We start from the raw sequence: 71780 nt of genomic DNA, 5'->3' as shown, positions 1-71780 counted from the left end.
GGGAGGAGAATTTCCAAAAGGGATAGTGGGGTTGGAAGGTTCTTCCTCTTTCTTTTGGTTTTGGTTCTACGCGTAGTATATAACTAATTAGTGACTCCTAGGTGCGTATATTGTGATTTCCATATGTAGGTGTGACAAATTACTAATGGTTCAAAGAACCTATAAGATGTACATCGGGTTTGGATATTCAACATATATGATGTATCAGAGAGGCTAAGAGTATATATATATATATATATATATATATATATATATATATATATATATATATATATATATATATATATATATATATATAAGATTGTCTCAATCTAAAAATATTAACTGATGTGGATTGCGAGTGGTGTGTGTTCGTTACTACACACATTACTTATGAGAGATCAAGACAAAGTCAACATTACATGTGTTTGCGTATTGTGCACGCACATGTTGAAGTTGAAGAAAACAATTATCTCAGCCACTTCTAGTACGCATGAGCTAGTAAAAAAAACCTAGATTTAGAAGTGGTAGGTTCCAAATTATATCTTCTTACAAAATTTTGATCTAACACGTAATTTAATTAAGAATTAAGAATCCTTTTAATTGCTTAAGTTTCTCAATAGTTTTTTTCATCTAATTGTAGTTTTTCATTAGTTTTTTTACATATGAAAATATTTTTAAAATTTTGATATGAATAATTGATAAAACATGCATAATAACACAATCATACAATGGCATGTAGTCATGCAACGTTGAGCCGTTGACCACAAAGATGATTTTAATCTCTTAATTGAAAATTCTAAAAGAGAAATAAATGTGGAGATAATCGATCATATAGGAAAGCCATGTGAAGTGATTCCTTCCTATGAGTGAACCCGCGCGCATTATTCTTGACTTCCCTACAAGTTTCACAAGTGTATATATATGGTCGGCGATAATATAATAATGTTAATTACACTTCATGATTAATAGGAGATTATTGAATAAATAAATACGGCCATTATGTTAATTGTACGTACTATTTTTTTAGTCAAAATAATGCAATTGTTATAAGACGAAATATGTATTTTATTTTTCCTTTGAAAATGCAAATGAATCCTCAAGGAGCTAGTTATTATACGTATAAGAAGTTAAAAGTGGAAATCTTAACTATTAATACCACAGAAGTACTCCTTAGTGAAACATATACTTCCTCTGTTTTTTTAGTTGACACCTTTTTATTATCACGCTCAGTGACGGATCCAGGATTCTAAGTCAGGGGTAGCACACTAAACACTAGAGAGAGAAAAAAACCCAGTATAGTACCGAATAACTTGAAACTCAAATTAAATTTACGATAATTTTAACATATTTAGTTAAATGATAAATGAGGTTCATTTTTTAAATTATTCCTTGTGTTATTGTAAAAAAGTAACCATTTAATTTATGTATCTACTTTGCCTAAATTTTGCAATGAATTTATTTCATGGATAAATTATATACTGAATAGTGCATATTAGATATCCCTCCGTTTTTAAATACTTGTTTCGTTTCTTCATGGGCGGAGTTTTAAGAGAAATTGAAAAAAAATAATAAATCAAGGAGGTAATGGGGTAAGAGGAAGAATAAAAAATTGTAAAAAAAAAAAGTAGTCAAGAGAATTGAAGAAGAGAGAATATAAAATTAGTAAAATATGATTTAGGTTGGGTCCACTAGGTCAGATAAATAAATAAAATATTGTATAAGCTTTCCAAATAAGAAAATTGAGCAAGTATTTAAAAACGGCCGAAAAAGAAAAGTGAAGCAAGTATTTAAAAATGGATAAAGTATCAAAATACTCTGTACTACAATCAAATAAAAATTAGTTCAAAGTGAGCTAGTACTAATTTTCTCCACGAATTTTGTATTATTATTGTTAATCAATTTTTAATGGAACTTATGTTTATCTAATTTACAGAAGTGGAATCTTTGAAAGATAAAACCATTACAATACTTAGGAATAAAAGCAAAAAAAAAAAGAAAAATGCAGTACTGAGTGGCGAGTACTTACTACTTAGGAATGAAAGGAATAAAAAATTAAAAAAAAAATAAAAAAAATAAAAAAGAAGAAGATGGGAGGGGATTCGAACCACTAACCCCCCGCTAGAATAAGGAACATCTATTTTAGACCTTTGTTACCACTGAAGCAAGGTAACACTATCTTATATAAAAGGTAATGTTTAAGAAATATACAAAATACCAAACTGGAGGCTTTTTACACAACAGAATAATTTTTTTTTTAAAAAAATCTGGGAGTAGCACGTGTCCCCCCAGGTTCCAACGTAGGTCCGCCAGTGATCACGCTTGTCAACGCATGTTTTTAACGCTTAATAACTTCAATTATCAACATAGTAATATTTTAAAAAATGAATATTAATAAAATATACATATAGATGATTCAAACAAGATCCCACATGATTATATTTTATCATATCTATAAATCATAAAAGCGAGTCAAAGTGTAGTGTGTGAATAGTATAAAAGTCAAACGGTGTCAACTAAAAAAAAAGAGGAAGTATCAGTTTTAACGCCATTTGGACAATAAAATAGGACATGTATTTATATTTGGCTCAGGACGGTGATTGGTCAGCATTGTTTAATAAGGAACCATGATCATCACTCATCAGCCATATGTTCTAAAATGATAATAGAGTATTAAGAATTGATTTTTCATGTTAATGATTGAGATAGTAGTTAATACATTAAGGAATTTGTCAAAAAAAAAAAAAAGTTAATACATTAAGGAAACATCAAACATGACATGATAGACTTTGGCTTATTTAGGAGGCAAGAACAATTATATATACGGGTGGACTTTAATATTATTTGTGCAAATTGACTGATGATATCACAGAAAGTTTGAGGCTGGCATTATTCTTCTTAAAACTTAAATACACTTCAATATATTTAGAACATGCCCTTGTCTTAATTAATTGTTGGCCAGATAATCAACTAGGTTCATATATATGTCGATATCATTCTATGACAAAAATATTTACTATGACTCTACAAGTGATTTTATTTTTTTTTCCGTGTAAAAGTTATTGTCGTGTATATTACTACTGTATATCAACTAGTATCAAATTACACTAACAACGTGATAATGTATGTAACTTCAATTCAACACGAGTCATGAATCAGTTATAAACTTGCATAAATGTACTTTGTTGAGATATCTAGCTGAAGTAAGAAGCCTTTGGTGACACAAAAGGTTTTTTGCACTGAAAACAGAATCGAATGCTTCTTTATAGTTGAAAGAACATATAAAAGGGAATTTCAATTCTTAGCCATTACTTATTTCCTTTTGTCACATAATTTAAGAACTTTCTGAGTTACTGCCAGCTTAAGCATATATTCCTACTCGATCTTTTTTCTATCCTCTTCTCTCATCCATACTTTCTATCTTCTTTATTTTCATTTATCTTGTAGTTAGTAATTTTGATTATTTTATAGTTATAAGACTTAATTGCAATTCCTAATATTTTATTATAAATAAGTTTTAAGGTTAAATAAGTTACTACCCATAATGAGCTAATCATCAATCAATAATTATATAAAGCTAAATAATAAATTAAGATTCTTCCTCTTATAATTGATAAAATGTTAATTGGAGCATATATGTCATCACTTTAAAAGATTTTCACTTTATGTTATTACATGCGAACTTAAGGGCATAAAATACTTCTTGGCATATACACAGTATCATGTATGGATTTAGTGTAACAGTACGAAATACAACCAACAAATGTTTGGCTTATTTAGTAGCCAGGTTTCTACCTGCTTGTATCTTAGAGATTTAAGGTTTGAATCCTACCAAATGAGGGTGTCTGAAGGTAAGGATTCTATTACCCTCTTCTTTACTTTCAAGTGCTTGGCCCATAAAATATGGACAAAAAAAGCCACGAGTGTTTAAATCTAACTAGTCAGGGTCCTCCTTATCTTATGAAAAAAGTCTAGTATATAAGAAATATATGATATAATACATCGCGTCATGTATAAAGCTATTAATCATGCATGCTAGCCAGTTAGGTTTGTTGTAGTGAAATGACTTATTGTCAATCAAAAACTTATGCTATTCGTTTTAATTCGTGCTTACAAGAATAAATCTCAAATCCATTGAATTGACCACAAAGTTTACTAGGCTAGCTTGTCCAATAAGAAACGAATTGAACAAAGTGTCAAAGGAAGCTAAGCTTGCTCGTTAGTGATCCAAAATATTATTGCATTGTTTTAGTCTGAATCAATTCATAAAACAAAATATTTCTAATATGATGATAGCTGAAGAAACAACTTCATTTGAGTCATCCCATATCTCTACTTGCTCATGCCTCATGGTAGGCCACTTAATACATAGCACATCAATATTCAAATAGGGTTTTGGTGGTTAAAAACCGCTATATTTAAGCATTACATATTTACATCTATTGAAAGATCAAGTAGACTTATTAAATTACAACATATAAAATTATTAAATCCCAAAAATGATATATGTACGGGATAGTACCGGTAGTAATAGCTAATTAGCCGGTAATATGCAATAATAACACAGAAACAACTGATTAGTAAGAAAGCTCAAATGTCCATAACGGCCTTTCTAAACGGCCACGTGGAGAGCTGCTTCAGACCACGTAGGCACCTGCTGCCTATGGGGTCGGTTTGCCACCTATCGTTATAGGTGGCACCAGCTTGGTTATTTCTCTATATATACCCAAGCAAATGTTCATCCAAAGGTACAATCTTTTTCTCACTCTCTCTCTACACATCAAAAACACTTTCTCTCTCTTCATTCTTTCTTCTTATCGGATTGCTGACTTTAGCATCGGAGAGGTTATTCCCGGATAACCCTCGGGTTAGCTTATCTGTGTTGACTGTGCAGGTGCGTAATTGGACGATAAACCTTTACCAACCCACGAAGATTATCTGTGCCGGAATTACCCGGAACAGTTGGCGCTAGAAGGAGGGGATAGTAATAACTTCTATCGTCCAAATAACCTTCGCCAGTCATGGAAGAAAACCAGGAACGCATAACACCGACAGCAGAAACCGAAAACCGTCAGTATGATAGCAGCACTTTGAATGTCAATGCAAACAAGACCGTCAATGCAATACCCGAGATTGAAGTGGAGGATGAAACTCATCTTCTCCACAGGAATACTGTGAACACACCGGTAACACCAGAACGAAGCCCCGCACGAATGTCGGACCCCATGGAGGAATTTACCCCAGAGGAGTTAGAGGTAACGGCAAGGGTAATGAAGGCGATGTCCCGAAAAAGGAAGGAGGCTGAAGCTGCAGCCAACAGGGGGCGAATTAATACACCGGCCATTCCTGTGATTGTGAATCTGGCAAGCCAGTTCAACCAGGCGGACGAGCAACCGCCGCCACAGCCCCAAAATCGAGGAATAATTATTCCAAGTGAAAGCCAACCAACTCATGGGACGCCGATAGGGGATTCAGGGTCCCGACAGCAAGAGGTCAATAGCGGGCCGCTAAGGCGTGGAACCAAGACTATAGTCAGGCCGAGAGTATCACCCTTCACCCAGGAGGTACTGGATCAACAAATGGAAAGGAGAAAAATGTCGGCATGTACCTTTGATGGGAAAGGAGATCCCAGGCGATATGTAGCGGCGTTTGAAAGCCATATGTTACTTTATACCGACACCGATGCGGTGTGGTGCAAGGTGTTTCCGACAACGCTCACGGGCCCAGCCTCGGATTGGTTTTCCAATTTGGAGAATGGATCTATCGATTGCTTCGATACTTTGGTTGAATTGTTTACCGGTCAATATATTAGCAATAGCGCAAGGCAAAGAACTTTTGGGGAGCTTATGTCGGTCAGGCAAAGAAGGGACGAGTCCCTTAGGGATTTCATAAGGATATTCAACAGTGAGGCTAATACGATACCGAAATTACAGCAAGAAATAGTTGTAATGGCCTTAATGAATGGTCTAGGGGATAGTGATTTCAAAAAATATATGGCGAGAAAGTCGTTTTCAAATTTAGGCGTGGCCTTTGGCAAGGCCTATGAATACATAAAAAGCGAGGAGTTGTTGAAAACCAGTAGCCAGATAGCGGCATCAGAACCCTCTCGAAGGCAGAACGACGGCGTTGCGCCTCACGCTTACATTGGCGGAACGAACAGATTACAGCAGCAATCAGGCCCACCAAGAGCCGCCAGGCCACCCAGAGGTCTTGGCCGGTACAACAGTTACACGCAATTGAACACACCCAGGGCCGCAATATATTCAATAAATCAACACCGAGAAGAATGGACGCGACCGGCACCAATGATAACCAAAGGTCGGGACACAAAAAAGTATTGCATGTTCCATAGGGATATCGGCCATTATACGGAGGAATGCACTCAGTTGAAGGAGAATATAGAAGACCTTATTCGAAAGGGCCACCTGTCTCAGTACCGGGCACAAGCAGGGTCAAGCCGGCAGCCAGCCCCGTAACCCAGACAAAATGAGTATCGAAGACAGGGTGACTCGTCCATGCAAGATGACACCTACCGACGAAACCACAACGGGGAATACCGTCAGGGGAATGGCGTGCCCAATCACAAAATCACCATAGAGGTTATTACCGGTGGTCCGGTACATGGGGGATCAGTTAGCGGGGCGAAAAAGAGTTTGTCTGAGCACCGACACACAGTAAATGCACTAGGTATAGACGAACGCCCAAGGCCCGCGTCCATGCCGTCAGTGTCCTTTTCAGAGGCAGACGCCAAGGGCTTGGTTTTTCCTCACGATGATCCATTGGTTCTAATTCTGACGGTCAATGGAGCCAACATCAAACGCGTGCTGGTCGATGGAGGGAGCTCCGCTAACATCCTGTTCGCAGAAGCATTTGATGCAATGAGAATAGGCCGGAAGTACCTAACCCCGGTACCGTATCCGGTTATTGGTTTTAACGGTTCTACAGTTAGGCCAGAAGGAAGTATAGCATTGCAAGTTAGAATTGGCGAGGGCATGGCGGCCAGGGATGTTATGACGGAGTTTTTAGTAGTTGATGTGCCATCGGCGTACAACGCCATTGTCGGTAGACCCCTGATCCATGATGTGCAAGGGGTAGTTTCGACATATCATTTGACAATGGTATACGTTTCAAATTTGGGGAAGACAGAGCGCGTTAGGGGAGGTCAGACAATGGCCAGAGAGTGCTATGTAACAGCTCTAAAGCAGCCCAACCGACAGCCCCAAGTTAATCAGGAAACGCAGAAAAGGGGGCGAGCTGTATCTACACACGACTTAGCAATGGAGAATTTCGATACGCGCCCGGCAGCAGTTCCCCGCCCTTCGCCGGGAGGGGAGACAGTAGAAATTGAATTGCAACCTGGGGTATCGGGAAGGATTGTGCGAGTAGGGTCAGACATGGATGTTGATACCCGTTGTCACCTGGTAGAACTTTTACGGGAGAATGCCGACGTATTTGCTTTCTCGGCAGATGAAATGCCAGGGATTCACCCAGACGTCATAGTGCACAAGCTGAATGTGGATAGAAAGGCCAGACCGGTTAGGCAGAAAAAACGAAACTTCTCGACAGAAAAGATAGAAGCAATACAAGCAGAGGTAAACAAGTTGCTAGCGGCAGGGTTTATTGAGCCTTGTACATACCCCGAATGGTTAGCGAATGTGGTCATGGTGAGGAAGCCGTCAGGAAAATGGAGGATGTGCGTGGACTTTACTGACCTGAATAAAGCCTGCCCAAAGGATTGCTATCCACTGCCCCGAATAGATAGGCTGGTAGATTCCACTTCCGGCCATGCTCTGCTCAGTTTCATGGATGCTTTCTCGGGATACCATCAGGTCAGCCTGTATGCACCAGACAGAACAAAAGCGGCATTTATCACTGATGCCGGAGTATTTTGTTACAAGGCAATGCCGTTTGGGTTACGAAACGCCGGGGCAACATATCAGAAATTGGTAGACAAAGTCTTCGCAAATCAGAAAGGAAGAAATGTGGAAGTATACGTTGATGACTCCATCGTAAAAAGTCGGTTAGCCACTGATCACGTTGCAGATTTAAGGGAGACATTTGAAACTTTGCGTCAGTACCGAATGAAGCTCAATCCGGAAAAGTGCGTCTTTGGGGTTCGTTCAGGGAAGTTCTTGGGGTTTATGGTTAGTGAGAGGGGGATAGATGCAAATCCCGACAAAATAGACGCTATACTTAGCCTACCACAACCCAAGTCGATAAAAGATATACAAAAGCTTACTGGCCGCATGGCGGCGCTGACGAGGTTTATTAGCAAATCAGCTGATAAGGCCTTACCGTTCTTTGTAGTCCTCCGGCAAAACAAAACATTCATCTGGGGAGAGGAGCAAGCAAAGGCATTAGAGGTGGTCAAAAGCCATCTAAGGTCTCTCCCGACCATAGCACGGCCGGAACAGGGAGAGAGCCTGCAGTTGTACATCTCGGCATCTCCGAAGACGGTTGCAGCGGTGCTGATAGTGGAACGAAAGAAGGCTCAACTGCCAATTTATTTTGTGAGCCACGTTTTGAACGCGGCTGAGAGAAGATACCCTCTGATAGAGAAGATTGCATATGCAGTGGTAATAGCAGCAAGAAAACTTAGGCCATATTTTGATGCGCATACCATTGAAGTATTAACAAACCAGCCGTTAGAGAAGTCCCTACAGAAGATGGAGACGTCAGGAAGATTGCTCAAATGGGCGGTAGAGTTGTCGGAATATGCTATAATTTACAAGCCACGAGTGTCGATAAAGGCTCAGGCTCTGTCTGACTTCATTGTGGAAGCATCTTACACAGAACAAGAAGAAATCAACAGAGTGTGGAAAGTTTCCGTTGACGGCTCCTCAGCATCAACAGGCTCCGGAGCCGGTATTGTCATGACATCACCGCAAGGTGACATATTCGAATACGCCATCAAATTCAAGTTTAAAGCCTCTAATAATGAAGCCGAATACGAGGCAGCACTTGCGGGGGTGCAATTATGTGTTGCGGCTGAGGCAAGGCGGATAGAGCTCACGACAGACTCACAATTGGTGGCAAGTCAATTTGACGGCACTTATGAGGCCAAGGAACAAACAATGATGGCTTACTTGGCAAAGTTGAAAGCGATAACGGCTAACTTGGAATCATTCGAAATACAATTGGTGCCGAGAGCGCAAAACACACAGGCAGACGCCTTGGCAAAATTGGCAAGTTCAAGCTTCAATGATCTAGAACGTACTGTGATGGTGGAGCTTCTGGAACGTAAAAGCATTGACCCCGACGACACTCCAAAACAAGTGAATTGCGTGGTTAACGGCAAAGAGTGGTATGATGGCATACTGGCCTACAAGGTGCATAACGTCTTACCGGCGAACAAAATAGAAGCCCAGAAAGTAAGGAAGGACAGTGTCTGGTTTGTCATGTTCAAAGGAATGTTGTATAAAAGGGGGTTCTCGTTACCGTTGCGAAGATGTATATCGGCCTATGAGTCAGCTAGGCTGGTAGAAGAGATCCATGAAGGAGATTGCGGAAATCATGCTGGAGGCCGGTCAATGTCCTTGGAAGCAATGAAAAGAGGATACTATTGGCCAACAATGAATGCCGATACCTTAGCATACGCGAAAAGGTGCGACAAATGTCAAAAATTTGGGCCGGCAATAAATCAGCCGCCAAACGACCTGACACCAATTCTAAATCCAATACCGTTTGCACAATGGGGAATGGACATTATCGGACCTTTCACGTCAGCAACAGGGAACAGAAAATTCCTAATAGTAGGGATTGACTACTTCACTAAGTGGATAGAAGCAGAACCGGTAGCAAAGATAACAGCCAGTGAAGTTAAGAAGTTCATATGGAAGGGTATATTCACCCGATTTGGCCTACCGGTCGCCATGGTATTTGATCACGGCTCCCAATTTGATTGCAATCCGGTTAAGAACTTCCTTAGCATATACAAGGTGAAATTTGCATATGCGGCTGTCTGCCATCCTCAGTCAAATGGGCAAGCGGAAGCCGCAAACAAGCAGATATTAACGGCACTAAAAAAGAAAGTAGAAGATGCAAAGGGCTTGTGGGCCGATCTGATCCCGGAAATATTATGGGCGAATAGAACGACAACAAGGGAAACCACCGAAGAATCGCCATTCAACCTTGCTTTCGGCTCTGAAGCTGTCGTTCCGGCTGAAGTAGGACTCCCTACGTTTCGTGTTCAGCATTTTTGTGAGGATCAAAACGACTTGCTCCTACGACAACAGTTAGACTTCTTACCTGAAACTCGGCTTACGGCTGCCATCAAGTCAGCGGCATATAAGAATCGTATGAGTCAAGCGTATAACAAGAGAGTTAATTATCGGCCTCTGGAAGATGGGGATTTGGTCCTTCGTCGAACGGCAGCGACGGGTAGAGGGAATGCAAAAGGCAAACTCACAGCAAATTGGGAAGGCCCCTACCAGGTGTATGAAACGATTCGGCAAGGATCATATCGGCTAATGACTCTAGAGGGAGTACCGTTAAAGAATGTTTGGAATACAAATGTCCTTAAAAAATATTACGTTTAGATTGTGCATTTGCTTCTTATGTTAGGTACCGGCATGGCATGTAGTCATGATTTAATATTTTTGTAACCAACCTCCAGGCTTGTAATTTGTTTTGATGATTTATGGCCACGGCCGTTAATTAATAAAAGAAAGTGCTATAACATATGGAGTCATCCCCTACTTTCGATATGATCTGATAAACAGCCTAACTAGCTGTCTCTTTCATTCAAGTAAGGAGGAAGGTTGGATAACTATTGCGCCTCAAGGCAAGTTGAAATTGATGGTCTGATCTACTGTCAAATACTTGGCCTGATAAAGGCTGCAGATACTGGAAAATACCGACAATAAACATTGATAAGGAATTCCGAAATCAATTTCTAAGGAAATTAATTGCGGAATTCGAGGGCATATGCCTAAGCCTAAGAGTCGAAAAGACGGCAGGGCAAGTTATAAAATTTTTTCGTACAAATAAAAGAACGAATATGCAATTATAATACAAATTACAATCTACTTGTAAATAGCAGTTGTAGAAATCGCAGACAAGCATAGTGTTATTGACGGCATTAGAATGAAGACAGTAAAGGAACATGCAGACAGTAAAATAAAATCAACGGTAAAATTATTCAGAAAATAGGCTCAATAAAGAAGCCGTCGAACGGCAGCACAGTCAAAGCATGCAGGACGCTAAGTTCAAACATTGCAGATACGTGTTTAAAACATTACAGATACGTGTTTTAACTCAAACAGGAAATAAAAATTGTTAGAACATACATATGAAATCGACAGCCATCACCCAAAAAAGACAAGGGTCAGATCGGCCAAAATACAAGTTTTAAAAACAGAATAAATTATTGTTGTCTTCAAGCAGAAACAAACATAAGCTGCTCAACAGTGAGCCTTGGAAATTACAGATAAGGAGGACCCGCAAGATTCCGGTGATGACTGCCCGCCCCATTAATCTTTCTTTGGCCCAGGCTCCTTCTCGGGGGCAGGTTCAGAGGTGCCGACAGCAATGTCCTCTTTGACAGGACTAGCAATAAGAGCATCAGCAAACTCTTCTTCCGGCAAATCTCGCGGATCCAGGTTCTTCAGCACTTCGATTGGAGGGGGGTTGTCAAAATAATCCCCTTCGTAGCTGGTAGGAGAGAGATGCATGTCTTCACCATAAGCAGCCTCAGCTGCCTGCCATTTCTCCGCATCCCAGTTCTCGGCTTTGCAGACGCAACGGTGAGCGGCTACCCACCCACCAGTATACCGGTCCACCAGCAAATTCCGATAGTTGTCGGACTGTAGGAACCGGTTGACTGCCCGGCGCCTGATACCGGGCTTCTCCTCTTCAGCTTTTTTCAAGGATCCCTCCAACCTTGCCTTAGCCTCTTTTTCTGCTTTCAGCTCCTGCTCGAGGCTGGTAATCCTCCTCTGCATAGACTCCTGATTGGTCAGCTTTGTGTTTAGGGCAACCAGTTGGTTCTCCATAGTTTTGACGGTGCCTTTGAGTTTCTCCTTCTCGTTAACAGCAGCTTGTCGGGCGTCGTCGCACTTCTTGAATTTCGCTTCAGCTTGATCATGACAGCGCTGGTAATAACGGTACATGTGTACCACCTCGACAGCCGAATTAACCGTCTAAAGCAAAAAAAAAAAAAAAAAAAACAACATAAATATATAATAATAATAATATATGAATCAAAACATAAGTAATAAAAGTAGCAAGGGTCATGACGGCAATTTTGTCTTACCCGGAGCATGTCATTCATCATCTGACCGCAAGGAGCTATCAGCTTGTCAACAGGCCTGTCTGCCGGCGTGGCCAAATCTTTCAGCATTCTCCACCCCATGCTGCCTCCGGTATTGGGATCGTCGCAGATAACAGACTCTCCCCTATTCACGTTAATGCGCGGAAGCCACGGCTCGCCAGCACTGCCGCTAGGAACCAAGAACTCTTCAGCCACCTCGGTAGGAAGCTTTACATGGGGGACCTCGATATAATCCCCTGTCAGCACAGGTATAAAGGCGTTCTTGCTGCTGGCGGACTTGCCCGACAATCGAGTTTGTCGGACCCTGAGAGAAGACTCTTCCGCCGGTACCGTCTTCTCAGTTGTAACAACTTTCTCCGCTGCTATCACACTTGTCTCAGCAGGTCGGCGCAAAGTGATATTTAACTTCTTGACACCGGTAGGAGCGTCGTCCTCCAAATTCACGACGTTCAGATCCTTGAAGGCATCTGACGGCTTCTGCTGATCCTTAGCGGCCTCCTCCTGTTTTTGTTTTTTATTCTGGTCACGGCCGGAGAGGTCGCTGGACCTTTTCTGAGCATTTGCTCCACCTCTTTTGACCGGAAGAGCACGGGGAACTCTGGTCCTGCGTTGCTCGTTGGAAGTCATGTCTTGCCGTCTTCTTTTCTTCCCTTTATGAGCACGTGTGCAGTAAACAGGTAAGGTATCGTAACTGTGCTTTGGATTTGGAGGGCACTGATACTTCACCCTGCCGTCAGGATGTAAGCCCAAGTTGGCGAAGTCTAACTTATCAATACCTGCACCACAGCAAGCACGCAAGAAATGAATACGAGTAACAGGATTGTGAAGCTTAGATACACTAAAAATCGAGATACCGACAGGGCAGTCAGTTATTTCCAATAAAAGTACATAAATAAAATATGACAGTGAAAAGAGAAGAAGACAGTAACGATGTACATAAAAAATAGTAATAATCACGATGAAAATGAAAAAAATAAAGCAAAGCTGTTAATATGAGAAGAGCCGTACCAAATGTGTCAGTCCAGCAGAGACCGACATGAGACAAAGGGGCGTTACCCAAGATATAATTACAGTTGGGTAGCCACACCCCCGGTACAGCTTTATTCTTACTACCGGCCCTCACATATGTACAGTCAAAAAACTTACAAGCGTACTTCTCTATCTCACCTAATCTTCTACGCCTAATAGTATCAAACATGCTATGAGCAGGATAGAAACGCCTGCGAACTTTGTATTCTTCAGGAACACTTAAAAAATAGAAATTCTCCATCCAGCCTTTACAACTGGTCAGTTTCGGCCAGACCATGCATTTACCCCGGGCCGTGAACAATGACCAAAACCCTGGTGACTGACTATCTCTCTTTAGCCAGTTAAGAGTGCGAAATAAGTTCAAAGTAAGAGGGAAGTCCATGAATATCATTACCCACACCAGTGAAATAAGATTACGAATAGCAATGGGCGTTAGCTGCGCCACGCACACATTCCAAGCCCTAAAAATTTTCTCGACAAAAGGATGTAGTGGGAACCGTAAGCCATACTCGAGATGTTTTGCATATACAACTATATGACCGTCAGGACAGTCAAGAGCAGTTTGACCCTCTTCGGGTAATTTCAAATCATAGCCGTCAGGGAGGTTGAAGAAATGAGCACCGATACGGCAATATTCTTTCTCGGTAGCCTTCGCAAGCCATTCTGGGTCAACTTTCGTTGACACAACCTTATACTCGGCCTTTAGTTCAAGGGGTTCTCGGTATTTTGGATCGTCGTTTTCAGAGTCATACCCCTCATCTAAATTCTCTTCTTTCATGACGGCATCGCTTCTTTCAGCGGCCTCACCCTCCCTCACTCTCACCCTTTGCTCACTTACCTCGGTATCCTGGCTGCCATCCCCACTACCGGGTTCACCGGATCCCTCATCTCCACTCTCACCTACACCTTCATTTTCACTGTTACCTACACTCTCCTCACCCATATCCTCCAGAGATCTCTCTACAGACTGTATGTGCTCCTCACCGACATCAGAATTTCCCTCAACCACAGGTTCTTTGCCTTCACGGTGTTCAGAGGTTTCACATTCCTCAGGTTGATAACTAGTTCTTTTGGTTCTCGGCATTGCTGTTGTTTTACGACCTATCTTGCCTAAGTTTGACCCGTATTGAATAATCTCGAAAGTAGAATGCAATTGAGGGCAAATGCTTATCGGGGAGATTGAGATGATCTCAACGTCTTCCAAAATATTAGACCAGGTAGGCTGACAAGAATATTCAACTTCGTTCACCGGAGCTGGGGACAAGGGTGCAAACGGGTCAGCCTCGCCGGCCTTACCCGAAGTCGAGTTTTGAACAAATTTAGGCATAAACTTAACAAATACAACCACAGAAACAACACTAAGGCGAAACAGGCAACTGACGCTCTAAATTACCAAAATAAACAAGAGTTAGGGCTTTTTACCTCGTAGAATCAAATGAACTTCGTATGAAAGAACGGACAGAAACACTGAAGTGAGAAACTTGAGAGACTTGGATCTTCAAGCAAGCAATTGAAATTGTTCTCCTCTTGATGATGCAAATCGATCGACGAAACCCTAAGTGTGTTCGCAGAAAATGCGTTAGAGAAAATTTTTGAAACAAAGAGCAAATGAGGAAAATTGCTGATTTTCGACGCTTAAATACCCCCATGAACAGTGGCAGTTGAAGTGACAGTTTGTGCATGCAATCCAACGGCTGGGGAAAAACGCCTTTTCGCAACCTAAAACGCAGGATGAATGACACGTGCCCCACTCATTTTAAACTCTTCCCGCCCACGAAATTTTGCAGTTTTTAAATTTTTCATCAAAGTGATAACACCAAAGCGTACTATCGGTACTTAGCTCACTTAAGGGGCAAATTAGAGATTTTTTGTAAAATCTCAATCAGTTTTAAAGTGACCAAAGTACTATCGGTACTTAGCTCACTTAAGGGGCAAATTAGAGATTTTTGGTAAAATCTCAATCAGTTTTAAAGTGACCAAAGTACTATCGGTACTTAGCTCACTTAAGGGGTGAATCTTACATTTCTAATTTCAAAATACTATCGGTACCACATTTTTTTCTGATTCTTCTTACACTTACAAGTGAGCACGCCGGTTTCACCGACGACCTCACTTGGGGGGCTAGTTGTACGGGATAGTACCGGTAGTAATAGCTAATTAGCCGGTAATATGCAATAATAACACAGAAACAACTGATTAGTAAGAAAGCTCAAATGTCCATAACGGCCTTTCTAAACGGCCACGTGGAGAGCTGCTTCAGACCACGTAGGCACCTGCTGCCTATGGGGTCGGTTTGCCACCTATCGTTATAGGTGGCACCAGCTTGGTTATTTCTCTATATATACCCAAGCAAATGTTCATCCAAAGGTACAATCTTTTTCTCACTCTCTCTCTACACATCAAAAACACTTTCTCTCTCTTCATTCTTTCTTCTTATCGGATTGCTGACTTTAGCATCGGAGAGGTTATTCCCGGATAACCCCCGGGTTAGCTTATCTGTGTTGACTGTGCAGGTGCGTAATTGGACGATAAACCTTTACCAACCCACGAAGATTATCTGTGCCGGAATTACCCGGAACAATTTACAAAAAATATATTAATTGATTGCAATAGCAATACTATGTAATACTGTCATGTACTACTTTTTCCATTTAATTTAAGTTGCAACAATTTGATTAAAGATATTTCACACTTTTAGTCATACTAATCAATGAAACTAAACTTGAACGGAGAAAATATATTACGCAAATGTTTTTATATATATGTATTTCACATGAAAATTTCCACAAAATATTTAGATTTTCAACGTAGAAACTAAGAGAAGACAGTTGTTCAGAATGTGGTGGTTCACCAAATACTAAATTATGCTGTTGAAGTATGACCACTTAACAGCTAGATATAAGTCATCTTGCATGCATAAATAGCATGGGCCACTAGCTTTAAAATGCCGAATCCGAAGATTCTATAAAATCATAAGCCCTTAAACTAAGCAATTCCCTACGTATTGCACCTTCATTGTAGCGTAATCTACTTGCAAATTGCAACTAGTAGTATTATCTGTGTAGCTACCTTTACTTGATGATATATGCATCAATGCAAGCATACTTTGAATAGATTCCTCTATATTTAGTATGCATGTTTATTTTTGTTTTGTTTCTAATCTATACTGTAGTTTAATTATGGCCTTACTTGCAAGGTTACAAGCTTATTTGTGCTCAAATACAAAATGATTTTTATAAGTGTGTGACTTACATTTATATACCCATCATGATTTCGTATTGTGTTATATTTAGTCGTCTATCTAATTTATTGCTGGCAAAGATAATCCCGAGAATTTAAAATCATTATGTTATTAGCATTATGATTTGACTCAATGAATCTAACAGCTTATTTGAGATAAATCTAACAATTTATTAATATTTAATTTTATATTATTATTTTTTTTGAAAAAAAGGTAGCGATTTCGTATTATTAAGTAATATCAAGTTCCGTCAAAGTTATAAGGCTTTGAGGAAACGAGTCCAAACGTACAAGTTCAGTACTATCACCAGTTTCCCACCTAGCAATCAAGTGGACAACCGTATTACACGAACGCTTAATGTGCTTAAAATTACAGACATCAAATAACATGCTACCAATCCTAATATCATTGTAAACAATATAAATGGGTGATAAGTGTTGCGACACATTCTTCACATTGTTGATGACATTGAGTGAGTCACTCTCCACTATTTTACATGATATCAAAAAAATAATTAAACTTGAGAAAAAAGAAGAAAAAAAAAAAGTCAAATGTTTCAATTATTCAAAGACCAAAAGAGTAAATTTTATGATTATCGATCATGTTCCTGTTCAGATCCGACAATCCGTATCCGAGATCCGTGAAGACCTTATCGTCCAGCTAAGCACCTATACATGAAATGAGGATTAGCTAACCCCGGATGAATCCGGGGAGAACCAATCCGAAGACAAAGTCAAAAAGTGTTTAAGAGAAAGAAGAGATGATATGAAGAGAGAGAAAGAGAGAGAGAGTGTGTAATAAATGCTACCTTTTTATTGGGATAAACTCACCTATTTATAATGACCACAACTTCCATCTGACAAGTTGTATAAAATTTTCAACATGTGTTCGATGTTTTTCATGATGATCAATTTGGTCACTTTTCACTAGGAGCAATATGGTTAACAATTGACCTTAAATATTTAGAGCTTCAAGTGAACTATGTTGTCTAATGTTGACCTTCAAGGCCTTCAACACAATAATTTCAATCACGCTTATAATCTAGGCCCAACCCACTAAAATTTGGGCCTAACGATAACATCAGCAAAATCTCCACCTGTTCATAATTATCCATTTATTTAAATTATTATTAAACAGAAAAAAAACACAGATCAAGGAGCAAGTGCCACGTTGATAAGATAAAGCACTCATCATCAGACACGTGTAACCGCCTCCCCAAAACCCCCCAAAATATCAAAACCCAAAAAAAAAAAAAATCGAAAAATTCAAAACCTCCATTAAAATAAACTGTATAATCATCATATTTCCCAAAATCTGAAAAAGTATATAAAATCATGTTCCGATTAGCATACCATCTCACAATCTTCAGAAAAATCTCTCTCATAATCTACCTCTTTTACGAAACCCTAGTTCCTTCTCTTTCAAGATACTTTTAAGTTTTTATCAATCAATCAATCAACCCTTTTCTTTTTTAAATTTAACACGCACACCAAGTGTTCGATCATTTGCTTGAAAGAAAAAAAGAGTTAGAAGAATGCCGATGTTGGGGGTGCCAATATGTGTGGAGTGTGGGACCCGAAGTAACCCGTGTAGGTGTAAGATAGTGGGACCCACAGTTGGGTTCCTAGCGTTTGTGGTGGCGGCGGTGGTGGAGTGGCCGTTGGGTGCGTTGGTTTACCCGTTTAAGCATCGGAAAGGTCGGAAGATTATGGGTCATCCTGTTTCTGTGGTTTATCCTTCTGTTACTAATGCTATTCCCATTTGATGGGATTACTATTAATCTTATGATAAGATTATAGTTTTATTAAGTGTATTAAAACTATTAATTGTAGTTTTAGTTGCGATGTTATACGAAGTAGCAAGTGTATGTTTATCTAATTATAGTTTCCTCCTTTTCTTAATTAGATTCCTATTTCTCTTTATCATGTGAGGAATAAATGTTAGAAGTAGGAATCTAATAAATGGATGGAGGGAGAATTGTACGAAGTATGCATTTTTGTAATTGAAAATAGATGGTAGATGATATCTTGTTGTTTTATAGTAGCATATATGGATGCTTTGTTTTGGTTTTACTACTTTGCTAGTTGCTTTTGAAGTAGAAGTAATGTTAGCTTTTTAGCGTATATCCTTAAAATTCTTAAATTATTTTTAAAAAAACAGTAAGGTATACGGAATACTCTGTATCGGATTAGAATAATGTCTAGTATTGATATAACGAACAAGAAATTTGACGGGTAACCTGTATTGGCTATGCAAGTATGCAGTGACAATTATTTGAGAAAATACTTTTAACAAAGTGACATTTCTGATTTCTGTAACAAATATGTTTAATTTTGCTGAAAAGGACTAGTCCAACACATTTCAGCCATATTAAAAATTGTGGGCTTAACTTTTCAATTAATGTTGGGCCGTGCTACAACGTCGACATCACCCGAATATGTCGACCAATCTTTCTAGATTTTTATATTTTTGGAAAGTATGTCGACCTCTGTAAAGAAACTTTATTTAAAGGGCCAATTAATAATTTATTCCTACATTATTTGTTCTCTCAAACAATAAGTATCAATATCAGTATTAATTAATTAATACAATTAATTAATCAACCTTTCATTTTTCAAATAAAATTTCCACAGAGTGGAAAGTAGAATCAACGAGCAACTAACACGTTACAAGATAAGCTCCAGTCATCTAACACCTGGCACAGCTTCCATGTAACCCAAAAAAAAAAAAAAAAAAAAAAAAAAATAGTATATAATCATGTTTCAGTTATCTAAGAATCTTACCATTTCAGAATAATCATCTTCATATTTTATCATAAATTATACAGTCTTCTCTTATAAGATACTTTCAATTTCTGGTTTTATTTTAGCGTGCATACCAAGTGTTTGATAATTTGCTTGAGAGAAAGAAAAGGAAAAAAACAGAGATGACAGGGGCGCCGGTATGTATAGAATGTGGGACGAGGGATAATCCATGTAGGTGCAAATTTGTGGGTCCAACACTTGGCTTCTTGGCGTTTGTTGTGACGGCGATTATTGAGTGGCCGGTGGGAGCGGTGGTTTACATTTTTAATCACTCCAAAGGTCGTAGAATTATGGGTCATCCTGTTTCTGTTGTTTATCCTAAAGTTTCTAATGCTATTCCTATTTGATCACAACTAAGCTACCTGTAACTGTATTCATGTTTCGATGGAGAGGGAGTCGTGTCGGTTATGTGATGTAAACGGGATTTGATCTCGGGATTTGTGAAGTACTCTACTCTTCTTCTACTTTGTTGTAACTTCTCGTCGGTTAAAAAATATGTGTACTTGTGTAGTGCTTAATTGCTTATCCTTTGTTGGGATTTTTTAATAATTTTTTGGATTACTTCTAAATTCTAATCGTGTTACATCTATGAATGTTTGACTATTGATTAAGCGTGTAAATGTGGTGACAAATGACAATGAAATGTAATTTAATGAGTGGATGCTTTGTTTGTCCTTATCTCTATGAATTAGTGATGCATCCCCCTTTGTTTTCCCTTTTTAACTTATTGTAATTGTAATATACTTCGTAACACTTTAATTTTTGCATTATTTACTTAATTACATGCTTTGTGTAATCGCTTTTCTCGAGTAATCTAAATTTTGACACATGAACAAGTTGTATTTTGATACATGAACAAGTTGTAGCCTTGGAAGCAAATAAGAAATGCTCAATGAATTTGTATTTGACCACTTCTGCCTAATTGTACTGTATTGGTGTGTATACAAATTGAATCATAGGTCGTTTTACAAAATAGATTATCAAGTCCAATTATACAACAGGTTCTGAAACCAGTATTAATTACACTAGTTCACCTCTTATTTAGAAACTTTCATACCAACTTCAATTCATATCATATTGAATTATGACTCAACCAAGTTAGATAATTTACATTCAGTTCAGGTTTATTTCGAATCTATTGTAAATTAGCTTATAACAAAATTTAAGTAAATGTTCGGAGCCTCAACTATTCAACTTCCTTCCAACCTTAATGTAATTGTGATTTTTTTTGGTTATGTTTGGTTACAAGTTACCAAAAGTGGGGTTGATGTAGCACAAACGATACTATAAATAAGTTGTATGTAACGTACTACGGAATAGTAGGTTACAAAAGAATGAATTGGGGGCCTTGGGCAGTTGAGGGGCACATAGAAAGTTGGTTGTGTTAATGCTTATGGATGTAAACAGCACCTCTGTAGTTGGTAGAGATAACTGAACTTTGCTTAAAAGTGTGTATAATCTCTTCTAAGCTATCATTATTCTACATTATCAACGGTTTCAATTGATCACAAAGTCTTCATTTTTAGTGGTCGAAACTCAAAAGTATACACTGATACGAGTGATACTCAAGGCCAACGCAATCTTGACTATCAATTATCTACTTTGTATATCACTGCTTTATTCCCTAGGTTTGTGTTCGGTAAGTCACATGTTTGTAATACTTACTCACAACAATCTATGGATTATATCAAAGACGTTTGTGATGATAATATTTTGTGTATAATTTCTATCAATATAGAACAAGTCCTGCAAACACCAACTCCGTATTATTTTTGAGTTAGCATAAAGAGTGAAAGATCTAGTTTCATAGTACTTTCCTTTACTATCTAATGCTAAGCATATTTTCAGAACTAATTAATTTTACACTTTTGTATAAATTTTTATTTTTCTTAATGATGATTGGACTTAAACATACACTACTCCGTAATCGTTACGGAGCAAGATATTACAAATTTCTAATTTCTAGTTTCTAATTTCTAATGAATTGCAGCAACCTTTCTTTTCAAGTGTACCTCCGTCCAAAGGCATCCACCAGTATAACTACATTCCATCATTTTCCCCAAAAAAAATATACAAATACTGAAATACATAGCCAATTAAAGAATTATAGGTAACAAGATAAGGTCCACCCTTAAGTCAACTGGGGTCGTGTATAACGAGTAAACCACGCTAATATCGAAAGTGACTTCAGCTACTTGTAAACTAATTTTCATGGCCATTAATCTATCAGAATAAATGTTTAAAATATAACGGCTAATTAAGGATAATATATATCATAACTCATTTTAACCCTTTTTTCTCTTATTATTCAATGGCTCAATGCTACCTATAGTTAGAAATTTTGAATCCGTTATTGTAACGAGTATCAACAACGAGTTTGGTTAATTACTCTAATACATACGGAGTAATAATATAGCAGATTTAATTACCGTTAATTTAAAAAATGTATCCTAATTAGTTACTCTATACATTCCATTTCAAACTATTATTCATTATAAAGTACCTGTACTACTTTTATTTACAATGGAGGTGACAATTACGAAATTTAGAATGACAATTCAATTACTCTTTATCCTACATATTCAACTACACCTCCAATCCCCCATAATCTAAGAAACAATTACATTAAAATTTAAATATTTCCTCTTATAGAATGGACAATACATGTGACATAATTGTGGTAAATAGAGAAAAATCATAGAAACATATGAAGTAATTTATGTCTATGATCTTGATTTTTTTTTTTTTTTTTTTTTTTTAAATACAAAGAATTCAAAAACAAAAAATCAAAATTTAAAATAAGTAAGAAGCGAGTTTCTAGACTAGACTTTAGTCAGTCAAACAACAACCAATAATATAAAGCTTCCCTAATCTCACGCCACTGTTAGTCCATCACTCCACTTTTTGAAAATAAAACCTTTGATTTTATATCGTTCTCCCTTATATAAACCTACATAACACTAACACCTAACAAACATTCTACTACGTAATTTTTCTTCAAAAAACCTCAATTAAATCATTTTCATCAAAAAAAAAAAAAAAAAAAAAAAAAAAAACATTTCTTCTTAATCATGGCAAGGCCTCTTTCAATAGTATCATCAACCCTTCCAATTCATATATTTTCTACTTATTACATAGCTTTCACGGTATTACTAACTTTGTCTATATTTTCTCTTGTAACATTTTTATGTGCATCACACAAGAGGCAAAAAGAGGAGGCATTCACTAGGAAAAAACTTTCAATTAGCAAGAAAAACTTGCTTGAAAGCTTTTCAAAAGCTAATAGTATTAGTAGTAAGGCTCTTTTGAAGATTGTTTCATGGCGAAAACAAGTTCAACATGGAGATGAAGAAAATGAGTATCATGATATAAATAGTATACATAATAATAGTCATCATGATTATATTATTGTTGATGATGATGCTGTTTGGAAGAAGACTATCATTAAAGGCGAAAAATGTAAATCACTTGATTTTTCAGGGAAGATTGAGTATGATTCTGAGGGTAATCTTTTGCCTGATAATACTGTCATGGATGATAATAATACGAAGATTATTAGCTCAGATAAAGAGTTGATTAATACAGAGTAATAATTATAATTATTAATTAGTGGTGATGATTTTGGCTGTGTTAGATTTTTTTTTTTTTTTTTTTTTTTGGTGTGATACATGTTTGCCACCTACCTAAGGTACATAGGTGATAAACTAGCTCGGTTCGAACCCCTCCTTAGCATGGGACCTGATCTTAGGGTACGATGTTATTCGTCTTGTATGTAGCTAGCTAACCATTGAGTTACCTCTGCTCGCCTTGTTCTGTTTACTTTAGTAACTTGTTCACTGAGTCAAGTTGTGATGAACAAGTACTTGTATATCTTAAGAGACTAAGAATGGGTTTTCTGATATTAGGGATGGTTTTTTTTTAAAAAAAATTTATGTGTGAATATTTTTGTACATGGAATTCTCTGGAAATAGAATAAACCAAAATGAGAGTCTTGTTAGCTGCACCATTATGTAAGTTAGAATTATCAACTGTTTTAATGTTCTGTACAATTCAAGATTACTTTTTGCATCATAATATTTGACAATTCAAGCCTTCTTTAATTTTTCTTGAGGAAAAATAAAATCTAAAACATGTTCATAGACTCATAGTCATTGGTGGTCAATCTAAGTCAATAGAATTGTTCCTAAATTCAAATGAGTGAATGACCAACACCGCAACACATTATGTGAATATTGTTGATAGCTATAATTTTCAAAGTTTGTGTAAGTTTTAGGAAAAATTGATTTTAATAATCACACCTTTGACCGGTTCACTATTAATAATCCCAGCTTTGGATTATTATCTAATAATCCCACCTTTATACGGCATCTTCTTTTATTAGTCTCTAACCTGTTGATAACTTGTTTTAATAGATTAAGATGCTATGTATTACTTTGTGATTGGTTGAATTTCTTAAAAAAATAAAAATAAAATTAAAAAAACTACAAAAATAAAAATAAAAAACCAGTCCACAAACATACACCACGCCACCACCCCCAATCATCCCGGCAGCCCCTCATCCCCCCCCCCCCCCCCCCCCACACCGCCGGAACCCCATCCCATCACCACTCAGCGAAAATCGGCCGTCCTTTCCTTTAATAAAAATTCGATTCATACTAAAATTTTGAATCAAAAAACTGTAAAGTTCCATTTTAGTTGTTATATATATATATATATATATATATATATATATATATATATATATATATATATATATATATTTGTTGTTCTTCATTTGTTTTCACCCATATTCAAACTCTTAAATCTACCCAATTTCAATTATTTCATTGTACTACTATATATATTTCATTGCTTCAAAAAAAAAAAAAAAAAGTATTATATTTCAAAGGCATATAGCCCGAAAATCTGAAAAATAGTAGAAGAATCTTTAATTTCAACTCAAATTATGATTTCAATTAAGTTTTTTTAGCTCCATTAATGGTTGTTTCAACGATTGTTTTAACCGAATCCATGTTCAATCTACTCTCATTCATCTGAAGCTGTTCGACGTTGGGGAAGGGAAGTTGGATGGTTTTCGAGATGGAAAAAAGGATAGAGGGTGGTTTTCGGGGGTGGGGGTGGAAACCGGGTGGTTTTTAAGGGAAAGGGGGCTGCCGGAGGAGTGGGTGTTGCGGTGGTTGGGGGCTGTAGGGATGAACTGTTTTTTTTTTTTTTTCCCAATTTTATTTAGGTTTTCTTTTTCAAATTTTTTTTTTTTGACTAATTACTTAGTGACATGTGTTAGTTAAATAAAAAGAAAAAAGAGTTTACCTAATGTACAAGTTACAGGTCATAAGGGACCAATAGAAGAAGATGCACTATAAAGGTGGGATTATTAAATAATAATCAAAAGGTGGGATTATTAATAGCAAATCGGGCAAAGGTGGGATTATTAAAATTAATTTTTTCCTAAGTTTTATGAGCAAGCTACATTTTAAAGTGATTTTTTAGAAAAAAAAAAAAAAAAAAAAAAAAAAAAAAGATCAAGCCAAATATGGCTTTCAATCTTGCAACATATTGGTAAGAAAAATAAATTCAATTAAAACTTGATATCAAAGTGGTAATTTGACAATAATAAACCCAAGGGCTACTAAGCTAGATGGCCCAAATAAGAAGCCCATACATTACAGTTTGTTCAGTTATTAAAGCCCAAAAAGGAAATGAGAAAATATGGGCCGGCCAGTAACCCATACTCTTTTTAATTTACTACTTCCTCCATCCTTTTATTTTTACTTTATTTGACTTTACGCGATCTACAAGACACGTGTTAAAACGTTTATATCTCCATTTTCATAAGCGTAAAAATTATAAAATGTTGATATTAAGGAAATTTAAGATGAGACAAATTGAACAAGAACTTACATGACTGTATTTTCTTTTGTTGAACCACGAGAATTTATAGTCAAAGTTTTCAAAATTTGACCACATTTTGGCAATAGGGCAAAAAAATAGGGACGGAGGGAGCACCTTTGATAAATATTAGTTGTAAATTTAGATTATTTTATATCTCATAAATAATACCCAAGTTACAACTAATATTTAATGAATGTAGTACTTTATTGCTAGTAGCAATTAATCAAATTGACAAAAATACTCTCTTCAACATAAGAAAGTAGTAATAAAATAAAGTCAATCGTAAACCAAAAATTATATAAGTTAGCCCTAAGACTTTAAGAAGTTTCCTTCAATTAATAAATCGACATTACTCCATTTGGCTAGCTAATTACTCCATACTAAGTTATTATATTTTGATCTCTTACAAAAGAATACTTCTTCATGTGATGACTTTGAATAACTTATGCACAAAACTACAAATTATTCTTTATTTTAAATTAGCTTGGTTTCCTCATGATTAATACTTGTACTTGATGATAATTGTCATTACTCATCAAGTCGTCAGGTTATAGAAACAATTCAATCAAGATTAAAGCCCTATCAAGATGAGCTCTACTTCATCAAACAAATTCTATGTAAAACGTGTGTCTAATTAAACAAAAAGGATCCGTCACTCCAACTACTCTATACACCAAGTATTACATTACATGGTGTAGTGGGTATGAGCTTCACCAGTTCACCTTATGGGTTCGATTCTTACCGGTTGTGGTTCTTGAGGCTGGGAATTGGGATTCCTTTATCTTCCGCCTCATTGCCTAATAGCCTAACCTGCATAACTAGACTGGTCTACTTGTGATAGGTACCAGTTTAGTAAGATCGTTCTCCTTATACTAAAAGAAAATAACCAACTTCAACTTCTCTGTACAAACTGTGTAAAAGTCAACTTCACTTGTTACACTCTTTATAAGTTTCGTTGGTGAGTCAAATGTATTGTATCCAATATGTTACTATGTTACTTGTATAGTGTATACTCCATAACAGATATACAGAGAATAAGTAAGACATAAACCATAATTTTGATCATAAATGTCGATATCACATGAAGTCTCATTAGTAATATGATCAAAGTTCCTTTTCCTTGAAAACATTCTTTCAATATAAGACTGGCATTATATGAATTTGAGTTGCACTTCAACTAATTCTAATCAAACTAATAGATTGTTGAAAGTGACTTGACATGAGTAACTATAATAAAAATATACTATTGCTCACTGACTGCTAATTTTGCTTAATTCCACCTTTTTAATCCTTAAAAAGTTTTGGTAAAAAATCGAGAATGCAAACCCTTTTTGACTCGATTTTTGTGGTTGGTGAGATGATTCAATCTTACTACCAAGTAGTCAAAATAATGGAACTAATGTACAAATTAGACTATTAGAGTAGAGCCTCAATAATACTCGTAATTCTTTCGTTTGTTATCTTTTGGTTTCATATGTGAGTAACTAGTTTGTTAAATAGGAAAACCATCATCATTTTATGGTAGAGAGAAATATTTAAATAAAAAGACGTACTCACATAAGTGGTTTGGCAATAAGAGATTATAAATACTACCTTTATTTCGCAATAACTTATCTATCGACAAAAATGTAAAATTTGTTGACACAATTCTATCATAAAGTTACTAATTATGCGTATAATAAAAACTTTGTCCTTATAATGTAAAATCACTTCATACAATTATACAAAACACGCTCATAGCTCATAATAACACACAATCTTATCATATATACATCTGACATCTAATACATAGTTGAATATTCGAAACTCTTTCAAGCTTATCACAAATTTTACTCAAAAAAACTCATGAATGGATCATAGTAATTAATCATACCATCAAAGCATCAACCACACTATATAGTATGTACATTTGCACCTAATTTCACACCCTAATTTGTACATCATCTAATTGAGGTAATAATAATCATAAACCCTAAAATAAATTACTCTTTAACTACTAAATTAAGCGATATTTAACACTTAACACTTCATTTTATCACAAATACACTTCTAATAGTAGATGGCGTGTACTCAAACACCGGCACATCTTAACCACATAAACATACGTACTTCGTTCTTCAATATCCCGTACCTGTATCTGTACCCGTATAACTTACTAGGAGGTTAATTTCTTATACTTACGGCGGTAACTTGAGCAAGGACTACACATATCATAAACACTCGAGCAACGCCTCTGACTCTCCACATTAACCGCCCCACCATTTTCTCTCTCCTCCACCTCCGCCGCCGCACCACCACCGCACACGGCCGTGTAATCTTCCAAACAAAGCCGTATTATCTTCTTAGCAGCCTCAACATCGTCTCCACTCTCCTCCATAATCCTCTGCACCTGGGCCTTCGGCAGCTTCATCTTAACCCTAGTAGGACCCACTGAACTTCCATTATTAGCCATTGATCTCGTGATAAGAGTAAGATCATCGGAAGCTGTTCTTCGAGACATCAAATCTTTCGTAGTTGTCGTGGGCGCGAGCACACCAGATCTCACCTTCCTAAGTGGGGTTTGATTATTAGTATTATTTAAGGGAAATTTGGGTAATTCAACAAGAAGATAGATTTTTCTGGGTTTAAGCTCAAAATCTGGGTTTAAAGGTTTAGCTCTGAGATTGAACCTGAGAAATTCTTCAGAATCTAACAAAATATGATCTGGGTAATCTTTAATAACATCAAAAACTTTAGCTGGGATCTTCAACTTGAAATTTTCGCCATTGATTTTCATAATTTTTGATGTTTTACTGGTTCCTCCACCCATGTTGTTCCCCATTAATTTTCTCTTTTCTCTCTCCTCAGAAAAGGTCAGATAAGATAGAATATGAAGAAATGATTAATATTTGAATGGTGGGAGAATTGGGTTTCTAGAAAAAGGATGATGTGATGGAAGTGTGAATGGAAACAAATTGGTTTTTGGAGTTGGCATTTCGTCGAACATTTGGTGGGCAATATAAAAATGGTTGAGTATAAGTTTTATTTTGCGCCAACATAATCCAGATTACGGCGTGTAGAGAAAGTATTTTGAATTAGTGAAATTAATATGGCTTACGTAGTTTAGAATTTTGAGATTGCACAATAAAATGGAGAAAGTTATTATCTGTCAAAAAAAAAAAAAAGTGATTTTAGCACATGGTATGCACATGAATAGATTTGGTGTTGTAATGTTAAATATTTTGTTTGTTAGGGTAATTAAATTTATGATATTCTTATGGTTGGAATTCATAGTGTATCTATCATGACTTCAACTTCATGTCATGCATGATGTGTTGCGAAACCTTGTGTTTGGAAAAGCCCATATCAGAAGTATTTCAGGAGTATTATGTTTTATTCACTTGATTTTTATTAAATTTATAAGTAACTAAGTTAAAGCAAATTTTGATCATATTTTAAAATGAGTAGCCTTTGTTAACCTTTCTCACAGTTATGGTTGTTCATCGAAAATTAGAATTTTAAGAATAGAAGACCGGACCGATTAAGGTAGGACCAAACTCGGACCGAACCGAAAGAATCGGTCCAAAACCCAAACCAGACCGCTTTGAACCGATTTAAGAATTTTTTTAAAAAGAATTCTAATTTTAAATAATTTTATGAAAAACTCGAAAAAAGTAAAGGAAAATCTACACTATAACATCTTTTTTTGTATATTTATTACAAAAAAGCTCATAAATTTAAAGTTTTCTAAGCTTATTAAGGATAATCTTAACCATTATTTAAGGTTGCACGCATATTTTTAATAAAAAAATCGGTCCGGTCCAAAATTGGTTTTTATAGGGATTTGGACATGACCGAACCGAAGATCGAAAAAATAAAGTGCTAGACTCGAAGACTGGACCGATAAATTCGTTCCGGTCCGGTCTAGGGTCGGTTTGAGGTAGCCCGGTCTGGGTCGATTTATGAACACCCCTACTCACAGTTTATTAAAAAATATATATATCTTATATGGGCTTTTTAATAATAAACTTGCACTGTTCAATTATTTTTCTTGAAATAAATAAAAATAAGGTGAATATAACAAAAAATAGCTAATACGAATACCAACTATAGTGGTTGTCTACTTGTCTTCTCCAATTAATATTCCTTTTGTTCTAAAAGTTTTTTCTATTTTGACTTTTCATGAGACGATTATAGATTAGATGAGAATAACTTTTAAAGACAAGTGAAACACTCATCATCAATTAACTCACTAAATTGGCTTAAAGTGCCATGTAACATGTTATTTCAAGTCATCGGTTTCTTTTCCTTTTTCCCCCTAAAGAATATTTTTTACATAAATGATTAATTTTCCCAATGGATGAGTTATTGAGTTGTATACTAATTGCCCCAATACATGCTTGAGTTTGAAGCGTGACGCTAATACAATATCCATATGAATCCTATTATTGACACTTTTCAATTTTGGTATTTTAAAAAAATTAAGTGATACACATCATAATTTGACCACATTAACTTAGTTGATTGATAATAAAAGATAATTAGAGTACTGTTTAATGTTTATGATGATGCAAAATTGCCCATAGGCCATATCTCAAGAATCATGCACTTTTCATCCCAAAAAAAAAAAAAAAAAAAAAAAAAAAAAAAAAAAAAAAAAATACATTGGTGTGAAAAGAATATCCTCTTTTGAGATTAAAATAAATGAAAATATATAACTACTAAAAAAATCTCAAAAAAGAAAAAAAAAAAAAAAAAAAAAAGAAGAAGCAAAAATTATCAAACCACAATATGTCGATCTATAGTCATTAGTCACTTTACTCCACTAATAAGTAAAAGGACTCTAATTGACTAATGGTCTATCACAAACATCTCTTTTTCTTGTGAAAGCTTATCAATTAAAATTAATGAGGATACCTTTTTGCTTATATATAATTTTAAACCCCATACGGAGGTTATTATGGTGGTCATTAGCTAGAATTAAGTGCTAATCACATGAAATCAACTTCTTCAAGAAATCTATTTTTATAATTTTAATATTATTTTCAGCTTCTAGAGATCCAATATAAATCTTCATTCTTTCTTATCAAAACAAGTTAATTACAGTTGTTTTTTATCAAGAAAAGAAATGACCGATTAGTCATACATGCCTTGATAAGTGCCTATAAAAATTAAATTAAGGGTTTTTGTTGTTCATTCAATCATCCATGGAGTAGTATTTATCATTGCATTTGTGTAGGAGTACTAATTTTTCAATGTTTATTAGCTTCAAGCCTTTTGAGGCTTTGGCCTTAATCCGATCTTGTCCAATAAAGTTCTTATTTACCTTTTAAAAATCTCATTCAATGTCGGTCTTTCAGATGTTTCTACAGCGGTCGTTTGAAATATGACTATCTTATTATTTTAATGATAAATAATATGAGGGATCCATTTTTTTCACACTATAAATTGTACACAATTAGTATTCTAATTTCTAAAATGCAAATATAATCTTTGAAAATTTCAATCCAACATAAAATAAATATTTTTCGAGAAACTATAAAATAAGAGTAAAAATTACATAAATAAAACTAAAAATTTAATAAATTAAAAAAATGTTGATAATAATATTTTATAGCAAAAATAGAGTTATATAATTAATTACTTGGATAAAAGTACGTTAATTATGAACTATATAATCATTAAAATATTATGATAGTCATATTTCAAACGACCACTGTAGAATTTTCACAGTCTTAAGACATACTATAAACAAGCAAATAGTTACGTATTAGTACGTAATGTGATTAGTAGTAAAATCATACGCATATTAATTTTGAAAACCGACAATAGAAAATAAAGTACGAGCTGAGTTTTATTTTACAGCATTTTATTCCATACTTATATACTTCGTATATATATGTGAATACATACATGCATGACAAATCATATGCATAGTGATTTGATTACAATACAAGCTTTAATAGATCTGGATTCCACCCATGGCAAAGAGTATACTTTTGAGTTACCTTATCAAGCAAGCAAGGACCATCCTCTTTGATCTCCCACCAACATTTCTTAATGCAACGCCATGCATCACGATCATATTCATATATGTCGAACCAATGCAATTTTCCATCAAATACAAAACCACAAAAAAATAATGTGACTACACTTCTACCGAAATCAAAGTCGAAGTAATCTCCTGTTTTTTCGAGTTTTCGTACGCCTAGATCATCGTCCTTGGATTTGCAATGAACCTGAAGAGGTTTGTTATGGCTCAAGGTGTTGATAATTCTAACGTTGTCTGCCTTGCTAAGGCTTATTAGCAAAGTAAACAACATCATTAGCGTGATGAGTATATGATTAATTATCAAAGGACTCATTTTTTTTTTTGTTTTTGTTTTTGTTTTTGTGAATGGTGTGATGAATGAGATAGAGGTATTCAATTGAGTATATATAAGGGTAATTGATCAAGATTAGATCAAAGATGTTGATGATGCAATAATACGTTATTTGTGCAAGGTATCTTGGATAATTAAATTAAAGGAAATTCTCATTTAAAGCATTCTTCATCCCTAAATAGTACAGTTCCGTATTTCCGTACGTTGCCAAAAAAAAAAAATACCATAAGTCACATTTATTTGGGGTTTATAATATTCTTAATGAATTAAGGGTCTGTTTCACATTAATTTATCTTATAAGGATCTTGTTAACGAGCATCCCGTGATGTTAGATAGATAATTAATACGGATTATATAACTTATAATAGTACGTAATATTGTATTAATTTGGGATCATATACCAAAATTAGTCAACCAGTGTAATTAATGTTTATTTTACCTTAAGATTTCCATTTTTGTTAACTTTTGCCTTTAAATTATTTTATTTTTAAAATAATAAATTTATAAATTTAGATAAACAAAGTTATAATACGATATTGTTAATTTGCCATGTACTTTCATTTATTACATGTGCTGACGTAACATAGTATATGGAAATAACGTACTCCGTATTCATTACTTCAATAGTGTTGCTTGTATCATGTGCATGATACAACGGTTTGTACAATGAACATAATGTAATTCATTTTTATGCATTAATTATGCTATAATGTTATACGGAGTACTCCGTATCATCTAGGATATTGCGTAGTGTTTACATTTATTATAAGAAATATCATAAACAATCTGACTTACGAACGAACGTCCTTCGGGGCGTTGGAGAAGCATTTAAAATACTATAAAAAATGATGTAAATTTGGGAAAGTATGACAAAATCACGCGTCGATCGGTGTAATTAATGTTCATTTTAATTTAATCTTTCTACTTTTAGCTAGCTTATCCAACGCCTCCGGGGCTTTCATTAGCTTTTGCCTATAAATAAAAGTTATTTAAGCTTTATGGATAAAAATTACCTTAAATTCAACAAAAGTTACCTTGATGTACAATAACATTACTGTACATCGGATATATACAAAAGTTTTTGTTTATTTTTTCCATTTGGTATTTTTTATGAGACCAAAAGTCAAAGTGAGATAAACAATAAAAGGGATTGGATGGAGTTTAAATAATATGTACAATTATTAATCAAAGAATTCAAAATGAACTCAAATTTGAAATCATCTTAGCTTGCAAGCAAAATACAATTTTTATTGCAATATTATTGTAACACTTACAATATGTCTATGTATGTAATTGTAGACAATCATAAATTATATTTACTAATTCCATCCATAGCATTTATAAGTAAAAACAAAAGGATTTTCAATGCAAGGACCTTTCTCTTTGATCTGCCAATGACATACACCTAAGCAAGGCAATGTATCACGAAAGAACTTAAAGATATCAAACCAATGCAATGTGTTATCAAACGTAAAACCACAGAATATTAGGGTGGTTGGGCCTTCTGTGAACTCGAACTCAAAGGATTCCCCAGATTTAAGGTTTCGTACTCCAAGATCATCGTTCTTTGATTTGCAATGAAGTTCAAGGCTTTTCCCGTTGCTCAATTCATTACTTATTCGGAGGAGCGTCTTCTTCTCACTAGCACCGAGGCTTATACACAATGTAATGAACATTAAGAACATGATGAGTGTGTGGTTGATCATGAGTCGAGCCATTTGTTGTTAATGTTGTTATGGATGGAGGATGTTTAATTTTGTATTTGCTAGTGATAAGCTAAGAGAACCAAAAGTTAAAGTGTATACACGTGTATTTATACAACATATACTCTCTTCATTAAATGATAATTGACACAGTCAAACTTGACACACTAGTCAATGTACTAGTTTTTCCTTTTTTTTATCAAACATTAGCAAAAATAATAAAAATTGGATATTATGAAACTTTATACCAATTTATCTATTTAACAACATTTACATGATAAATCTTTTTACTATTACACTGTAGTACTGTACTATAGTAAAATATCATAGTCAAAGTTAATATATGAATAGTGAAAAATATCCAAGCATGTTAATTATACCAAGTACGGAGTGCTCTGTAATTTTGTATATGGAATTGAGGGAGTATACATTATATATTTATATATGAAATAAATTTATAATCATTGAGATTTGATTATTTTCCTTATATATGTATCGATTTTATCCTTTAATACTTGATTATTTTCCCTATGCATCGATTTAAACCTTTTAATACTTGATTTGTTACTTACGTATGTACATATAGTATCTCAAGGGCTTATTATATATGGTGGCTAAATTACTTTGTTTTATCTAGATGTTTGTCTTTAGTTTACCCTTATTGATGGTGTTATTACTTATTTCAGATGAGATTAGGCTAATGATCTGTTCTCTTCAGCTTAATTTCAGTTCAACTCAGTTCAGTTTCTAATTTCCTTCTCTCATAAACAATTCAGTTCAACTCAATTCATTTTAGTTCAACTCAGTTTAGTAAATCAAAATATACCCTAAATTAGTTTAGAATCTTTAGATCATATTACATCAGAAAATAAAAAGTCACATCTACTTTATTTGTCGTCTTATGGGCGAATGGGCGATTTTTCATTGCTATATAATAAGCTATATAACTCTATTTTATTAAAAAAAAAATGCACATTTTTACACTCATTTGAAACTTTTTTCCAGGTGGTTAACATTAAAAGTCAAATTTTAGTCAAATTAACAAATCAAATCATATTAGATCAAATCAGAAAAACTAATTAAATTTTGATCAGATCGGATAAGAAAAAATTAAATTAAATTAAAACAAATAAAACGGGTGAGATAAGCAAAAATAAAGTGAACTCCTTGATCAATGGATATAGGATCAGCAATACATTAAATATTTAAATCTGACATGTATTAATCCTTCTGAACTTACATATTATTACTCCATATATTGGAGATATCAAGAGAATGCATGCATGTAAAATAAAATTGTAGTGAACGTAGACTATTGATATAATGGAAACTGATTGTTAATTATATTAATGAAAGAATGTAAAAATTTGTGTGTTGCTAGTGTTACACAAGATCGATTAAAGCCTAATACAATCTATGACAACATATTCAAAAGATAAATCAAAGATTTATATAATCCTCCAAGTGGTAATGTCAATAAAATTGCTCAAAAAATATGGTACTGTGACTAGTGTCAATAAAGATACTTACATAACCATAATTAATAATAAAATCACAATAATTATACACCAAACATATGAGGATATGATATACAATAACAAAGATACCAAGAGATACAATAAATATTTTTCTTAATATCTCCAATATACTACGTATGGTATGTACTTACCAGTCCGTCTTTTGATTCCCTTACAAGTTACAATTACTCTTTGAGAAAATATGTGCTAGGGCATCTCAACGGCCAGCTTAAGGTTCAAATCCAACATAGGCGATGTCTCTTCCCCAGTGCAAGCTATCGCGTAATTCTTTTCATTATTCATGTCATCATCGTTATTAGTAGCATTAGTACTATAAGATTTCAATGATGACTTACTAGTACATGCATTACTATCGTTCTTGTTCGATTCAGATGAAATCGCGATGGGAGACCCTAGTGGCTGTTGTGGAATTTTTTGTTGATGGGGAAGATGATGAATGAGTTTATGGTTATTAGGATCAATTCCCATGCAAATTAGCTTCTTCCTTGAGCAAGAATTCCAATAGTTCTTCACTTCGTTGTCTGTTCTTCCTGGCAACCTTCCTGCTATTAATGACCACCTAACAACAAATACATTTAATACAAAGTACTCCGTATCATTTACATGTATGTTCTCCAATTTAAGCCACTATTAATTAACTAATGTCACAAATTAAGATTATATTTATAATTCAATGTTTATGTAAAATGATAGGTATGACCGTATGACAAGTGTAAATCGATCTTAGATGGCACGTAATTATGTGTCCCAACACGTACTCAAAATTCATTCATTTATCGAAGGGATGTGATAGAGAATAAAGATGAGATTATATATAATTAAGTGAAGAGAAAATGTACCTATTGCCGAGAAGAGCATGAAGCTTGATGATAAGGTCCTCCTCATCTTGAGCAAAGTTTCCTCGTTTAATATCCGGTCTTAGATAATTTAACCATCTTAATCTACAACTCTTGCGACAACGATCTAAACCTACAAATAATTAGATTACAAATGAGATAAGCAATACTCAATATTGTTCATTTCTTGTTAGATATATCCATTAATATATACAATCAATTATACAAATTAAATTTAGATAAGGACACGTAACAAACAAGTTAATAGGTCAACCACCAAATTTCTTGTACAACGGTTGCAAACTGTTAAAGTGGTGCAACCCTTTTGATTAAACCGTATAATAAAAAAACTCTTGAAACCCCAAAAAGTGTCTTTGAAAATTATTTTTGAATTGGTTTTGTTGGTCTGATTGTATGATATCAAATTTATAACGGTTGCACTAGATATTTTGGACATGTAAACATGCGAAAGAGAGAGAGGACATATTAAGATCGAGTTATAGCAAACAAACCAGCAGCTACGGAGAGTGAACGCCAACAACCTTCACCATGGAGTTTAATGTAATCAATGAGTTTTTGGTCTTCTTGATATGTCCAAGCACCCTTGTTTCTTCCATCCTTGCTACAATAATATGGCTCCCTCATCTTCTTATTTTTCTTACACTATACAATTGATGAATATAATTATATGCTTATCTTATAGGAGAGAAAAATATAAAATAAAAGACTTTACTCTCAACCTAATGTTTGTAACGAATTGTATAGATTGAAGAGAATAAACTTAAGCTTATTTATAAAGTTATGTAAGTAGATAACATGTAAAAGGCTAACTACGAAAATGGAAGGGAAAGGAGGTTGACTTGGACTGGCGGTTTTATCCTGCGTGACAATTAGGTGGGTCACAATTAAGCTCACTAGTTTGTATATCCTTGGCATGGTGAAGGATGAATGAAGAAAAACAAGGTAAGTGTAACAAATGTGCATTAAATTTGAGGTAGAGTGGATTATAATGCTTGCAATTAGTAGAAACCTAATCTATGTTTGATTTAATGTTTCTATGCAATATTGATGATACAATAGAGGATTAACTATGCTATTACTCTTAGGCATTAGCTTCCTTCTCTTAGGACAATATAGGGTTAGCGCTCTTTAAAGCACATGAACTTGAAATCCCGAACACAAGATTAGAGTGTGTGTGGCCTGTGTGTCTTACAGTTTAGGTTTGTTATTCTTCAATTTATCTTTGTAGGTATCATATGACGATATAATTAAATATAAATCAAGATCTGTCCAATTCAGTTTATTTTGTTTGAATCTTTTGGATTGAGCTTATTTTACTGAGATTGAACTTGTTCGTTTGAAATCATCAAAGTAAAACTTAATTTTATTGTTGTATTATTTTTTAATTTTTTTTAGGGAATTGTTAATGTTGTATCAAAACTTATACTCCCTCCGTGTTTTTTTAAGTGACACACTTTCCTTAAACGGCCGTTTTTTTTAAGTGACGCACTTCCTCTTTTAGAAATTCCTTACATTTTAATAATATATCTTCACCCCACTGTCTCTTACTTTATCATTTCTCACTCCTTTCATGGTCCCCACTTCCTCTCATATTCTTTTACTTTATCATTTCTCACTCCTCCAACCTACCCCACTAACATCTTATTTTATTAAAGTTAATAAAATCTCCTAAAATTACATGTCGGTCAAAGTGTGTCACTTAAAAAAACACGGAGGGAGTATGTGATAATGTGAGTATGTTTCATTGCAATAAAACTTATTTTTCTAAACATTTTTTGACATATCTTAGATAAATTAGTAAAAATTAGTAAAAATAATGTATTAGACTGTTGTACTGTAATGTATTTGTCGCAGGTATGACTGGTGGACAAGGCATCTGATTGACTAGTTGTTCAGGGATCGATCGACTACCATTCACTGATTTTAAAACATTATTTAGAATATGTCTCTTTCTCATTTGATAAGATATCATTATTTTTTGACATGTTTATCAAAACATTGATTCACAATCTAGATGAGAGAATGGAGTATCTAAGCATCCAATCTATTATTAATATGTAATTAAAGATATCATAGTAGAAATATGATATGATCGTAATTTCTAGTCTAATTCAGTATCGTATACATAAACTTGATGTTACTACTTACTAGAAAGAAGCGAAGGACACAATCTTTTACTTCACAACCACCACCAGACTGTGCAAAACAAGTAATTTTAGCTACTTGTAGATAATCTATCTGACCTTTACTCTTCCTATCTACATCTCTGTATGTATAACTTCTTTGCCATATTTGGGAGCATACAGCACACCAGACATGAAATGATTTGCAAAAGGAGAGGTTGACAAGTAGTGCTGGAACGGATTATATCATCAACCTGAATAATACACAATTTAGCAGAAGAAAAAGATGAAACATGAAAGGATTCAGCAAAAGGATATGGACTGCAATCACAATGCATCAAAAGGGTATCAACTAACTCAAGTTTGACTGGCAGTTACGAGCTACAGTTCGCACTTCGTGTGGCATGTCTTCTTGCCAGAAATAATTGTTTGACTCCTACTATTTCAAGGCAATGAATTTTCAGCAACAGATGATTCCAGCTCCTCCATGCGACTGAATGCAACAAACTCTCCCATTGTCTCATGATGTTTGAGATTATTGGTATTCGGGATTGTAAATTATAATATCACGCGTCGTTAAAAATTCCTATGATATTATGCAATTTTAAATGAAGTAATCAGCAAAGTGAACAAAAATTCCGTCGGTCTTCGAAATAAGAAACTTAGAAACATATATGATCACATATTCACATTTGACTAGCAGGAGAGCAGATTCCTGTTATTAGATGGTTTAGTCTTTATTCTATTCACCTGAATTACCCTATCTGAACTTAGCTATTGTTTTAAAATAAACCAAGAAGCCAATCCAAACTTATATGAACTTATTGTCCATTGTATAACTTTGTCTGAAATAATGTTCCCTAAAGTTCCCTAAAATTTAAGATTTAAACATCAAAGCCTTGGTAGTTGGCAGGAGTTCAAACTAGTCATACCAGTAGGGCAGTAGTTGAATGGCTGGTGAGAAAGATTGGAGGAAACACGCAATCATGCGACTAATCATTTGTTGGAGACCCTATGCAGCAAATCAACAAAGCAATTTCAATTAATAGTCAGAGATCCTATGTAGAAAATCAACAGAACATTTACGATAAATAGTTGGAGGTTTCTATTTAAAAGAACATTTTTAAGCTCAAGCAGTAACTATTCAAATAATGTTTCTTCAAATCTCGTTAACCCAAGGTATCTACTCCATGAAGGTTCCACATCTAGCCTCGTTTTTAAGCAGAAAATTTAATTTACATAATTCCTTCAATTTCCCTCTTCCTCAGACTTCTGAGTTAAAGATAATATACTACGCAACATTACGTGCACAATTCAACCATAGCCAACAATAACAGCATATAGGGAAAACCCATAAATTGTGCACCTGATATGCTACCCACATAATGCATGCACTGCACAAAAATTTCAATGCTGCACAGGAACCCGAAAATTTGGTTAGAAGGACAAAGGGGTAAGGGAGGGCAGAGGGCTTCAAGAAACTAAGAGAGTACATTAAAACGGCCAAATTTAATCAGAATAAATATATATATATGGAGTATCATACCAAACTATTAACTTGAACAAAAAAAAAAAAAGGCAAATGATATTTTAAATGGAATGAGGAAATTTGCTTTAAACGATTATATTGGTATCATGGTATGCCCCCAAGTTTCATTATTAAAAGGCCGTAAGAAGCCTGTAATAGACAATACCACTTATATAGCAACCCATATAGCTCAAAAATTCTTGTACTCGTAACATTTTGAAGATGAAAAAAGTGTTTGATACCAAAACCCAAAAAATGTAAGAAAAGAAAACACCAAGGAGGGAGACCAAAGGGAAACAGGATTAGAACATGTTTTTTTTTTTTTTTTTTTTTTTTTTCCCGGTAGAACATGATAATTAAAGCAACAGATAAACGGAGGTAAAAGAAGGCTCAAGAAGACAGAGAGAGGGGGGGGGGGGGGGGGGGGGACCACATTAGGTTTCAATTTCCAAGCATGCTTTAAAACTAGCAGGGGAGGAGGTAATCTGATGCAAAGATAGCATACCTTAAAGTATGCTCATCATGACGAGCTTCAGCAACAGCAGCATAACGCACATGAAAAGCCTGAAGCCCTCAATAAACTGTAATAAATAATAAACAACAACAAACAAACAAAAAGAAGAGAGGTCAATAAGTTGCAGTAAAGGATTTAACTAGGTGAGGAGGATGGTTCGATGCAGGATGTAAAAAAAATGGGGTTACAACTTACAAGGACATCAATACATCAGGAAATGTCCATAATTGACGGCAAATTTTTCAAATTCATAAAGTATTTAGATTTAAACCTAACAATAAGTCAATAATCATTGATCACATTCAAAGTGAAATAGAGTAATCTTTAAAACAGCAAAATATATATTTGCTGGGTTGCAAGTCTTGCATCAACAAAACTATACATAAACAACAAAACTGTACTTAATAAAACATGAAGACTGATCCAGTCACACCACTTGTACAATTTTCTCACATTACAATTCATGTTAATCTGCAAATCATCATATTCAGCACCCAATGGTCCTGTAAATCTGTAATACTTTCAATTGTTGACGCCAAATGCTTTAAAAAATTCAGCAAGAAAGCCATATGTCAAAAGGAATATACTAACCACAGTTTAATATTTTCAAACCCTTAAATAAAAACTCTCTTTCTTCTCCTCCACTTTCTAGTTCCTTGTTGCTTGTTAATATTGGTGATATATACACATCACATTGTCTTGCAAGCACAAGCCACTTCTTCACCACAAACATCAACAGAGCAAGGGTAAAAATTTGCCTAAGCCAGTCACATTATGTATGACTGTATAAGACCTCTAACGTCCCACAGCATGAATAGATGAAAAAATAGTAATTCCAGCACCCATGTTAGAAAAAGTATAGATGTTGTAATTAGACAATTTTGTGCACTCGGGGTTTAATCGCCATATAAGTTACAAATCTTATGATTGCAACTACAGAATTGTTCACAGAGGATTGCTCCTAATAAACAGACTTGAAGTTTTGCAAGAACCTGTCAATATAGACCTATGCAGGCTGCATAATTAACAGACTATTGATTTCCAATTTTGCATTAACAGCAAATTCAATACAAGATCACAATAAAGGATTAGAAAGGGAAAGAAAAAGAAAAAAAAAAAAAAAAAAAAAGCTAATCACCATTCACATAAACTCTGGAGAAGAATTGGACCCAGGCTTGCTGTTATCCCCCAAGTCTCCTGTTCCTGGGTGTTGCAGATTTTGGAGAACCTGGGGAGGAAGACCACCTAGTCCACCACCCAAACCATCACTAGATGACCCGAAAAACTGACACATAAACCGTGCCATAATCCCAAGAATTTGCAACTGGTTTTGGCAAGCATCAGCATGCATTTGCATTGTTTGCTTCTCATGTTCAATTTGCAAACTCAACATTCTCTCCCTCCACTCAAGCTCCTCTTCCTCCCTCTTCTCCTCCATCTTCATCCTTCGCCGCCTTTCCTCATCAAACTCCCTCTCAAACCTCAACTTCCTATCAAATTCCTTTCTTGCCCACTTCAATTGCATCTCTTCCAACTCCAATTCTCTCTCCTCCACCCTCTCCTCTGCCTCCCTCACTCTCTTCTCCTTCAAATTCTCCATTTCAATCCTCCCTCCCTCCTTCGCCGCCAACCCGTCTTCTCTAGCAAACTCCCTCTCCTTCCTCCTCTCATCCCTCTTCACCAAAACATTTCTCAACTCCCCAACCCTAGCACCCAACATTGCAATCCTCCTCTTCTTCAATTTCTTCCCCAAACTCTCACTCTTTCCCTCATTCTCCTCTTCCTCTCCACAAACAGAATCACCCCCTTCTCTCTCCTCCTCGTCCTCTTCCTCACCCACTTCACCATCCTCCTCAAAATCATCACAATCAATCTCAAACCCAAACCCTAACCCTAACCCTAACCCATCATCCCCATTTCCCCCAAAAAGCCCAATTTCATTAAAATCCCCAACACCCAACTTCTTACTATCCTTCAATTCAAGCTCTACATCCCCAAAAACCTCCTTATACTTGATAAAATTCTCCCAATGATTCTCCCCATCATCCCAATTGAAATCACCATCTGAAACCCTAATTTTCTGCTTCACCCCCAAATACTGATGCCTCATATTTTGGACCTTAATCGATACATCTCGCCATGACCACTTAAATGGGTAGTTAATCGGATCTTGAAGATGATGAATTGCGTTCAAATGATCAGCAATTGGCTTGAATTTCTTCTCTCGAGTTCTTAACTTTGATAAAGTCCCGGAATTTTGGAGCTCCGCGTATTTGGTGAGAAGGGTATTTTCTTCGATTTCAGACCACTTCTTGCGCTTCATTGTTTTGCGAAATGAAGGATTTTGTGTTCGAGAATGGAGGTTTGCAGAATTACTACTCGTACTTCTTCAGTTCTTACTTGGTAAAAAATCACGAGTACTGAGTCTATCTTCAAGAGTGAAGTACAAACATGCTATAGTCAAATTTTTAGATCCAATATGTTTTTTTTTTTTGTTTTCTTTTTTCACAATGGAGACGAGTACGGAGTAATAATTAAACAAGACGGAAAAACATTCATTCTTCACATTTTCATCTATCACGTTACTTGTTAGATTTTGAGTAGTCTTACACGAGGTATAACTATTACAAGTCTACAATACACAAAATTAGAATATACAAACACCTAAACTAATTAACTTTCTTCCTTGAATATCTATAGAGATCTACGAGTGTACTGTTCTTTCTCTTCATACCTGTGGAGTAGTTTTTATGATAAGATAAACATGGTTAGAGTACAAACTCTTGCTTCGATTTCGAACCCCTTCTCTTAATCTCCTCTTTCGAATACCAGATGTATGGACCATGAGTCCATGACTTTAGAAAAAGCATTCCCTCCTTGGACTTGTTTTTAAACTCTACTGAAGGTTGAATGGGGTCTTTTATAGGAACTAGCAAACAAGTATCCTTCTCTTTAGGACCTTGCACTTGATATATATCCTTGATGCAAGTAGGTTCTTACGGAGGGTGGACATGATCAATATCTGCATCAACAAAGGCATTTTCATTCTTGTTCACAAATGATGGCGCTTTGCTTTTTTTTTTTTTTTTTCAATGATGCCATCATCCTTGATTACACTAGGTGATGGCATCGAGTGTGAGACCACTGCTTCCCTCAAACTATGCCGTGGGGTGTCTTCATCAAGAAATTATATTTTAAGGTGAGGGTACGCACCTTCAACAAGGATATAGAATGTCATGGACTCATGGTTGGTAGAGCCACAACTTTTTCCTTGCCTCAACTTTGTAAATTGTGTACATGCACTTGTCAAACATGAAAATGACTTTTTCTTATTAACAAATAACACCTTACCTTTAGATCCTAGACTAGAGGTATGGGTTTTAAATTAAAGGTATTTTATCCTCTCCTCTATAGCTCTACTCTCAAATACCCGATAAGAGTCTTTTTTACCAACAAAGGGAAGGTGGGGTCTTAATTAACATTTAATTATTATTTTTCGTCAAAATATTCCATAAATTTCAAAACGCACACCCTCAAAATGAGAAGAATTTTAAAATACGGACTGGGTAACACTAAACAACTTCAAATTAAATTTCCCACAAATTTTATGTGCATGAATGGAGATAATGCATGATTGGAAAGGTAGGTTGTTGGAAATTTCCTAAAATAGTTGGTTGGTGACAATTAAAAAATGTTGTCATGATTTCATTTCCATTGACATTCAATATAACTAGTCACTATTAATACATAATAATACTCTATCAATCCAGTCAAGTTTCTCACCAAGAAAAACCAAAAGACTGAAGAACTTGAATAAAAAAATGGACTCCTCTGCTAATTAAATGTCCAACTCATACTCTTCTTCAATTATCTTGCTCATTGATTCTCAGCCTTTTTTATCTTCGAAAATCCCACTAACCCTAAATTTGAGGTGACCCCCTTTTTTTTTGTTGATGGGTATTTTTATTTCCCTTTTCCATTATAATTTGTATACATTGAATTGTTTGAAATTGATTGATTTTCGCGGATTTCTTTGTGAATTGATCAGGTTTAATAATTGGAAAAGAAGTTCGAAGAAATCATTAATGGCGCAACCTCCCATTTTATCGATTGCTTTGCCTTCTGAGACTGGTCGTGTTCTCAGTATTCAGTCTCATACTGTTCAGGTAATTGATTTTATCGCCAAATTAATCATCTTTTTTGATTTGGGTGTGATTAATTTCATCTAAACTATGCAATTTCGTGGAGAATTTTATCTGGGATATGTTAAATTGGTTGAAAGTTTAATAAATTTGGTGGATATGTTACCATGAGTAGTTATATTATATGGTAAAAAATGGTCTGTGATTGCTTATTTTCTTTATGGATTTTGCTAATGCATTGATTTGAAGTTGGTTGTTGTTGCGGACGTGAGCTAGTTTAGTCGGTAAAGTAAGAGAACGAATCCTATCTACATCAAAGAGAAGTGAATTGTTGATGTTTGATGTTCAATATGTAATGTTGTGCCCCTTTGGAATTCAGGGTTATGTCGGCAATAAATCAGCTGTCTTTCCGCTTCAACTTCTTGGATATGATGTAGACCCGATTAATTCCGTACAATTCTCAAATCACACAGGCAAGCTGGTCTTATGCCATTGATTTCAATCCTCCATAAGAAAATTGAAGCTTGATGATCTTCTGCTGATTAATTTTGTTAAGTTGTGGATCATGCAGGATATCCGACATTTAAAGGCCAAGTTTTGAATGGGAAAGAACTCTGGGACTTAATTGAAGGTCTAGAAGCAAATAATTTATTGTTCTACACTCATTTATTGACAGGTAAGGATGGACTATTTTCATGCAAGATAGTTTTTTTGGCTTTAGTAGAAGGCGGTAATCGAAATGCATGCTCTACTAAAACAAACAATCTTGTGGTATGGCTCTCCTTTCTTTCTAGGGCCAAAACTTTTATTACTAAAGTTAACAAACTATATGTATATATGCTTGTGCTTAACATTTCCTAGAGGCATGTTGCTTTTTGACGAATGGCATTAAATTTAGATGGCTTTCTTTGACTTTGCAGGTTATATTGGTTCAGTCTCATTTTTGGATACTGTATTGAAAGTTGTTACTAAACTACGAACTGTGAATCCTGGACTTCTCTTTGGTAGGTTCCTCACACACTTTATGTATACAAATATAATGGTAGGGTTGTTGTTTTACTTGGATGGTGATTGGTTTTCTGATGCTCATCTTTGCAGATTTATAAAAAAATTAAATAATTTAGGACTTATTTTCTTAATAACCTTACTAGCAGTACGAGCAAGTTCACACTATAAGATCACTGTCTTTTTTTTTTATATATATAAAACATCAAGCTACAAGTATTGGTGGGATCACAGGACATAGTAGAAGATAAAATTGCATGAATAGGGAATCAGGGCGTTTCCATTTTTAAAAGATAAAATTGAGAGCAGTGCCTCTAATAGTTATTTCATTATATTTGTAATCTTTGATACACTGCATCTTTTATCTTATGCTTTATTAACTGCTCAAATCTGCATTTCTGCACAACCTTATTATGAAAGAGCTGTTCTTGAACACAATTACTAGGTGGATGACTTTTTCTGGTTTATTTATTCTAATGTAGAACTGTATCTAAACCTTTTAATGGAGATTATCTTTTCAGAGGAGGATATTCCATTATATCTGATGTTTGTTGGAAAGAAAAATCATTTCAAGGGTGTTCAATATGCTCTACCCTTGAAGAGTAATCTCTAGCATGGCTGAGCCAGTAGAAGAAAAATATTTTGTGAATTGAATAGTGTGATCAGCTTCTTCTTGTTTAGGTTTCCTTTCTCAGGGAGTCAGGGACATGGTTAGTGCTTCAAAATCCATTATTATACTAAGTACTAAGCAATTCTAAGTGGGGGGTATTAAATTTCAAGTTTCTTTTATCTTGTGTGGAGTTTAGTTAGCTCTTTCTTCATACCTATATGCAATTGATAAAGCTATATATGTTTCAGCTAGCTATGTTTAATTCTTTCTGTTCTCTTCTGCATCAATGTCTAAAGATTTTCTTTTATACATGACCTTCCTTCTCAGTTTGTGATCCAGTAATGGGTGATGAAGGAAAGCTATATGTCCCTGGAGACCTGGTGTCAGTATATAGGCAAAAGGTATGTAGCTTATCTGTAAGTTTATCTACTATGTCAAAAGGCCAACTTTCTATGTAGATTGTATGCCAACTTTGTAACCATGACTCATCTGTTAAAACTTCAAGTTGTCACAACCTCAGGAACCATGTACTTTATCTGTTTTCTATGATAGAGCTGCATACATGCTGATGTATTTTCTCAAGATTCTGCTACTGCCCTCTACGGCTCTACTTGATGACTGATGTTTTTACCTCAAATAAGCTCAGAAGATCTTAATTTTATTATATCATTAGAAATAAAACAATGGTTTGATGCACTTAATTACCATGAATATCAGCTCTTGATGATAGGTAAATGGAGTGATGGGTTTGGTTGGATCTGTGATTGATTAGTCAAGGCTTAAAAAGATATCAGTTTCATTGAAAGTTAGTTGTTTGATCTCCTGCTAGAATCAAATCTCTTTCTAGGAAGATGGAAAGAAATTTGGTAATTGTGGTAGTGTCTTTTACTTTAGCTTGATTCACCTTTGAGAGTATGAGACCTATGAGTTTCCCAGTTGCTAGGGATGGCAATAAAGGCATAAGTGCGAATAATGTGGTAACTCTAAATATTTTGGCTTGTGCAATGGAAATTAAGTTGATTGTAAAACCAAAGTTTGAGGCTTGACTGACCTAATCATAACAATTAAGCAAATGAAGCTGAAATTTTTAGTATCCAGGCTAAGATAATTAAGATCTGTTGGCCCAATGGTAAATCACCCTGCGTGTAATCCATGACACCACAATTCTATTTGGGGATATTCTCTTTTACCCTGGTCAATCAACCTACTAGTTTTGAATGGGGACAACTTTCTCTGCTGTTCACCAAAAGAGAAAAGTGCTTATATGAGGCAAATGCTTGTTTGATAATACGTAGTATTAGCTTGCTGTTGGGTGGTAATATCTCCTTTAACTGTTGGTTTAAGTTTACATATTTTTTTAAGAGAATGATAATATTGATGCCTTTTTCTAGCATTTCTTTCTTGTTTTAACTCTTAATTTATATTGCTGTTGTTTTTTGGTGGCTCTTTGATGCTAGGTTGTTCCTGTTGCGTCGATGTTGACGCCTAACCAGTTTGAAGCTGAACTTCTGACTGGTTTGAGGTATCATCTCTTATCTAGTGCTACGTGGAAAAATTTATAATAGATTTCTTTATTCTTGATTTGAGGATTTCTGATTTCATATGGTGTACTCTGCTCCTGAATTAACTCTACTTGTGAAAAGAAGAAAATTTCATCAGTTTTCTCCCACACTTTTACTCTCTTCCTTACTCATCTTCTTTTGTTAAAACATCGTGTTTTCGGAGGTATATGATACACATTGACAAGCTATGCTTGTATTCCAGTTTGAAATATAATGTAAAACAAGGACCTTGGAGTTCTAGGTTTTTAGCTACTCCATATTTCAATATCTTGCAACAAGTATTACGAACAGACTCATATTTGGCTTGCAAAGTAAATACATTATTTTTTACAGCAAAAAAAAATTGAATTACGTAAGTGCCTTTTGTTTATAATACCTTTTACTTCTTGGTGGAAGTGACTCCATTTTGCAATATGCATTCTTGTTGAATTTGGCTTGGCAATGAATCTACCCTTCCTATATGCAGTCTAAAAATATGTTAGAGTCTCTCGATATTTGTGTTTTGTTGTTTTAGAGCTTCTTGGTGGAAGTGAATCCATTTTGCAGTATGAATTTTTGTTGGATTTTGCTTGGCAATGAATCTACCCTTCCTATATACGAGTCGAAAAATATGTTATTCTTTCGATATTTGTATTTTGTTGTTTTAGAGCCTGTATTTTTGACAGGATTGTGTCAGAACAAGATGGGAGGGAAGCTTGTAGCAAACTACATGCGGCTGGACCGGCAAAGGTTTGTTTTTTGTTATTTGTTTTTTTTGTACTTTCATTATCAAGCTTAAGCTTTTATATATAATAATAATTATTAAATTACAACTGCTATTGGTTGATGCAACACCTCCGTAATCATCTTGTGTAGTTGTGTACTTTATGTCTATATGTTGTTGTGGCTAAAGCAATACCTCTGCAATTATAAAATTAAATGTGAGATGCCGTCCTAGACTCTTAGAAAGTCTTTCTCTCCTCTCTTATTTTGGTGTATCTCTTGCTAGGATAATGAGTTGGTTAATGTCATTGGCATAGATGTTCATTATAGTCAACTAATTTGGAAGAAGCTAGTATTTTTAATTGTTGGTGTACACTATAGGGCCTTTGTTGCTACTTCCTAAGTGGGGAAGTGGCAGTGCTAACTGGAGATTTTTCCAAAATAAAGAATTGACTTTGCTGGTTGCAAATAGGGTAGAATCAGCTCTTAGTTGATAACTGCCCATTCTAGAATAAATTCACTATAAGACAGCAAAACTCAATCTATTCCTCGTTATAAGTTATACCTCATGTGGGCCATATGCCTTTGAAAGCCAAAAGCCACCCTTACTCTTTTTTTTTTTTTTTTTGGGGGGGGGGGGGGGGGGGGGGGTGGGGGCCCTAGTCCCTTGATAACTGTCTTACCCCAGAACTACCCATTGGCATTTCATGAGAGAAATCTTGGACAACAGCAGAGAGAGCTATGAGGAAACACCGCTGTGATCTAGGCTTTGCCAATTTTGAAGTTGTGCAAGACAAATACAAGGTCAGAAGTGGAATATTAGGCAAAGACCACTGATGAATGTGATGATATGAAAGTAAGGATAGTTTGATATAACCACAAAAGTATCAAACTAAATACTCATCACCAGAGAGAGTAATTATTACATAGAAATTATATCAAGCTCTTCATGTTTCGGGGGCTTGCACGCCTAGTTTCCTAGGGAGTGTAATTTTTTCTGTCTCGAGACAATTACACTGAGTAATAACAATAAATATAATAAAATTTTGCTCAGCAGTTGAGTTAATTGTTCTTGACTGTTCTTTTTCTCCGTTTCTTCTGTTTATTATCTTGATACAGCTTTAATTTATATCCAGTTGTGACGAGTGTGGGATGATGACTTTCCAGGTTGTCATCACGAGCATACATATTGATGGTAATCTCTATCTCATTGGCAGCAGTAAGAAAGAAAAGGTTTGTGTTATTGTGATCCCTGTAATTGTATAACTTTTGTTTAAACTGAAATGAGTGTCTACTTCAGTGCATCATGCAGTTGTAAAGCTAAATGACTTGATTGGAGAACAAGTCATAAATTTTGTATTCTTTCAATATGTTCATCACACTGATTTAATTTGAGGAACATGTTGAATCCAATCAGCAAAATGAGATACTACATTGTGAATGATTTCTGTGAAGTCTTATTTCTTCGATTAGACTTGTCACATGTCTATGCTTTTGTTTCCTTTTTTCTTTGTAACTTATAATCAATTGTCCTATGTTACTCCAACTCTTCTTTTCACCTCAAGTACCTGTGTAGGATGCTTGACACTTGAACATTAGGATGATTAGGCAAATTGTTCATAAAATGGTTGTGCCATAACACTTTGACACATACTCATGTCTGAAATGTCTAAATGTTAGCTATTTAGATGAGTCATATAATCCTATCTTTAATAATCTGAGCTATAGTTATAGTCCTCATCTTTTGGATTACTTTATAGAGTGGGTTACATTTATATATGAAGTAATATTTGTTGACAGCAGCCGTAACTGTGATGTATAAACCTCTAGTGTGTAAACCTCTAGTCCCTGACAGTATTTTGCTTCCATCATATATAGGACGAGGCACCTGAGCAATTCAAAATTATGATTCCGAAAATCCCAGCATATTTTACGGTACGTAGTTTTTCGTTTTATTTGTCTTTATTGAGGTACTTGAGTGAAACCTACAGTTGCACATCCAAAGTACATGTTTTGCTCAAATTCACAATTTATATGCTTTGCTATATCTGGCCAGTTGCATTCCAATCCATGTATGGCATTACTCTCATGAGATACCACTTTTAGTGTTTGGCTAGCTGTGCTAAATAGAAATGTTTAAAGTTCTAAATTCATTTACGCTGCTACATAAGACTGTTTATTTGTTGTGTAGGGAACAGGAGACCTAATGACTGCGCTATTACTAGGGTGGAGCAATGTAATTGTTCATTCCTTAATCTACCTGACTTTACTTGACTTGGTTTCTATTTCATCCGTTAGCTAATCTTGGCGTGTTTGTATTTTACAGAAGTATCCTGATAATCTTGCTAGGGCAGCAGAGCTTGCTGTTTCAAGCTTGCAGGTACCTTCCCACTTATTTTCTTGCTTGTTCTTGAGTCATGTGATGTATGGCAGCTGTATGACTGGCCTCTAGACTTAATATGGAGTGTATATATATATATATATATATATATTTTTGACAATAACCCAATTTAAGTTGAGGATAGTTGATGCTAATTTTGGCAACCATCATGACTCTATGATATATGTTATCGGCTTTTTATTCCCTGTATTATTAGTCGGTTGATCTGTTCCTTTGTATTTCACAAGACTTCTTGGGATGTGTACTGTTTTGTTTTGTTTTTTTTTTTTTTTTTTTTCCTGGAGGTCTTTCATTCCTATGTTATGTAATATTCTGTAGGCGGTTAGTTTTGGCCTAATCTCATGTCTGTTATGTCTGGATGCATTTAGAATCATGAAAAGGCCCAATCTGCTTTATGTAAATACGGTTACTGTCATGTCTGTTGTGCATTGTAATTCTTCTTACAAAGCATCAATCACTTCAGGCACTTCTGCATAAGACTATGAGCGACTACAGTCTTGCAGGATTTGATCCCAAGACAAGCAGTCTAGAAATCCGATTGATTCAGAGCCAGGATGATATCCGTAATCCCCAAGTCAAGTTTAATGCCGAGAAGTATAGCTAGTGCTTGTTCAGCGCACTTTTGGAAGTTGTAACTCCCTAAGGAAATCAAAACTTTATTGAAGTGTCCAAAGTAAGCTGGTTGATTAAAAGAGGTTGAACTTCCTACATGGAGTCACACTTGTGGAGATCAGGAAGCTATTTCTTCCATTTCGGACTTCTCAGGAAATTATACTCTCAACGTGTTGGTCAACCAAACAACCTTCGGTCTTCTAGTTCCCTCTCATTACAGCTTCAAATGATTGTCATGTCAATCAAACAATCTCTATACTTGTTTGTAAAAACAAAATTATTACGACCTTTGGCACAAAAGCTCGAAATGGACCACAATGCTTGTTACTCAAAGAGGCGAAGGCTCCTCTGTCTCTGGAAACTGTTTTCATGCGGAAGCCTCTAAGCACTCTTGAAAATGTAATGTCAGTTTTGGTTCTCTTTAGTTCTAGTCTTGATTCTTGATTTGAAATTAAGATTGTTTGCATGTATACAGGCATATAAACTTCTTCTATGTCATTATAATTAAACTGTCCTTAAAGATCACATTTCTCATCTATGTCGAGCTAGAGCATTATAGTGGCATGTTTGATCCTTTGTATGTGATACTCACAAAAGACAGCAGCAGTACTAATAACTCTTTTTAGCTGAATTGACACCTCTAACCCAATTCAAACCCAACCCGTTTACCCGAATTGGCACCTTTAGTACGGAGTAGTGGGAGTACAATAAACAATAACATTGATAACATTAGATTTTTTAATATTCTTCGTTTCTTATTTTATGTGATTGATTTCATATGAGACTATTATATGAAAACAGAGGGAGTATTTGAAAAGTTAAAAACTAATCTCGGTGAAATGGGAGTTACTATCAACATTATAATAAATGGTTGAAGAATTGAACTAGATCAACCTCAATAAATTTGCAACATAATATGTTACCAAGTTGAGCATCATCCACATATTCTCACATTCTAGAGTTACTAAGTTAAGAATAAATTCTAGTGTGTCATTTCATACACCACATGGTTACGATACACAACCAGCCAATAGCTTGAGACCATTTGTTAAATACTACAGCCCTATGAAAAAGCCTTCACCTCACTGAACCTCTCCTCTTCAGCACCTTTGCTGGGTTCACCTGTGTGTCCAGCATCACTGATTCTTGGCATAACACTGTATTTATAAAGGAGTAATCAAATATTAGTCTTTGCTAGTAGTGATGACCAATGAGAGTAATAAAGCACAACTAACGTAATGCAGCATTCCAGTAAAGGAGGCTATGACACTGAAAACAACCAAATGAAAAAGTAAGTGGGCATATCAAATTGTTAATATCTTTTACAAGCCTACTTGATAGTTAATATGACCGAGATCTTTCTTGGTTAAGCTTAGCTCAGTTCTGCATAACTTGGACAACTTGTTAGGATTGGAAACTTCACACTTGACTCAAGTCACAACAACTTACAACTAACGTTGAGCACAAGGTGAATTTAGGTAACAAGTCCAGCCAATAAGATAAACTCCAGTACAAGTTTTATTATTTGCTTGATTGGGACTCAACCAAACTAAATGTAAGTAGCTCAAAAAAAGGGTTCTCTTGTCATCACGCCCAAAAGTATAGACCATTAATGATGGGATATTTTGCATTAAAAAATAACCTAATTAAGGGACCATTTGGTGAGAGACAATAGGATCTTCAAAAGAACCAACCAGCTTACAAGAAGATAAGAGGAAAAACGAAGGTGAAAACTGAATTACTTCTAGAAAGAACAAGTCCATGTATGTGTATTACTAATGGAGTGTATAAATTCATCAATGTACAATTTTCCTCAACGATAACTATTCTAGCAATCACACTATGATTAGAAGCTTAAAGGGAAAAATTAAAGACTGTCCCCCATACCACAACAGACACACACACACACACATACACACAAATAGTCCATAGTTCATAATCATAAAGCAATTGAAATCTGCCAGATAAAATCAACAAGTACAAAAGAATTTGGTTATACACAATAATTTAAGGAAGCAGGTTATTCATTCAAACATTACCATATGAAAGCAACGATTTTGTGTTCAAATGTGTTTGTGTTCCAAAAAAATACCTTGTTATGTTCATATCATGGGTTTAACTTCAGCTTTTGTATCGCATCTTCTGCTAATCTAGTATGTTCAAAGTTTGTTTCAGATCTGTAACAAAGCAAGTTATCCAAAAAGTAATTACTACTAAAAACATAAAAAGAGATCAAATTAATTTACAAGACATAGAATTTGATACTACTCAGGAAGTTAGGATAGACTTACAATAAGAAAGCATTTTCAAGCTTGCAATGAAGTTGTAGTTCTTGTGAATCAGGAATAACACAATTGAAACAGCCCATGAACATGGCCGTGACAGAAGAAGGACCATGAAGGTTGTTACACATACGTACGACCGACAAATGAAAATCATATTGTGTAACAGGGGATGACATAGAGAGAGGGGAGTAACAGCTCCAAACGATACAAAAAAAAATCATCATGAAGATGCATAAACACCTTAACGTCCCCATCATCAAAATGAAGGAAAGGAGGTTCATGTGTAAGACCTACAATGCTGCCTTTACGAAGCTCCTTAGTATCCCAATCATAAGAGCAAACGCCGAAAGAAGACTCTGGCGTCGAATAGAGCCAATAAATAGAGCTTGACACAGAAACAAAACCCGCAGTAGTTTGAAAGAATGCAAGGTCGTTTACGAGTTTGGAATAAGGATGATTTTTTGCATTGTAAGTCTTGTTGTCTAAAGCATCCCATGCTTTCCAAGAATTGCGTTCAATATCATAAACACAAACATATTTAGGGGTGCGATAACGATCAATCTTACAAATAACCACCAAAATCTTATCGCCTTTAACGGGATTAATAATTGGTGCAACTTGTAAACGGCAACCATGCCAAGGAAATGGTGGGTTTGGAAGTGGGGAAAAGGTAGCAGAGATAGGATCAAACACTTCCGCAAAAATATCATAATTTTGGTTACGATTTAGAAAATCAGAGAAAAAATAAATTTTGGTACCAACTTTACAGTAATAAGGATAAATCCTAGGAGATAGGAATTGAGCATTTTGTATGATCCATTCATGACTTATAGAGAAATCGCAAAAAGGCAATTAGAGATTCAGTTGACTCACCCTGAGGCTCAGCAAAACTGTCAGATAATATAAACTCCTTAATCAGAGTGATTTCCATTGATCAATATTTATAGGGTTACAATGAGAAACCTAATCATATTAGGTAACTATAAGATATGTACAGATATAAAGATAACCTTATACAAAATATATCCTAAACCTAATATGAGAATATTCTATGGATATTCTCTATCACACCCCCGCAATCAGAGCGGGAGAAAATCGGATGCTCAGACTGGATCTGAATCACGCATCGAGCGGTAAGGATAGTATGGTAACCCATGATCAAAAGAGAAGTAGTAGACATGTGCCGGTGATGACGATGAGAAGCAACAGCCACGACCTACATAGAGTAGAGATAAGCACTGCTAGGCCGGAGGAGAAGGAGAAGAGCCGCACACAGACTTGGGCTAAGTTGCAGATCCAGAGAAGAAGAAGCTAAGGGATCAAACCATCATCGGGGAGAAGACACTACACTACTACGTGAAATCGCAGTTGAATAAAAACAAATAAAATTGCGCAAGAAAATATTAAATTCCACCGCTTGAAATTAATCTCAAAAGAGAAACCCAGGTAGCAAGAATCAATACTCCACAAAGATTCCAAGTGCTGCAACAATAAGAGGAGCCAACTTGATAGCAAAAGAGATGTGCAAAAGTAGTTGACCTTATTCTGATATACGACCACCAAAACAAAATCTATGTGATTATGTGTAGAAAAACCAATGGGACAATGTAAGAATCATTGTTGGTCATGAGGAGGTGGAAATAGAGTGCGGCACATGGAGAAGGTTGGCAGATGTGGTTACTGCCAGTAGTGGGAGGCGGTAGTGTATGCGATTGCCACTAATGGAGGCGGCTTTCGCGGTTGCTACTGTCGGTGGGAGGCGCAAGGTTACATAAAGATTCTAAAAAAAACTTTGAGAAAAGGAAAAAAAAAAAAAAATCTATATGTGTGTGTTTGCGGAAGCATAAAAAGTTTGTGTATATCCCGCCGGTGGGTTTAATTTTCCAACCCACCGGCAGGGTGAGAATTTTTATATATGATCCCAAGATCTCACCTAAGCTGTGATACCATGTCAGATAATATAAACTCCTTAATTAGAGTGATTTCCATTGATCAATATTTATAGGGTTACAATGAGAAACCTAATCATATTAGGTAACTATAAGATATGTACAGATATAAAGATAATCTTATACAAAATATATCCTAAACCTAAACCTAAGATGAGAATATTCTATGGATATTCTCTATCATATAAATGGTAGAACCAATACATTCACTGAAAGAGTGTGATTGTAATTCACACGGCATTATATCTTCTTCCAAAGATAGAATTTTCTGAGAAAACCGCATCGGATCAGATCAGATGTCATGTTCAAGGTGGATATACGAACACGGACTCGATTGTGATGATGACCAGATGTTAATCAATGCTTCCGAAATATCCACCTTGAACCACGAATAAACACCAAAAGGTCGGGTCTGCACGCAGAACACATATTTCCGAGACGAAATATTAGGGTTTTCGCTTTCAAATTGGGAAATTGGGGTTTTTGCACCTCTCTTTTGTGCTCTCCTCTTCCTCTCCATCAGATCAATTTAATTTAGGATTTTTCTTCGTTTAAAAATGCAAGAGGGTCAATTTACAAATGCAGGAGGATTTTTCGTTTTCGCCGAGAAGCTGTCTGTGGAAGGTGGAGACAAAGAAGATGATGATGGAAATGGTGGGAAGGTAGTTTTAAGCTCCTTCAATGGTAGTTTGGTTTGGGTGGGAACTGGGAGGTGGTTGGAGCTACTTTAATGGTGGTTTGGGTTGAAATCAGGCAAAGAAGACGATCCCTTTCCAAATCCAAAAAAAAGGGCAAACCACTAACATCAGTTAAGATCTAACTGAATGACGTGGCAAAGCATATTGTCAAATTATTACAGAATTGCCACCGAGAGAAGATGTTTCTCTCGTGTTTATCTTCTTTTCTTCACGTTTTTGACAACAAATACTAGTAAAAAATTTACACTTTTTTTCCACCTCATTGAGAATGCTAATCGGAATTAAGAAACATTATATTGCACTGCATATGAAAGAATAGCTTGAGATTAAAAAATTTCCTTCCAACCCTTAGCTTTTTCCAAGATTAAGTACGGCTTTTTTAAAATCCTCAATGTATTAAGAAACATTATATTGCATTTTCTATTACCCACATTAAAAGAGTGTAAAGTCTAAAGTGTTGAAAAATGTATTCCACAATGAAAAACAAGAAAATTATATCCAATTTATAAGGTTAAAGGACTACTTCCCTCATTGTCATATAATACAACCTTTTTGGTCGTATATAATGAACACTCTCGTAACGGGTATGGCCCAAGCCCTTGATAGTATTTAATTTCAATAATATGAGCAATTTTTTTAAAAAAAAATAATTTATAATATTTAATTTCAATAATATGAGTAGCCCTTGATAGTACATGCTCTAACCATTATTTTTTCAAAATAACAAATAAGTAATAAAGTTTTAAAATTGTAAAAAAAAATACTTTAGGGTATTCTTTCAAAAAAAAAAAAAAAAACGTGAAGGTACATTTATATAAGAAAAGTCAAATTAATTAATAATTAATCTTAATCGATATCATTAAAATAAAAATATAAAAAACCCGGTCCACAAGTTAGATTCAAATTGGATCTGGCCGGTCCATCAAAGCGGATTCGCCAGGTCCAAAGAGATCCAAGTCCTATAAGACGGATCTAAATCTAGGATCCATTGCCAGTTTGCCGCCTCTAGTCCTAGAGGATCCATTACTACGTCTTATTCTTTATAATCGCATACTCATTATACCTGATTACCTGCATGAAAGAAATTAAGAGAAAGCATATTAAAGGCTTTGTTTAGCTGGAATCTGTGTGTGAGAGGGGAATGCAAGGGGTGAGAGCAATTTGGATTGGAAAAAATTATGGTTCTGTTGCACTGCCTAGAATCAATTCACAAATCGGGCTACTCATAATACTCTAACACAAACAACAAACAGAGAAAGTAGTATAACTTTGCTTGACTAGGAGGTACAAATTACGCAAAATGTAAATGCATTCAACCATATATTACAATTTCCAAAAATATATGAACTCTGGCCATGTCATGCTTGATTGTTACTTCTAACTCTTGAAACATGCAAATTTGATAAGAGTGGTAGACAACCCAAGTTTGACAGTTATCAGCTGTTTGCAAATTTTGGGGTGAATATGTGCTCTGAGGTCTACAGTCTAGGTTTAGGACTTTGGGATTCCAATGACCATTTTGGTGGATGTATTCTGTAATTAGAAGATGACTCAACTGTCTCCTTCACTTGATGATCTCCCGCAATATCCTCTGGAAATGCATTTGGATTGGTTTTTATACAGCTTTGCAATGCCACAAATGGATGCACACAATCTGAGCCCTGAAAACAAAGAAACAAAAGGCATGACTCAATCATGACCCAGCTAAGGAGATGTCCTCAATTGCTCGAAAGAATGAATAGCATCGATAATTCCATTACAGATTATTAACCAAATTTACAGACATTATTTCCTTCCCAGTCCTCACATGAATAGTCACACCATCTACACTATAGTGTAACCTCCACCCATAAACATTAATGATCATTAACTAGTTATTCTTAAAATATTAATCAAACTTTTTCACTGGAATTGAGTTAGATTGCATGAATTGTAACTAAATTACACATCACTGTATTGCCTTTCAAATATAATACTATGAAAAAAGCTGTTAATAGATTCTATAGAGAAACTAACGAACCACTAGCCTACCATGTGCACTCACCTTTTCTTCCGCAGTGCTCATAAGAAAACAGAGGAAGGCCTCCGAAAATTGACTACCACATGGGCCTTTTTGCAAGTCAGCTATACATGGGCATTCCAGCGCCTTTCTAGCTTTTGAATCAATAGACTGTAAGTAATACATACAGCTCATTTAGGAAAGAACAATAAAATACATGGAGATTTGATCTTGAAGATATAACAAAGATACTTCAAAAGAGCTCAATTACCTCAGTCTCGCTATCACCGTTTGCTGCTGCCTCTGCAACACCAAAAGATATTATATAAGCTCAAAATACTAATAATACATCCATTAGAAATAACATGCACAAACATAGATGAAAATTCCAATTATAATCAATTTGACATATTATAAGAGACAAGAATAGCCTTGCAACATGTAAAGATACTACTGTAATGCCCAGCTCCTGTCAATTATTGGGTTATGCATTCAGCACAACTAGCCTTAACCATACACCCAAGCAAGTCAAGCACATGTCTCTGCCAATGGATTTATAGCCTAAATGACTAAGTAATCTTTCAACCTAGAAACTACTTACACAGAACAATTACCTCCATGGCCTTCCTTTGCTAAGGTGGATTGTGGTTCACTTCTGCTTTTACTGTATACATATACAATTAATCTATACAAAAATTAACTCTAGATCACGATAACATAAAGCCACATCATACATTCATACCAAGCCTTGCTAAGAGCAAAAAGGGCGACAACACAGCAACACTGAAATGTGGGAATGAGGCCTAAAGAAGTCCTCTATGGCTGTTATCAAGAGAGAAATTCGGAGTTCTTGAACCAACAGCTATAGACTGGACCTTCCCTTTTCAAACCCCTAAATCAGTTCAGACAATGGCCTTGTTTGGCAAATGGCTGTTGGCGGTTGGCTGTTGGCTGGTTCACTTGGCTTGTTTGACCAGCTGGAATGTTTGGCTGTTTATAATGGCTTTTGAAATTAGCTGTTTAAGCTAGCTGTTTATATAAGTGTTTGGTAAATTAATTGTTGGTTGTTGGCTGTTTATTAGATAATTTGTGGGCCAACAAGCCAAAAGCCAACAAAAAAGCTACTCAAAGTAGCTTTTTCATTTTGGCTTAAAAGCCAGCTTTTTCGCTGACTAAAAAGCCAATTACCAAACACATTTTTTGGCTGTTTGACCACCTAAAAAAGCCAAAAGCCAAAAGCTAACCAAAAAGCCATTAAAAAGCCAATTACCAAACATGGCAATATATCTTACATCAAAGTGCTTTGGAATCTCTTACACTACAAAGACAAGTAGACAGCCCACACATGACCAAATGCTATGCGAACAAGCTTATCAAATAGCCAACCCTAGCCTAAATCCGCATAAAATGAAGGCTATAGTCAATGCTAGCATAAAAAAACGATAGTCCCATCTCATACATCTATTTATGGACAAACGACAATTAAACACTTTGAAGAGGTTAAAAGGTTACGACTGGTACGAGGTTTCAACCGAATGACCACCCAACAACAATGTCTTATAGAAACAAAACAAGATAAGAATCCAACGACACTGCAGAGTGCAGACAGTTTCAATCACTGGATAAATAACAACCCAAAATAAAACCAACATGCCTATTCACATCTATTATACATCCATGCCCTGTCTTTTCGGCTCATTTCATGACCCAAACTAACACCTTCAAGAAAGCATCTTATATAAGCATAACATAACATCCTTCACTTGTTGCTAATTTTTGAAGATGGAAGAACAGCATATCATAAAACTAAAAGTTGTTGTATTAGTAGCCTCTAAATTGCATGTAATTTACTCAAAAGTTCCAAACACTTCATTGGAGTTAATTATGAATTTTATATACACAAATACTGTATTATTCTAGCTCAAATTTCTGGCGAAAACTATAAGGCAAAATAATTAAAAATTAAAAAAAAAATGACATATCAATTCTGATCAATCTTTAAAATTTAACAGTGGATCAAACTTTATCAGTCAAGACCAATTCCTAGAATATAATTATTGTTATCAATCAAACTCCCCAGAATGTTCCTATCGACATTTCTCGATTCTAATCAATCGTTACATTTAATAGAAATCAATAAACTAAGGAGGGTAATTTTGCAGAAAAAGTGCAATCAAATTAATCATATCAAAGTTGAAGGAAACCCCAAAAGAAGATTGGAAGGAAATAGACCTGCAATTAGAGATTCCATGGAAGAAGGTGGGGCCTTTGAGGTATCATCAATGGCGGGCGCGGAAGTGTGACTTTGAGATTGACCCATTTTCTACTTCTCTAGCTTTGCTGCTCACGAGTTAGTTAGTTACTAGGGTCACCGAGTTAATCTCATTGCCTCATTGGTAAGGAAAAAAAGAGAAATGAGAATCGAGGAAAGGGAAAAGAAAGGAAATAGTCTGTTTTGTTCACCTTATTTTCACTTATTTCAGGTTTAATAAGTTCAAATAATTTCAGATAAGTTCAGATCAGGTTTAATAAGTTCTGATAAGGGTTATCCAAGTACGAATTACAACTAAAATAAGTTTTAATAAGGTGTAAAGTTCAGATAAGTTCAGGTAAGTTCAGATAAGTTCAAATCAGTGAAAATCAGATGAATAGAACACACCCAAGTGTTTTTATTTTCCAACATTCGGTTAATAAAGGAAAAGGTCCTATTAATCTAGCATGGTAGGAGGGACCTTTGACCAATTTTGAAAGGAAGGGAAAACTAAATTTTTTAAACGAACTTTCTTTTTATTACGTATTATCAATTAACTGTTGGTGTAGTAGTGATTGGGATTACATTTGGTAGGGAGAATCTGTGTTTGATCCCCTGCAACAACAATTGGGAAAAGACTGAAACTTAACCACTCACAATTGATCCTCGAATCTGGATTAGCCCAATGGGTGAACTAGGTAGAACAACAACAAAAAAAAAAAAAAAATTCCTTTATTTTTCTTTGGATTCCCATGTCAATTATTCAATTAAACACATGATTATATTCCTTTCCTTTTTTTGTTGATATCCAAATTCCTTCAATAAAAAAGGGCTTAATGGTATGTTACCATCCTCACAACACCCTATTTTCCTTCTCTTTTTTTTTGACGGGTATCCTATTTTCATCTAAGCCCTTTTTTCACTTATTTTATTTAAAATAATCACCACAAAAAACGCAAAAGGCTATATTTCACTTGCTTTTAAATAAAATAAAATATATTTGGAAAAAATGATTTAAATAATCCAACTTTAAAATCGGAAAATAAAATAATCTCATCTAATTTTTTTTCTCTATCTAGATCTTCTCTTTCGATCTCTCCATGCTTCCCCTGCTTTGGCGAGGAAGAGAATTAAGGGGAACCAGGCCTCGAAGAACAAGGAATCAACAATTGATCTTGGTAAGCTTGTTGTGGATTCGTATAGTCCAATTGCTCAAGGATAGAAAACTAGGTCGAAATGAGATGATATTGCTGAGGAATTGGACTCTTGTTCTTTAGGTATATGATTTGACACTAAATCGGGTAGTTCTACATGGTATGTATCTTGGTCGTGTGCAACTTCCTTCGATTTCCTTGATATCTAAGTTTTTGGATGACATTGTTTACATCATTAATAATTTCTTTTCCAATTTCATTATTATTCACTAACTTATTATCAATTTTTTGTTGGACAGCTTCTATAGGTCTAGTGTAGACACATAATCAAATCTCCTTGACCCAAACTTGGTGATAAGTGGCCTTTTTACCGCCAATTGGCCAGCTTGCAATATTTATTTTAAATTAATCCACCTAATGCAATTCATTGCTAGCCCAAACACTCATTTAAACCCTTTTCATAGCCAAAAATCCACAACTTTTGCCTCATTTCTCAATTCTTGACCGCAATCCAAAACCGAGCAAATTTAATTTTTCTCCATCAGCAAAAATATTTCTTCAGAGTTAATCTTTTCCGTACCTAGCCTATAAATATGGACTTGTTTCTAGGGTTCAACATAATAATTTGACAGCATTACAAGTCTATTATTACAACATAATTCGACACATCCCTTTCAAGCAATTTGAAATTTCTGTGCAATGCTTGAGTTCTACTCTTTTTACTTAGGTGTAAAAGGTTTAATATTGATATGTCTATTTTATATAGTGATTTACCCCCGTCCCTTGGTCATATTTAGGAGTATTTTTGACTCTATAGAGTCACTTTTATTACTAATATGCGTTTTCTAGTGTTTTTGTAGATTTGATATTGTTTTATAGGAAATTGCAGATTTGGAGTTTTTTCCCGGACTTATTGGAGCCACTACGAGCATTGGAGAAGTATGACAACATTTCGAAGCCCAAGACCGAGTTGGAGTAATCAAACTGGTGACTAAGGGCTCGACGAAGAAGAGTTCGAGGCATTGGACTAAGTTATAAAGACTCAAGGAGGAAATCCGGATTGGGCCAAGAAATAGCCCAATCGAGAAGTCCTTTGCCCGAGAGCTCGCCCAACCAGGAAGGCCCTCACCCTGAGTTGCGCCCGGCGGGGCGAGGTAGAAGGAGGATGGCTGCCCTACGCCCTGAAGCGCGCCCGACCGGGCGCGAGCGAGGATCCCATTGAGCAAAAAGGCGCGCCCGGTCGGGCGAAGCCTTGCCCGACCAGGCGCGTGTTTCTGAGGGATGTTTAGCGTCGTTTTTAGTTTTTTTTAACTTAGGATTTTCTAGCTTAGTATAAATACGTTTTTGTTAAGCTAGATACGATTACGTTTTTTCATTGGTTAATTTCTCAGATTTAATTTAGTTTTAAGCTTTGGATTATTACTCTTGTTCTCTCTCTATACTTTTGGTTTATGCAATTCATAATTTCCAGTTACTTTGGTTACAATTTCTTCCCTTTTTATTTTCAGTAATTTAACTGCTTTGATTAATCATGTCTTGCTTATTTGATTTGCTTAGTTTAGATTTTAATATGCGTGAGTAGTTTTATTTCTAGGGTTTGGGGATCCATAAATAATATGAAGGGGTGTTTATTTATTATTGATTGTCAATACTTTGATTAATTTCTTATTGATTGATTTAATGCTATGCAATAAGATTTGGCCAAGTTTAATTGTAAGAGTTATGCAATATTGATACAAGATTCGAGAGATGAAAATTGATGTTTAGGCTTAGTTTTAATAGGTCGGTTAATTTATAAATGGTTAAGTCAAGATTCGAAAGATGCGATTTAATACCAGTAGATTAATTCTGTGATTGTAATACGTAGCGAAAGCCCTTTATGATCTAATTAATTAATGCATTGATAAATTGTTGTGTTTTACCCTGTAATATTATTTATTGGTGAACCTATACCCTAGGTTTTGATTTATTGATTTCTCCCTAGTTTAATTTGCTTTAGTTTATTTATTCTCCTTAGTTTAATTCCATTAACAACAATTTGATTACTTGATGATTTAGATTAAATTAATTAATTAGGAATATAAAGACTTGTTTCCCTATGGATTCAACTCTATACTTCCCTATTTGTTTTAGTTAGAGGACTTAGGAATTACTTTTGATTAGGAGATACAACTTTATTCTGTCAAATATCCGTGCGTTTTAAAGCTATCTCTATTTTTATAATTATAATTATTGCAATTTAATTTATATTTTATAATTATGATTATTGCAATATAAAATATAGGTGGTAAATTTTAGTGTTTGGAAAAAAAAAAAGTAGGTGGTAAATTTCAAAAAAAAAAAAATACTGTTGGTGGTATTACTAAACTTGTCAAAAAAATCCTTTTATTTAATTTGCTAGTAACATGAAAAGTTTACAATTATGATTTGGATGGTTTGAGTACGTCCTAATAATATTATTGTGTTGCTACCAATATATATGTTGTATGTTTGATGTATTTTGATCACTTTTGCATGTTTTAACAAGAATATGTAATGGAAAATCATGCATATAGATAATTTGGACAATCGATTTGTGTTCCCTTTTAGTATTTTAAACTTAATAAGTGATTACAATATTTAGAAATATATGTGCATTAAATATTTAAATAATATTCAACCAATTTAATAACATTAGTTTGGAGTGAATTGAACTTTGATTCTATGTCAATTGAAACGCAAATTAATACTATCAACTTATGCTTTTAATTCATTAACTAGTCCGGGGCCCGGGCGATACCCTAGGTTATGTTTAAATACAAAATGAAAAAATTACCTTGAGTTTAAATAATATTTTGGAACCAATTCCTTAAGTTTAAATAATAAAATTAAAATGGTAAAATTACCTTGAGAGCTACAGTAGTATTTGTTTAACAATTAAGTAAGGAATTACATATAATGCTTAATGAAAAGTTACAATTCATATATGATTGTTAATTAAGTAATAGGGTGACATTAATTGCGGAATAGTAGTAATGAAAAGTTGGGAATTTCAAGTGATGTAATGGTTCAAATCTAATCAAAATACTAATGTGTTGTCATGTCATCATCTATGTGGCGCTATGCCATAAATGTTATGATGACAAAGTATGACCCATGTTATTGATATGTTAATCTCTTGGATTTTAATAATATTATAGATTTGATCTTCAACATAATTAAGCATTATTGAGCCAAAGTTATTAGTATTATCGAGTATATATATGATAACGTTTTAATTCAGATTTCTTGTACTCAGTATTTGTCCTAGAACAATCATTGGTTCCTGCAAGCGCCAGTACGCTGCATCGTACAACTGTTTTGCATGAAAGAACATAATATAGAAAAGTGAAGAACATATAACTATAATGAAAATAACATACTATTAAAATGCAATAAACATATAACTAGAGTGAATTGAACATATTATTAAAATGCAATGAACATATACCCAGAGTGAAAAAGAACTTATTTACACCAAAACAGAGTGAAAAGAACATCTGTTCATGTTCTTTGATTATCAGTATAATGTGCTTTTATTTGTTACATAATACTCATTGCTTATTGTTTAATGTTTTTTGAATTTTGTCTTCAAATTATGGTGGATATATATAAATAATGTTCATTACATAATATTATCATGTTCTTTATTAATATTACAGATATTCTTTAGATTAAAAAAAAAACATAAAATTATTGGATGTTCTTTACAAAATAACTATATGTTCTTTACAAAACAGTTGTATGTTCTTTACAAAACAGCTACATGTTCATTCCGCGTTTTTTGTCTGTACCAAGCATGGTACAGTCGCATGTACCTTAAAATTTTCAGTCCTCGAATTATCCTAAATTGCTTGATTACTTACAAATTTAACATAACGATACTTAAATTAATAGCAATAATATTGATTTTTTTTAATAACAAAGTTTACTTATAAGCAGTACACAAGCTCGCTGATTTAATCGGAATACAATAACTTTGTACTTCAGAAATTATATACGGAGTACTACTGAAACAACTAAACGATACCTCAAAAACAAGAATGAACTACGAGTAACATATACCGATATTAATATTCTAATAGCAGTGTTATACTCTAAATAACAATATCAAAACAGTCAATGATGTTTTTCCAACACTTTAGTGATCGACAAAAAGTTCCCACCGCGGTATAGAGTCTATAGACGACCATACATGGTAATGACTAGTGGGCAATACTTCCTCATCATCCATGTATAATATAAGAGGCACAGATCATACCTGAACAAGTTAAAAAAGTTACATAAATTAGATCTAAAGTTGAGAACAGAAAACACTTAAATTAACAAACAAAAGTAAAAATTACCTGATCTAACTGACTGTAATCGAGTCCCTTTGGACCGTTACGAAAGAAATCCAATAGATATGGAATTCTAGGACCAAGCTTAAGTATGATTTCGAAGTACGCAACAGGAATAGCAAATGGAAATAACTTGATCAACTCCTTGTCAATGTTTTCAACATCGACATTGACACTTCCGGCAGACCGCTATAAACCATGAACAAATGAATTTTTAAGTATTTACCACTTTCCAAAACTAAGAGAAAATATTTCTACAGTAGTATAAAAATTACCTTCATATGCTCTATATGTTCGTATACGTTTTTATGATATGGTATCATACCACTTGCGCTGTTGTACAAATGTTGTTGATTTGTCCACACATTTATCAAGTCTTGGTCTCGCATAGCGCTACGGTTGAAATTCCGCAACATACGATAACCAGTGAACATAACATGCACATCAAACAGGTTCTTTACCCCTAGTTTCTTATCCTCTATTTGGAGTGTGCGGAGGTTGCAATATGAGGCACAAAAGGAATTCTCTGACGAAGATCCCAAAATATTGGGGCATGATAAACACAATAGGATATTCTCCTACCAAATAATAAATCTAAATCAATATATTTAAATATAAATAAGGAAATTTTGCGAACAACTATCGCAAAATTCCAAATTTTGCGAACAACTACCTTTATTTTATTTTTTTTACGAACAACTACCATAAACTTTGTATTTATTTTGTTACCACTACCAGTTAAAGATGGACGTTTGCTTGCCGTATTTGGGGCCCACCTTTCGTCCTTTTCCCTCCAACTATCTCTCCTTTATATTAACGATCTTTCCCCTAATTAGATACTCTCTGTTTCTTTGAATGTTTGTCTTCAAAAAATTTTAGGGCATAGGTAAAATTGCTCACCTAAAGATTGAATTCAAGCTATTAGGATTGAAAAAACATTTAATATTAATTCATTTTCTTAATCTTTCTTATGATTTCTGGTTAATTGTTCATTTATTTGTGTATTGAACGAATTAGAGTGGGCCCCACATATAGCAAGCAAACGTCCATCAACTAGTAGTGGTAACAAAACAAATACAAAGTTTGTGGTAGTTGTTCGCCAAAAAAAAAAAAAAAAAAATAAAGGTAGTTGTTCGCAAAAGTTCTTTTACGGTAGTTATTCGTAAAATTTCCTATAAACAAATATAACAAAAACAAATATTAAATATCTTACTTTGCTTCGTCTTCATTATGAGGTGAGGTGGCTGGAAAAAGGTTGTTGAAAAATAACCAATCAAATTTACTAGCGTTTGGAAATTTGGTAACACTTGACAGATTGCATACCCAAGCAACAATATCTTTCAGACAAATTAAGTCTTTCCAAACACCATCATGAAACACTAAAAAAAAAAAAAAAAAAAAAAACTGTACTATACATATGAGTTATCTAAATTAGTTATGACATTTAAACGAATGGTTAAAGCACTTACCCAAGCCACTCATAGACTTCGAGTGCAGCGCAAACATACGAAAAGGAGATTTGATACCGTCTCCTTTAACGTATAAACAGTGAAGAAGATCTACTCCGATATATAGCCCATTAAGATGCATGTCATACAATAACTTGGCGGTAGATCTCAAAACCCATCTCAGAGTTTTCCCTAACCTCAAGTAAGTAGACCCAAAACTCTCACAAACATCATTAGAATGGTCAAGATTCAAGATAAACTCAAATACAGGTATCCCAATGTCTTCCCCTATAGCGACTTCTTTCTTGACATCAGTTGCAAAAGAATACAATATTGGAGTAAAAGCAAAAGTATATCCTGCCTTATACCCTAATTTCACAGCCTCTTCTTTGGTAGCACACCCAAAGACACTGACTTTAATTCCACTTATACTTCCCCCATAAACATCTTCATCCAAATGATGTTCCACCGCCACCTCACTCTTTATAATACATCTAACCTATTACAGTAGTGGAAAAGTGTCTGTTTGTAAAGGGCAAAAACAACCTATTCGTATGTAATTGGCAAAGGGCGATACGTATACGGTCGTTACAGATAACTACTTATTAACGGGCACTTGTGTTACCTGTTACAAATAAGTAGTTATTTGTAATAGGCACTTTTTGCCGGTCGTTACAAATAGTGGATTTTTTTTTTTTGAGTAAATTTCGATAACCTATATATATTTGAACAATTTAGAACCTGTTATTATAAACCCATGCCCTATACAACCCTATACGTACAATATTAAACTTTTAGTTAAACTTTATAAATTAAACTTGTACTCGTATAAGTTAATAAAACATACAACCTTCATTATATTATTCTACCTAATAATTACGGTTTAAATAAATATTTTGATCTAAAGTATTGCGCCACATTCAACTTGGCATCATCATTAAAGACTTTTCAACTAAATTAAAGAAATAACACTCATAACATCCTTAATATACTTATATTTTATTTATATGACTTATCAACTAAATATGACAAAGTTAGTAAATTTTAGGAGCATTAAGCCAAAAGGGTTTAAAAGTAGCCTAAAGGACTTCTATCTTTCTCATCTTTCGTGTTTTTATCCAAATTACAAAAATAACACTTATAACATCCTTAATATACTTATATTTTGGTATATATGACTTGAAATCAATTAAATCTGACAAATTACTAATTTTCGGGAGCATTTTAAGCCAAAAAGGGTTTAAAAGTAGCTTATGGGGCTTCTATAGTTCTATCTTTCCCATCTTACATGTTTTCATCCAAATTATTGAAATGACACTCCTAATATCCTTAATATACTTATATTTTGGTTAATACAACTTATAATCAATTAAATATGACAAGTTAGTTAGTTTTGGAAGCATTTTAAGCCAAGAAGGGTTCAAAAGTAGCCTAAGGGACTTCTATATATCTTTCCCGTCTTTTATGATTTCATCCAAATTAATGAAATAACACTCATAACATCCTTAAAATACTTATGTTTTAGTATATATGAATTGAAATCAATTGAATTATTTGAATATGACAAGTTAGTAAGCTTTGGGAGCATTTGAAGCAAAAAATGGTTCAAAAATAACAAAAGAGTCTTCTATCTTTCCCATCTTTCATGTTTTCATCCAAATAACAAAAATAACACTCATAAAATCCTTAATGTACTTATATTTTGAATTATATGACTTGAAATCAATTAAATAAGATAAGTTAATAAGTTTTGAGATCAATTTAAGCCAAAAAGGGATCAAAAGTAGCCTAAGGGAATTATACTTTTCTCATCTTTCATGTTTTCATCCAAATTAAAGAAATACTCATAACATCCTTAATACACTTATATTTTGGTATATATGACTTGAAATCAATTAAATATGACAAGAATTCAATGGAACAATGCAATGCACTAATTAAACCACAAACAAGTTCCCAAATCAATTACTCGTACCAAATTAACAAAAATACCCAAAACCCGAAATTTGAACACCAAAAATTTGCAACATATAGTAGGAGCCAATCATGAGCCACGGCAGACCATAAATTGTGCATGATACTCAATTTAAACACCAATTCCCAATTTCCCACTTCTAAAGAATCAAATTGACACGAATTGAAGCAATAATATCTGGCGATGGAAGCCGCCCCATAGTAGATACAGTACCAAATATATACACATCAAAACAAACCTTAAAAGCCTCATCATTCTACCTCCACACCTCTAAGCTAATTTCTCACTTGAAATTGCAAAAAATAATAATAATAATAATAATAATAATAATAATAATAATAATAATAATAATAATAATAATAATTAAAAAAAAAAAAATCATACTCAAATTCCTCACATTTTCTGACATTATATTATACAACCAAACATTGCATTATTTCATTCCCTTCATCAAAAAAGCAAGCTACAAATTGAAAAAAGTAAAATGCAACTATCAAAATCCAAATCCACAAAAAGACAAAAAAAAAAAAAAAAAAAAAAACAAAACAAAAAATAAAAAAATAAAAAAGAGAGAGAGAGAGAGAGAGAGAGAGAAAAAACAATAAAGGGGTAATTCTTTCTTACCAGAACAGAAGCTTTTGAGCCAACAAACAACCAAAAGGTCAGCAAACTTGCAACTTCTTCATTTGGTGAAAATGACCCAGAATTTTTTTTTTTTTTTTTCTTTTTGAAAATAACAATAAATAAACATTGAAAAATAAGAAATGAAGAAAAACCACAGAAATCTCAACTAAAAATGACACTAACCCAGAAAAATGTAGACACTAATGTGGGTAGCAATCAACACCAGCATTGAAACAAATACAACATTATTGGCTCACTTTTAAAGAAAAAATACAAGGGACACAACTAGAACAATACACAATTTAATCAGTCTATCACAATTAGTATTTACAACACTATTGGCTCACTTAACTCTGGACATACCCGAATAAATAATAAAAGTTGTATATGGTCGAGAATAAATGAGCGAATACTACCTGATATGCCGATTAGGAAAGTAAATTGATTTTAACAACAAAAAACTTAAAATTCAAAATTCTGAATAATTCCACAATACTCTTTTACAGTATTTAACAAAATAATCCAAGAAAGCAAACAGAAAATCAAACATTTATAATCAGTAAGTAAGTCAAAATTAACCTGTTAAAAGCTTCATATACACGCCAATTTCCAACAAAATATTGGAATTAATAAAACAAATACAAACGAAAATCGGAAATACCTTAAAATCATCAATTGAAAAATAACATCTCAATTTTGGATTTTCATACTTAATCGGAAAACCTTATCAATAATTGTGTGAGATTATAGTCAATCATGGAGAATAATGAAAGGAAGAAATTGTAAAATTTGAAATTTGAGTAGAGGAGAGAGAAAATTACCAGCAGTGACAGCCACCTGGAGACCGCGGTGGACTCACGAAAGGAGGAGAAGAGATCCACCAGAAAGGGAGGAGCGAGGGAGAAAGGGAGTTGCGCTTCAATGGTGAAAGGGAGTTGCACTTCAATGGAGAAGGGGACTGAGTAGAGCAGAGAGAGAAAGGGGAAACCGGGAAAGTTAAGGGTTTGATTTTACAAATTTATTTGCAACGCTCATCTTATCTTAGTTACGAATACATAAGGCAAATTGCTTTAACTTTATTATTTATAACGCGGCGTTACATAAAGCTTATTATTTGTAATGGCCAATATCCGTTACAAAAAACTATTACTACCTCCGTTTCATGTTATCTGTAACATTTTCCAAAAACAGAAGCTACACATTATCTGCAACAAATCAGAAGTTTTCTCTTTTAGTAAATTTTTTGTGTGAAATTAGTTATTAAAATCCCGATTTAAATCTTCGGATCTTACGATTTTATGATTCATGTAGGTCATACGATTCGATTCACTTATCTACCCGATTTTACATATTTTTCTTAACTAGCGAAATCCTTACAAGTTTAAAACATGTTTATATAGTTTTATAAATATATATTATCAAGTATTAATTGCTTAATGGGTAAAATAACTAATATTTACCAATAATAATTACTCTAGGTTTCAAACTCATAATTTCAATATATCTAATTAAATTTAGATTTGACGTCTTGATTATGCATGTTGATAGAATCTTACGATTCTACGATTCGATTTCACGATTCGATTCTGATAGCCCCTTTCGATTCAAAGTAGAATCCCGATTTTAATAACCTTCCACCATACCCTTATTAAATTTTACTTAACTTCAATAAACAACATATTAATTCTTTAACCCAAATTAATTTATCCATAATTAAAACCCTAACCCACAGTCTCTCTCCTCCCTCACAACCATTCCATCACCAAATTTTCTCTCTCCTCCTTCTCAACCACCAGTAGCAGCATCCCTATTCTCTTTTCTATCTCTTCTCTCACAACCACCACACCACCACCACCACTTTTCAAATCTAAATTAGTGGTGGTTTGTTGGGGTTTCGGTTTGTTGGAGGTGGTAAGGTGATTGTTTCGGGTCGTTGGTGGTCGTGCAAGTTGGTTGGGTGGGTTCGTTGGTGGTCGGTTGGTCGGTGGTACGGTGGTCGTGCGAGTTGGTTGGGTGGGTTCGTTGATGGTCGTGCAAGTTGGTTGGGTGGGTTCGTTGGTGGTCAGCTAGTCGGTGGTGGTCGTGCAAGTTGGCTGGGTGGGTTCGTTGGTGGTTGGTTGGTCGGTGGTACGGTGGTCGTGCGAGTTAGTTGGGTGAGTTCGTT

At 34.8% G+C, this 71780-nt stretch overlaps 7 protein-coding genes and 1 long non-coding RNA gene across 10 annotated transcripts; 1 reads left to right on the top strand and 7 right to left on the bottom strand.

The window, feature by feature from the left end:
• Nucleotides 1-26883: 26883 nt before the first annotated feature.
• On the bottom strand, nt 26884-28359 carry LOC145592845 (uncharacterized protein At1g66480-like). Its single transcript, XM_081649348.1, has one exon. The coding sequence runs from the start codon at nt 28035-28037 to the stop codon at nt 27372-27374; it is 666 nt and encodes a 221-aa protein (XP_081505474.1). The 5' UTR covers nt 28038-28359; the 3' UTR covers nt 26884-27371.
• A 2781-nt stretch (nt 28360-31140) lies between these two features.
• LOC145591641 (S-protein homolog 4-like) lies at nt 31141-31521 on the bottom strand. Its single transcript, XM_081648156.1, has one exon. It carries the CDS (start codon nt 31519-31521, stop codon nt 31141-31143), a length of 381 nt encoding a protein of 126 aa, XP_081504282.1.
• Nucleotides 31522-32897: 1376 nt separating this feature from the next.
• Nucleotides 32898-33296, bottom strand: LOC145591640 (S-protein homolog 2-like). Its single transcript, XM_081648155.1, has one exon. The coding sequence runs from the start codon at nt 33294-33296 to the stop codon at nt 32898-32900; it is 399 nt and encodes a 132-aa protein (XP_081504281.1).
• Nucleotides 33297-34753: 1457 nt separating this feature from the next.
• On the bottom strand, nt 34754-36300 carry LOC145592844 (transcription factor MYB3-like). Its single transcript, XM_081649347.1, has 3 exons — nt 36168-36300; nt 35659-35788; nt 34754-35378 (listed from the first exon to the last, which is right to left on the bottom strand). Exons 1-3 carry the CDS (start codon nt 36298-36300, stop codon nt 35006-35008), a joined length of 636 nt encoding a protein of 211 aa, XP_081505473.1. The 3' UTR covers nt 34754-35005.
• Nucleotides 36301-37692: 1392 nt separating this feature from the next.
• Nucleotides 37693-43011, bottom strand: LOC145591302 (uncharacterized). Of its 3 annotated transcripts, XM_081647727.1 has the most exons (6): nt 40980-43011; nt 39833-39908; nt 39166-39212; nt 38732-38811; nt 38157-38385; nt 37693-38053 (listed from the first exon to the last, which is right to left on the bottom strand). In XM_081647727.1, exon 1 carries the CDS (start codon nt 42162-42164, stop codon nt 40983-40985), a length of 1182 nt encoding a protein of 393 aa, XP_081503853.1. In that variant the 5' UTR covers nt 42165-43011; the 3' UTR covers nt 37693-38053; nt 38157-38385; nt 38732-38811; nt 39166-39212; nt 39833-39908; nt 40980-40982. The 3 variants fall into 3 exon arrangements, with proteins under 3 accessions (XP_081503853.1, XP_081503855.1, XP_081503854.1); XM_081647729.1 differs by lacking the exon at nt 38732-38811; XM_081647728.1 differs by lacking the exon at nt 39166-39212.
• A 574-nt stretch (nt 43012-43585) lies between these two features.
• LOC145591303 (pyridoxal kinase-like) lies at nt 43586-51389 on the top strand. Its single transcript, XM_081647730.1, has 13 exons — nt 43586-43772; nt 43890-44007; nt 44363-44456; nt 44555-44659; nt 44904-44987; nt 45926-45999; nt 47056-47120; nt 47826-47889; nt 49030-49095; nt 49741-49797; nt 50054-50098; nt 50189-50242; nt 50727-51389. The coding sequence occupies exons 1-13, from the start codon at nt 43684-43686 to the stop codon at nt 50865-50867; spliced, it is 1056 nt and encodes a 351-aa protein (XP_081503856.1). The 5' UTR covers nt 43586-43683; the 3' UTR covers nt 50868-51389.
• Nucleotides 51390-51774: 385 nt separating this feature from the next.
• On the bottom strand, nt 51775-54046 carry LOC145592843 (uncharacterized). Its single transcript, XR_014102495.1, has 3 exons — nt 53167-54046; nt 52968-53052; nt 51775-52032 (listed from the first exon to the last, which is right to left on the bottom strand). It is a non-coding gene; the product is annotated as an uncharacterized LOC145592843 (long non-coding RNA).
• Nucleotides 54047-57048: 3002 nt separating this feature from the next.
• Nucleotides 57049-60227, bottom strand: LOC145592841 (mitochondrial intermembrane space import and assembly protein 40 homolog). The gene is made up of 4 exons (XM_081649346.1): nt 60039-60227; nt 58078-58109; nt 57852-57977; nt 57049-57468 (listed from the first exon to the last, which is right to left on the bottom strand). The coding sequence occupies exons 1-4, from the start codon at nt 60124-60126 to the stop codon at nt 57286-57288; spliced, it is 429 nt and encodes a 142-aa protein (XP_081505472.1). The 5' UTR covers nt 60127-60227; the 3' UTR covers nt 57049-57285.
• Nucleotides 60228-71780: the final 11553 nt, after the last annotated feature.

The sequence above is a fragment of the Chenopodium album genome, chromosome 18 (assembly GCF_948465745.1).
Source record: "Chenopodium album chromosome 18, dcCheAlbu1.1, whole genome shotgun sequence".
In the NCBI taxonomy this organism is placed as follows: Eukaryota; Viridiplantae; Streptophyta; class Magnoliopsida; order Caryophyllales; family Amaranthaceae; genus Chenopodium; species Chenopodium album.
Note: the sequence above shows the minus strand (reverse complement) of the source record. Positions and strands in the feature narration are given on the sequence as shown.

What these genes read in the sequence shown, in the direction of transcription:
- LOC145592845 (XM_081649348.1), bottom strand. Translation starts at nt 28,037, where the DNA reads ATGGGGAACAACATGGGTGGAGGAACCAGTAAAACATCAAAAATTATG.
- LOC145591641 (XM_081648156.1), bottom strand. Translation starts at nt 31,521, where the DNA reads ATGATGTTGTTTACTTTGCTAATAAGCCTTAGCAAGGCAGACAACGTT.
- LOC145591640 (XM_081648155.1), bottom strand. Translation starts at nt 33,296, where the DNA reads ATGGCTCGACTCATGATCAACCACACACTCATCATGTTCTTAATGTTC.
- LOC145592844 (XM_081649347.1), bottom strand. Translation starts at nt 36,300, where the DNA reads ATGAGGGAGCCATATTATTGTAGCAAGGATGGAAGAAACAAGGGTGCT. An exon ending in TTCACTCTCCGTAGCTGCTG is followed by an intron (nt 35,789 to 36,167) that starts GTTTGTTTGCTA and finishes AATTATTTGTAG; the next exon opens with GTTTAGATCGTTGTCGCAAG. An exon ending in CATGCTCTTCTCGGCAATAG is followed by an intron (nt 35,379 to 35,658) that starts GTACATTTTCTC and finishes ATTTGTTGTTAG; the next exon opens with GTGGTCATTAATAGCAGGAA.
- LOC145591302 (XM_081647727.1), bottom strand. Translation starts at nt 42,164, where the DNA reads ATGAAGCGCAAGAAGTGGTCTGAAATCGAAGAAAATACCCTTCTCACC.
- LOC145591303 (XM_081647730.1), top strand. Translation starts at nt 43,684, where the DNA reads ATGTCCAACTCATACTCTTCTTCAATTATCTTGCTCATTGATTCTCAG. An exon ending in ACAATTCTCAAATCACACAG is followed by an intron (nt 44,457 to 44,554) that starts GCAAGCTGGTCT and finishes TGGATCATGCAG; the next exon opens with GATATCCGACATTTAAAGGC. An exon ending in CTACACTCATTTATTGACAG is followed by an intron (nt 44,660 to 44,903) that starts GTAAGGATGGAC and finishes TTGACTTTGCAG; the next exon opens with GTTATATTGGTTCAGTCTCA.
- LOC145592841 (XM_081649346.1), bottom strand. Translation starts at nt 60,126, where the DNA reads ATGGGTCAATCTCAAAGTCACACTTCCGCGCCCGCCATTGATGATACC. An exon ending in CATGGAATCTCTAATTGCAG is followed by an intron (nt 58,110 to 60,038) that starts GTCTATTTCCTT and finishes TTGGTGTTGCAG; the next exon opens with AGGCAGCAGCAAACGGTGAT. An exon ending in ACGGTGATAGCGAGACTGAG is followed by an intron (nt 57,978 to 58,077) that starts GTAATTGAGCTC and finishes TATTACTTACAG; the next exon opens with TCTATTGATTCAAAAGCTAG.